General features: G+C 46.0%; 1 protein-coding gene across 3 annotated transcripts; it reads right to left on the reverse strand.

The window, feature by feature from the left end:
- Positions 1-19,145: 19,145 nt before the first annotated feature.
- LOC142922064 (heterogeneous nuclear ribonucleoprotein L-like) lies at positions 19,146-48,394 on the reverse strand. 3 transcript variants are annotated; one of them, XM_076063204.1, is made up of 14 exons: positions 48,297-48,394; positions 46,141-46,543; positions 44,176-44,294; positions 41,708-41,945; positions 41,228-41,313; positions 41,000-41,096; positions 39,107-39,176; positions 26,457-26,543; positions 25,713-25,966; positions 25,235-25,356; positions 21,960-22,161; positions 21,291-21,348; positions 20,364-20,459; positions 19,146-19,905 (listed from the first exon to the last, which is right to left on the reverse strand). In XM_076063204.1, the coding sequence occupies exons 2-14, from the start codon at positions 46,261-46,263 to the stop codon at positions 19,850-19,852; spliced, it is 1,608 nt and encodes a 535-aa protein (XP_075919319.1). In that variant the 5' UTR covers positions 46,264-46,543; positions 48,297-48,394; the 3' UTR covers positions 19,146-19,849. The 3 variants fall into 3 exon arrangements, with proteins under 3 accessions (XP_075919319.1, XP_075919318.1, XP_075919317.1); XM_076063203.1 differs by lacking the exons at positions 19,146-19,905; positions 25,235-25,356 and having other exon boundaries at positions 20,370-20,459; positions 46,171-46,543; XM_076063202.1 differs by lacking the exons at positions 19,146-19,905; positions 25,235-25,356 and having other exon boundaries at positions 20,370-20,459.
- Positions 48,395-72,089: the final 23,695 nt, after the last annotated feature.

Below are 72,089 nucleotides of genomic sequence, written 5' to 3' on the forward strand. Positions count from 1 at the left end.
ACCAGCATGGTGAAGTATGGTCAGGTCGCATTGACCAGCGTGGTGAAGTACGGTCAGGTCACATTGACCAGGGTGGTGAAGTATGGTCAGTACACATTGACCAGCCTGGTGAAGTATGGTCAGTACACATTGACCAGCGTGGTGAAGTATGGTCAATACACATTGACCAGCGTGGTGAAGTATGGTCAGTACACATTGACCAGCGTGGTGAAGTGTGGTCAGTAAACATTGACCAGCGTGGTGAAGTATGGTCAGTACACATTGACCAGGGTGGTGAAGTATGTTCAGGTCGCATTGACCAGCGTGGTGAAGTATGGTCAGTACACATTGACCAGGGTGGTGAAGTATGGTCAGTACACATTGACCAGGGTGGTGAAGTATGGTCAGTACACATTGACCAGGGTGGTGAAGTATGGTCAGTACACATTGACCAGGGTGGTGAAGTATGGTCAGTCCACATTGACCAGCGTGGTGAAGTATGGTCAGTCCACATTGACCAGCGTGGTGAAGTATGGTCAGGTCGCATTGACCAGCGTGGTGAAGTACGGTCAGGTCACATTGACCAGGGTGGTAAAGTATGGTCAGTACACATTGACCAGCCTGGTGAAGTATGGTCAGTACACATTGACCAGCGTGGTGAAGTATGGTCAGTACACATTGACCAGAGTGGTGAAGTATGGTCAGTACACATTGACCAGCGTGGTGAAGTATGGTCAGTACACATTGACCAGCGTGGTGAAGTATGGTCAGTACACATTGACCAGCGTGGTGAAGTATGGTCAGTACACATTGACCAGCGTGGTGAAGTGTGGTCAGTAAACATTGACCAGCGTGGTGAAGTATGGTCAGTCCACATTGACCAGCGTGGTGAAGTATGGTCAGGTCGCATTGACCAGCGTGGTGAAGTATGGTCAGTATACATTGACCAGCGTGGTGAAGTATGGTCAGGTCACATTGACCAGCGTGGTGAAGTATGGTCAGTACACATTGGCCAGCGTTGTGAAGTATGGTCAAGCAAATCGCTCCTCAACCTCTCACCGGGAGACTAGCATGATGTTTTGTGTTTCTCACTCGTGATGGGACTTTGTAGTATGAACGTTGAGATGTATAAGGGGCACCGAGGAGTGATCAATAAGTTCTGAATTACTCATTGGTTTTGTCGGTAAAGTCACGTATGTAGAAATACAATAAAATTATATTAAAACAAAAAAACCACAATCACGACGTTTCGATCACAACGCAAGCGATCTTCATCAGGTGTCAAGAACAAATCGCGGAGGTAAATACAGCAAAAAGATGAGAGACGAGAATTCAACAAACCTGAAAAATCATTGTGAAGCACATCCAGTCAGGCCAACGACACAGTTAGACACTTCCAGGCGGACCACGAATTTCAGAAGAGTGTTACATTTCGTGTTCAACCTTTGGATTGCACATACCACCTGATGAAGATCGCTTGCGTTGTGATCGAAACGTCGTGATTGTTTTGATTTAAAGCTTTTGTGACTGCAGTAATTCATATTCTTAGCTCTTTTGGTAAAGTCACGTTGAAGGGAAACAATATTGTTTATATATTTTATATATATTTTATTATTTTATTGTTTCCCTTCAACGTGACTTTACCGAAAGAGTTAAGAATGTGATTGTTTTTTGTTTTTATATAATTTTATTGTATTTCTACATACGTGACTTTACCGAAAAAACCAATGAGTAATTTTATGCAGTCACGAAAGCTTTAATGCTTTATTAAGTTCTGAATTGTCCCGTAGTAAGGTAGGGGCAACTGATGAGGGGTTGACAGCTGCGCCATCGAGAGGGAATCTTGATGGTGACGGTGTTTGTCTTTGTGGGTGAAGGACGCCAGTGGGAGAGCCTCGCCATGGACACGTCAGGTGACGAACTTGGCCGTGGTGGCAGCAGCAGCAAGGCCGCTTCTGACAGCCGGTGATGGCTCTGTGGTGATCGTGATGGGGTTGGTGCTGGTGGTGATTGTGAGGGTGGTAGTGATGGGTGGTGATCGTGATGGGTGGTGATCGTAATGATTGTGGTAATGGTGGTGATCGTGAGGGTGGTTATTGTGAGGGTGGTTATCGTGATGGGGTTGGTGGTGATCATGATGATGGTAGTGATGGTTGGGGATCGTTATGGTGATTGTGAGGGTGGTAGTGAGGGTGGTGATCGTGAGGGTAGTTATTGTGAGGGTGGTAGTGATGGTGGTTATCGTGATGGGGTTGGTGGTGATCATGATGATGGTAGTGATGGTTGGGGATCGTTATGGTGATTGTGAGGGTGGTGACCGTGAGGGTCGTGGTGATGGTGTTGATTGTGACGCTGGTGGTGGTGATTGTGAGTGTGGTGGTGATCGTGAGGGTGATGGTCGTGATCGTGATGATGGTGGTGATCGTGATGATGGTGGTGATCGTGATGGTGATGATGTTCATGACGATGGTGCACGTGATGGGGATGGTTATGATGGCGATCGTGGTCATTAGGGCCATAGAAAGTAATAGACGACGGTTAGGCAATACAAAAAAAGATGTATTCCTGACCAGGGAGTATACATTTTGTGAAGTATATTTAACTTTTCAGGGAGTATAATCTCCAAAAGTTTTGCACTATTGGACATTGTGCTCCCTAGTTGGATCGTATTCTCCCCGTACAGAAATTCACGATCACATTGTGCCTCGTTCATTTTCTCTCCCACCTGTCACAATCCCAACACCAGGTACGATTCCAACACCAACTATGACCCTTCCACCCAATTATCTCCAGCCGCCGAGAAAGCCGTGACCCTGCTCTCAACCCCCTCAGGCAGGCCCACCTCTGACGATCTGACAAACGAGCTGGAAGCACTGGTGCAGGAGATTAACGATAAACGCGCCAGGGACTTGGAGATGTTGAACGAGTTCCAGAATTCACTATTATTCGAGGTGAGAGGATGTTACTACGACCCAGGGTAGCCTTAATCTGGCTCTCTTGAGCCTCTGGGGCTTAACGCCTGGGTCCTTAGGCGCCCTCATTCTGGCTTTGAAACTGTGCGAAGGATTATGAAACAAGCCTCAGAGTTGTAACACTGAACCTGACGGGGAGCCTTCAGACCAAAATGTACGAGGTTCCATTTTCAGGAAACGGTTGGCAAAAATCATCAATGATGATTACATGTGAAAGAAATGCTGTATCTTTAAAAAAAAACAGACTCAAATCTGATGACTGATCTCCCTTTTGTACATTTGGGTAAGCAACTTCCGTTGAGATCTTAGAAGTCACCTTTCTTGAGGTGCGCTCTTCAGATACCCAGTGGTCGCTCATGGAACCCACGTAGCAACAAACTCGTTTTTTTTACCAGCTAGGCCAGGGGTGGGCAAATGTTTTGACTCACGGGCCACAGTGGGTTCTAAAATTTGACAGAGGGGCCGGGCCAGGAACAGATGGATGGAGTGTTTGTGTGAACTAAATATAAATGGCGTGTTAAAAATCATGTGAAAGGATTTGGCCTTTAACAGGTAGCAAAGCATTTATTTAGCAAAGCAATTTAACAAATTGCACGAACATAAGCAATGCAAAAACATAAATTTTGATTTAAAGCTTTCGTGACTTCAGTAATTCATATTCTTAGCTCTTTCGGTAAGGTCACGTTGAAGGGAAACAACAAAATAATAAAATGTATATAACAATAAAAATTCTCACGACGTTTCGACCATAACACAAACGGTTGTCATCAGGTGTGTCGGTTTGCATGAATTAATTTATTTTTAAATATATATTTTATTATTTTATTGTTTCCCTTCAACGTGACTTTACCGAAAGAGCTAAGAATATGAAATACAAAAACGTGTCGTAACTCGCGGTCAAAGTGCGCCATCGAATGGGGAAACGGGGGCATTACAGGCGAAAGGTAAAATTTAATTTAATAATAATAATATTTGGACAAGTTCGGCGGGCCGGATTAAAAAGCCCAACGCGCCGTACTTTGCCCCCTCACGTTGGCTATTAGGCCACGTGACATCACGCACGTCATCTCTGTCTTGGGGGAGCTTGGCTGTCATCTCTTATCTCCAGCTATTTAACAACAAAAAAACACTCAGTGGGACACTCCAAGAGCATTTGACTTACAGCCCACCGGTTGCGCATTTACTTACCGTGACAATGTGCGTTTCCCTCAAGTTTAGTTCAAATAAATGTTTAACGAGGTGAGAACTCAAGGGACCAGGATAGTCTCATTATTCAAAATCGATCCCCCGAGTCCAAGGTTGACAAAAGAGTAAGCAACAAAGAAAGTACAGAAATTATCAAATAAAAAATCTGAAGAAAAACAACAGCCGCCATTCACCGCTCCGCCACTAACTGGTGGTAATGTCACCAAATAGCTTGCGCCTTTGAATCCATGGTGCTCGTTTCGAAGGCAAGAGGTCATTGGACAGGCCCAGATCATTGTGGGTTATCTGACCGAGGTAAATGGCAGATGCACGGCCTGTGATCCCCACTGTGCCAACTTGTGTGCTTTAGCCGCCCACTGCTCCACTCTTGAGCGTCGCTCCTCCACCCTACATTGATGCTTGCAGAGCGACTACCTCCAACTGCCCAGTAGCATCCTTCATGAGCCTCCTCCACAGAGGCCGATCTTGACAACGCTGTTACCAATCCTTGGCAAGTCCAATCAGCTTTATATTCTCCTGTACCACAGCAGCCCCTGTGTTCTGTAGCTTGTACCATGACCATTCAGTCCCTTCTATCTGGCTAGACAGAAACTGATTGGGCATGCGGTGGCTGGGCATGTGGGCTATGTGACCCAGCTAACACACAGTCTAGCCTCATTGAGGAAGTCACTGGTGTGACTTTCTCCAGATCTTTCAAGAACATGTGAGTTCCTCACAACACAGCAGGGTGGATTGGAGGCAGGCCAGCCTGAATGTTTCAAGCCGATGCAAAATGTTCCTTTAAATGTGTTCAGTTCCACGAAAACAAAACACGATCATATGAGGAATTGAAAACATTTCTCTCCATTATTGCTTGTAAAATTGCCCTTTCGCCCCCCCCTCCCCCCACTGTAGGTGTCACAGGTGTGCGATACTATCCGCTCCTCCATCATGTCACGTCACGAAGGCTACAATATCCGCTTGACCATGCAGTTTGGGGAAATGGCGACGGTGCTGCAACAAGCTCGACAACAAGAGGTAGCCCTCGCCACCTCGTGGCAAGCCCTGGACTCAATCATGCAGTTACAACAGAGGCCCTAGAGGGCGTCAGTAATGGTCGTGTCAGACATGAGCCCTGGGGTGTTTATTTACAGAGAGAAAAAGCAACGTTGGAAGTTCACAACGCCCATGGCGGATTAACAACGGATTTGTTGGTAATGTCACGTAAAATAGAAATAATAATAAAAGGAAATGAATAAAAATAAAACCTACGACGTTTCAATCGCAGCACAAGCGGCGATTGTCATCAGGGTTCATATTGGCCATGCCATGTTCTGAGTTCGTACCGGATTGAGGCTTCACTTGAGCCTAATGAGGTGCAGAGTAATGGGAGAAAACTGGCAGAGGAAAAAAAACCCTATAGAGGAATCGAGCCGGAGGACTCCACCATTTGTGGAGGTGCAGATGTGCGTGTTTGGCAGGGGTCTTACACGAGGCCAGCACTTGAAACATTCATATGCCAGGTTCCAAAACTGAAATACAAATTGTTGGCTAATCCTTCACGCACAACGCTCCTCCACACGTGGAATTATATCACATTTGTATAACATCTAAACATGATCCTGGCCCACTCAGTTTTTATAATTGTCAAGTGAAAGTTGCTTTCCTGCTCAAATGTGCAATGATGTTGTGTTTACAGCCCTTATCCAGTGTTAGAAATGTCACATTTCAATGATGGGTGTGAGTCGACCCATAGGACAACCACTGTTTACTTCCCTACTTAGTGGTACTAATTGAATTGGCCCTTGAGGTCTCATAGGCTGAGTCAACCCCCAACCTTAGGATTTTATTGGTTTTTAATAAGCTATTAATTCCATAATTGGATGTTATAAATTTGAGCGCTTTTCAGATTTGTTGCATAGATAGTATGAGTTTTCAGATTTTAGTTAGACCTTTTCGGCAATGTTAATTGTAAAATGTTGTGAAATGTATTCTAATATATTCTTAGCTGTTACTGCAACTGCTTTTAAAATTGCTTTGTACTTGCTGTGCTTTCGTGATGTTTCATGAGTGCTGACCCAGTGCTCACTGAAATAAAATACATCGAGACTCTGGGCTTACACTTGGTTATAAAGTTAATACTGGTAGGAACCTCCTGGTTATTACACCACCAGCCCACAGGGGATTATTGTTGTGTCCGTCCGTCGTGCATCCAAAAATGGGAGGGGTGGGGCTGGGTGGAGAGGGTGGGGAGGGGAGGGGCTGGGTGGGGAGGGTGGGGAGGGAGGGGCTGGGTGGGGAGGGTGGGGAGGGAGGGGCTGAGTGGGGAAGGGCTGGTCACCCCGTGGTGCCCTTATAAAACTCAACGTTTAACCTACTCACGCCGGCTTGTGCCCGCCCTCACAGTCGGGCATATTGTGCTGAACACACCACGTGGTGGTGCCGCCGTTGTTGACCCTGGCCATTGACCGAGCAACTCAACGTTCCTACTACCAGCTCCCTCCGCAGGAGAACGTGTTATGTTATCTTATGGTTGTGCCTCTACGTGCCTTTGGCCTTGCTTTACATACCCTTGAACTCTCTAAACATTGGGCCTCGCTCTTTGGCTCTTTAGGTAAAGTCACGTAGTAGGTATAAAATAAATTAAATCCGCGACGTTTCGGGCGCAACACAACAAGCGTCCGCCGTCAGGTGGGACAACCACAGCAAGAAAACAATTGCTGAAGTGGGCAAAAGGGCTGCTGTGACAAGAGGCTATGTAGGTAAGAGAGGGGGTGAGGAGCCAGGGAGGAGAGATAAAGAGTGGAGGGGGTGGAGTAGGGGCAGTGGAGTGCTGCAAGTGAGTCACATCTAGATTGGGTCTTGCGTTTCATTATCAAGTTACATTTTCCAAAAGCGCACCAACCTGCTCTCATCCGCTTATTTTGTAAGTTTGATCCCAGGCGGCCTTCAGTTATATGCGAGCCACTTATGGCGCTCAGGATGCGTTCTTAATAAACGGAACACTTCATGAAACAGCGCTGTAGGAGGTCAAGATGGCGCCGATGATGGCAGCCTCGGCCGGTTGGTGCGCCCTGTTTTGTCTTGTTTTGTCTTGAGAGGGGCTTGCTGTTCAACACACTCGTGCTGGTGAGAGAGGCCTGCTGTTCATCACACCCGTGCTGGTGAGAGAGGCCTGCTGTTTTGGGGCCTGCTGTTCATCACACCCGTGCTGGTGAGAGAGGCCTGCTGTTCAGTACACCCGTGTTGAGGGGCCTGCTGTTCAGCACACCCTTGCTGGTGAGAGAGGCCTGCTGTTCAACACACCCGTGCTGGTGAGAGGGGCCTGCTTTTCAGCACACCCGTGCTGGTGAGAGGGGCCTGCTGTTCAGCACACCCGTGCTGGTGAGAGAGGCCTGCTGTTCAGCTCACACGTGTTGAGGGGCCTGCTGTTCAGCACACCCGTGCTGGTGAGAGGGGCCTGCTGTTCATCACATCCGTGTTGGTGAGAGGGGCCTGTTGTTCATCACATCCGTGTTGGTGAGAGGGGCCTGTTGTTCAGCACACCGGTGCTGGTGAGAGAGGCCTACTGTTCAGCACACCCGTGTTGAGGGGCCTGCTGTTCAGCACACCCGTGCTGGTGAGAGGGGCCTGCTGTTCAACACACCCGTGCTGGTGAGAGGGGCCTGCTGTTCAACACACCCGTGCTGGTGAGAGGGGCCTGCTGTTCAACACACCCGTGCTGGTGAGAGGGGCCTGCTGTTCAACACACCCGTGCTGGTGAGAGGGGCCTGCTGTTCATCACACCCGTGCTGGTGAGAGAGGCCTACTATTCATCACACCCGTGCTGGTGTGAGGGGCGTGCTGTTCATCACCCCCGTGTGGGTGAGAGGGGCCTGCTGTTCACTCCCATGCTGGTGAGAGAGGCCTACTGTTCATCACACCCGTGTTGGTGAGAGGGGCCTGCTGTTCACCACTCCCATGCTGGTGAGAGGGGCCTACTGTTCAACACACCAGTGCTGGTGAGAGAGTCCTGCTGTTCAGCACACCCGTGCTGGTGCGAAGATGGCGCTGATGATGGTAGCCTCAGCCGGTCGGTGCGCCCTGTTTTGTCTTGTTTTGTCTGTCAATTCAGTGTTTTGCCAAGATTTTCGGAGTTCTCTAACAAGAGACGAACTTTTAAATATCAGGGAAACAACTCCTGTGGATTTAATTCCTACTTTTCTGCTTCCAGCGGCAGAATTAGTAGGCATTCTAGTCAATGCCGCGCTAGGCTTTGCTCAAGCAACGAAACGCCGCCCAAGGGGTAAACGGTCGGGGGCTCTAGTACGGCTACGCAGACGCGGGATCCGAACAGTGCTTCCGAGCTTTTTCCTCTCCAACGTACGTTCACTGTACAACAAAATGGATGAACTTCAGCTACTGATGGTAAAAAACAAAGACTTTCTTTCAGCTTCTGCATTGTGCTTCACGGAAACATGGCTGTGTGATTTGATTCCGGACACTTCGCTACAACTAGCAGGATTCCATCTTGTAAGATCGGATCGTGACATAGCACTCTCCGGCAAGACGAAAGGCGGTGGTATTTGTTTTTACATTAACAGTGGCTGGTGTGTAGATGTCACAGTGATTCTGCAACATTGTTCTCCAATCCTTGAATCAATTTTTATAACCTGTAAACCGTTTTACTCGCCTCGCGAGTTCGCGTCGCTCATTTTGGTCGGAGTTTATTTGCCGCCTTGTCCTCAGGTTAAAGAGGCCCAACGCATGCTCGCCGATCAGATTCTGAGTGTGGAGCGAGCAAATCCAGATTCGTTGGTTATCGTACTTGGCGACTTTAACAAAGGTAATCTCAGCCACGAACTCCCCAAATACATACAATTCATTAAATGCCCAACCAGAGAAGGGAACACTCTGGATCACTGCTACACTACAGTCAGTAGAGCCTACCACGCCGTCCCCCGAGCAGCACTAGGACACTCTGACCATGCCATGGTCCACCTGATTCCTGCATACAGGCAGAAACTAAAACTCTGTAAACCTGCTGTGAGGACATCTAAACAGTGGACCAGTGAGGCTGTGGAAGATTTGCGGGCGTGCTTAGACTGTACTGACTGGGATATGTTCACGACTGCTACCAATAGTCTGGATGAACTCACAGAGGCTGTGACGTCCTACATCAGCTTCTGTGAGGACTGCTGTATCCCAACACGTACCAGGGTGAACTTTAACAACAATAAGCCCTGGTTCTCAGCAAAGCTCAGAAGGTTGAGGTTGGAGAAGGAGGAAGCGTTTAGGAGTGGAGATAGAGACAGATTCAAGGAGTCGAAGAACAGGTTTAGCAAAGCGGTGAGAGAGGCTAAACGACTGTACTCAGAGAGACTAAAACACCAGTTCTCTACAAACGACGCTGCTTCTGTCTGGAGAGGGCTCAGGCAGATCACCAACTACAAACCCAGAGCCCCCCATACCACTAACGACTCCCACCTAGCCAACGACCTGAACGAGTTCTACTGTAGATTTGAAAGACAATTGGACTGTCCTGAACCACCCCTTCCAACCCAAGAGGCCCCATCCCCCACCAATACTACAGAGACGACTATCTCCTTTCAGGAGGGAGAAGTTAATAGACTTTTCAAGAGGCAGAATCCACGCAAAGCAGCCGGGCCGGACTCTGTCTCTCCAGCCACCCTCAGGCACTGCGCTGACCAGCTGTCTCCGGTGTTCACCAACATCTTTAACACCTCCCTGGAGACATGCCATGTACCAGCCTGTCTCAAGTCCTCCACCATCATCCCTGTGCCCAAAAAGCTAAGGCCAACAGGACTAAATGATTACAGACCGGTCGCCCTTACATCTGTGGTAATGAAGTCTTTTGAGCGCCTGGTCCTGGCACACCTCAAAGCCATCACAGACCCTCTCCTGGACCCCCTTCAGTTTGCCTACAGAGCCAACAGGTCTGTGGATGATGCAGTTAACATGGCCCTCCACTTCACCCTACAGCATCTGGACGCCCCAGCATCCTACGCCAGGATCCTGTTTGTGGACTTCAGCTCTGCCTTCAACACCATCATCCCTGCCCTGCTTCAGGACAAGCTCTTCCAGCTGAACGTGCCATACACCACCTGTAAATGGATCACAGACTTCCTGTCTGACAGGAAGCAGTGCGTTAAGCTGGGAACACAAGTCTCTGGCTCCAGGTCCATCAGCACCGGAACTCCTCAGGGCTGCGTCCTTTCCCCTCTGCTCTTCTCCCTGTATACTAACAGCTGCACCTCCAATCATCTGTTCGTCAAACTATTGAAGTTTGCGGATGACACCACCCTCATTGGGCTGATCTCTGGTGGGGATGAGTCTGACTATAGGTGGGAAGCTGACAATCTGGTGACCTGGTGTAGCCAGAACAACTTAGAGCTAAATGCTCTAAAGACAGTTGAGATGGTTGTGGACTTCAGGAAGAATACAGCACCACTCACCCCCATCACCCTGTTAGACTCCCCAGTCAAAATTGTAGAGTCCTTCCGCTTCCTGGGCACTATTCTCTCCCGGGACCTCAAGTGGGAATTGAACATCAGCTCCCTCACCAAGAAAGCTCAACAGAGGATGTACTTTCTACGGCAGCTGAAGAAATTCAACCTGCCAAAGACAATGATGGTGCAATTCTATACAGCGATCATTGAATCCATCCTCACCTCCTCCATAACCGTCTGGTACGCTGCTGCCACTGCCAAGGACAAGAGCAGACTGCAGCGTATCATCCACACTGCTGAGAAGGTAATTGCCTGCAATCTACCGACCCTCGAGGACCTGCACACGACAAGGTCTATGAGGCGAGCGAGGAAGATTATGGCCGATTTCTCCCACCCTGGACACTCTCTCTTTCAGCTACTCCCCTCCGGCAGAAGGCTTCGGTCCATCAGGACCAAAACCTCACGCCATAAAAACAGTTTCTTCCCATCTGCTGCTGGCCTGTTAAACAAGGCCAAGGGCTAACACTGTTTTTAACATTTGATCTACATAACGACACGTTGCTGATATTAACTATGTTTCCCTATTTGTATTTTTAAATTATATCTTAAAGCTATTTTATATTCGATATTTATTTAATTTTATATACTTCAGCCCCTTAGTGTTAGACTTTTAACCCTTATTATAGTAAGACTTGTTTAAAACTTATTTAAGATTTTAGATTCCTATATGTTGAATGTATGCACCATCCTGCCAAAGTAAATTCCGTGTCGGTGTGAACTTACATGGCGAATAAAACCCTTTCTGATTCTGATAACGTGCTTCCAATGGAGATGCATTACCGAATGAGCATTAGTTTTCCTCTGACCAAATATGAGCACTTCATTGGGGTATCAGTACCCGCCTTAATTACGATACTGTGCACATGATAAATGTTTAGAGCATTTTATATATTTAAAACAAGTTCAATGGTTAAAGACGTAAGAGCTATGCCTGTACATGTGTAGTGGGTTCTTTAAGACGGCGTAGAGACAAATCGGTAGAGGCAACGCTTATTTATTACAAAGGTGCTTAACAATACAATGCAGCCTTCTACTTGAAGGGGTAACGGCCCCTTCACCCGCTGCTAGCTGAGGAGGTACGGCTTCGGTCTAACTCGCCCTATTCCTGGGCTAGGGTCTCGGGGTCCTCCGGCTAAGGGGGTCCTAGGGGAGGCTAGTCTGACCTGACCCAGCCAAGGTACAGGTCTCGACCACTGGCCACACGGGACCCGTCCCTGATAAGCCACCCACACAGACACACACTCACCTAGCCACCCACACACTCAGTCACTCACTCACCTAGCCACCCACACACTCAGTCACTCACTCACCTAGCCACCCACACACAGTCACTCACCTAGCCACCCACACACTCAGTCACTCACTCACCTAGCCACACACACACAGTCACTCATTCACTCACTCACCTAGCCACCCACAGTCACTCACTCACCTAGCCACCCACACAGACACACAGTCACTCGCCTAGCCACCCACACACTCAGTCACTCACCTAGCCACCCACACAGTCACTCACCTAGCCACCCACACACTCAGTCACTCACTCACCTAGCCACACACACACAGTCACTCATTCACTCACTCACCTAGCCACCCACAGTCACTCACTCACTCACCTAGCCACCCACACACTCAGTCACTCATTCACTCACTCACCTAGCCACCCACACACTCAGTCACTCACTCACCTAGCCACCCACACACACAGTCACTCACCTAGACACACACTCACTCACCTAGCCACCCACACACTCACTCATTCACTCACTCACCTAGCTACCCACACAGTCACTCACTCACCTAGCCACCCACACAGTCACCTAGCCACGCACACAGTCACTCACTCACCTAGCCACCCACACACTCACTCACTCACCTAGCCACCCACACAGTCACTCACCTAGCCACCCACACACTCAGTCACCCACTCACCTAGCCACCCACACACTCAGTCACTCACTCACCTAGCCACCCACACAGACACAGTCACTCACCTAGCCACCCACACACTCAGTCACTCACTCACCTAGCCACCCACACACTCAGTCACTCACTCACCTAGCCACCCACACAGACACAGTCACTCAACTAGCCACCCACACAGACACTCAAGTCACTCATTCACTCACTCACCTAGCCACCCACACATTCAGTCACTCACTCACCTAGCCACCCACACAGACACACACTCACCTACGCACCCACACAGACACTGTCACTCATTCACTCACCTAGCCACCCACACAGTCACTCACTCACCTAGCCACCCACAGTCACTCATTCACTCACCTAGCCACCCACACACTCAGTCACTCACCTAGCCACCCACACACTCAGTCACTCATTCATCTAGCCACCCACACACTCATTCACACACTCACCTACCCACCCACACACTCAGTCACTCATTCACTCAGTCACTCACTTAGCCACCCACAAAGACACTCATTCACTCAGTCACTCACCTAGCCACCTACAGACACAGTCACTTATTCACTCAGTGACTCACCTAGCCACCCACACAGTCACTCACCTAGCCACCCACACACTCACTCACCTAGCCACCCACACACTCACTCATTCACTCAGTCACTCACTTAGCCACCCACACAGACACTTAGTCACTCATTCAGTCACTCACCTAACCACCCACAGTCACTCACCTAGCCACCCACACAGTCACTCATTCACGCACTCACCTAGCCACCCACACAGTCACTCATTCACTCAGTCACTCACCTAGCCACCCACACACTCAGTCACTCATTCACTCAGTCACTCATCTAGACACTCACACAGTCACTCATTCACTCAGTCACTCACCTAGCCACCCACACACTCAGTCACTCATTCACTCAGTCACTCACCTAGCCACCCACACAGTCACTCATTCACTCAGTCACTCACCTAGCCACCCACACACTCAGTCACCTAGCCACCCACACACTCAGTCACTCTTTCACTCAGTCACTCACCTAGCCAACCATACAGACACTTAGTCATTCAGTCACTCATCTAGCCACCCAGACACTCACCTAGCCACCCACAAACTCATTCACGCAGTCACTCACCTAGCCACCCACATAGACAGTCACTCATTCACTCACCTAGCCACCTACAGACACAGTCACTTATTCACTCAGTGACTCACCTAGCCACCCACACAGTCACTCACCTAGCCACCCACACACTCACTCACCTAGCCACCCACACACTCACTCATTCACTCAGTCACTCACTTAGCCACCCACACAGACACTTAGTCACTCATTCAGTCACTCACCTAGCCACCCACAGTCACTCACCTAGCCACCCACACAGTCACTCATTCACTCAGTCACTCACCTAGCCACCCACACAGTCACTCATTCACTCACTCACCTAGCCACCCACACACTCAGTCACTCAGTCACTCACCTAGCCACCCACACAGTCACTCATTCACTCACCTAGCCACCCACACACTCAGTCACCTAGCCACCCACAAACTCAGTCACTCATTCACTCAGTCACTCACCTAGCCAACCATACAGACACTTAGTCATTCAGTCACTCATCTAGCCACCCAGACACTCACCTAGCCACCCACACAGTCACTCATTCACGCAGTCACTCACCTAGCCACCCACATAGACAGTCACTCATTCACTCACCTAGCCACACAGTCACTCACCTAGCCACCCACACACTCAGTCACTCACCTAGCCACACACACAGTCACTCACCTAGCCACCCACACACTCAGTCACTCACTCACCTAGCCACACACACAGTCACTCACTCACCTAGCCACCCACAGTCACTCACTCACCTAGCCACCCACACACTCAGTCACTCATTCACTCACTCACCTAGCCACCCACACACTCAGTCACTCACTCACCTAGCCACGAACACACACAGTCACTCACCTAGCCACACACTCACTCACCTAGCCACCCACACACTCACTCATTCACTCACTCACCTAGCTACCCACACAGTCACTCACTCACCTAGCCACCCACACAGTCACCTAGCCACGCACACAGTCACTCACTCACCTAGCCACCCACACACTCACTCACTCACCTAGCCACCCACACAGTCACTCACCTAGCCACCCACACACTCAGTCACCCACTCACCTAGCCACCCACACACTCAGTCACTCACTCACCTAGCCACCCACACAGACACAGTCACTCACCTAGCCACCCACACACTCAGTCACTCACTCACCTAGCCACCCACACACTCAGTCACTCACTCACCTAGCCACCCACACAGACACAGTCACTCACCTAGCCACCCACACAGACACTCAAGTCACTCATTCACTCACTCACCTAGCCACCCACACATTCAGTCACTCACTCACCTAGCCACCCACACAGACACACACTCACCTACGCACCCACACAGACACTGTCACTCATTCACTCACCTAGCCACCCACACACTCAGTCACTCACCTAGCCACCCACACACTCAGTCACTCATTCATCTAGCCACCCACACACTCATTCACACACTCACCTACCCACCCACACACTCAGTCACTCCTTCACTCAGTCACTCACTTAGCCACCCACAAAGACACTCATTCACTCAGTCACTCACCTAGCCACCTACAGACACAGTCACTTATTCACTCAGTGACTCACCTAGCCACCCACACAGTCACTCACCTAGCCACCCACACACTCACTCACCTAGCCACCCACACACTCATTCATTCACTCAGTCACTCACTTAGCCACCCACACAGACACTTAGTCACTCATTCAGTCACTCACCTAGCCACCCACAGTCACTCACCTAGCCACCCACACAGTCACTCATTCACGCACTCACCTAGCCACCCACACAGTCACTCATTCACTCAGTCACTCACCTAGCCACCCACACACTCAGTCACTCATTCACTCAGTCACTCATCTAGACACTCACACAGTCCTCATTCACTCAGTCACTCACCTAGCCACCCACACACTCAGTCACTCATTCACTCAGTCACTCACCTAGCCACCCACACACTCAGTCACTCATTCACTCAGTCACTCACCTAGCCACCCACACAGTCACTCATTCACTCAGTCACTCACCTAGCCACCCACACACTCAGTCACCTAGCCACCCACACACTCAGTCACTCTTTCACTCAGTCACTCACCTAGCCAACCATACAGACACTTAGTCATTCAGTCACTCATCTAGCCACCCAGACACTCACCTAGCCACCCACACACTCATTCACGCAGTCACTCACCTAGCCACCCACATAGACAGTCACTCATTCACTCACCTAGCCACCTACAGACACAGTCACTTATTCACTCAGTGACTCACCTAGCCACCCACACAGTCACTCACCTAGCCACCCACACACTCACTCACCTAGCCACCCACACTCATTCACTAAGTCACTCACTTAGCCACCCACACAGACACTTAGTCACTCATTCAGTCACTCACCTAGCCACCCACAGTCACTCACCTAGCCACCCACACAGTCACTCATTCACTCAGTCACTCACCTAGCCACCCACACAGTCACTCATTCACTCACTCACCTAGCCACCCACACACTCAGTCACTCAGTCACTCACCTAGCCACCCACACAGTCACTCATTCACTCACCTAGCCACCCACACACTCAGTCACCTAGCCACCCACACACTCAGTCACTCATTCACTCAGTCACTCACCTAGCCAACCATACAGACACTTAGTCATTCAGTCACTCATCTAGCCACCCAGACACTCACCTAGCCACCCACACAGTCACTCATTCACGCAGTCACTCACCTAGCCACCCACATAGACAGTCACTCATTCACTCACCTAGCCACACAGTCACTCACCTAGCCACCCACACACTCAGTCACTCACCTAGCCACACACACAGTCACTCACCTAGCCACCCACACACTCAGTCACTCACTCACCTAGCCACACACACAGTCACTCACTCACCTAGCCACCCACAGTCACTCACTCACCTAGCCACCCACCCACTCAGTCACTCATTCACTCACTCACCTAGCCACCCACACACTCAGTCACTCACTCACCTAGCCACCCACACACACAGTCACTCACCTAGCCACACACTCACTCACCTAGCCACCCACACACTCACTCATTCACTCACTCACCTAGCTACCCACACAGTCACTCACTCACCTAGCCACCCACACAGTCACCTAGCCACGCACACAGTCACTCACTCACCTAGCCACCCACACAGTCACTCACCTAGCCACCCACACACTCAGTCACCCACTCACCTAGCCACCCACACACTCAGTCACTCACTCACCTAGCCACCCACACAGACACAGTCACTCACCTAGCCACCCACACACTCAGTCACTCACTCACCTAGCCACCCACACACTCAGTCACTCACTCACCTAGCCACCCACACAGACACAGTCACTCACCTAGCCACCCACACAGACACTCAAGTCACTCATTCACTCACTCACCTAGCCACCCACACATTCAGTCACTCACTCACCTAGCCACCCACACAGACACACACTCACCTACGCACCCACACAGACACTGTCACTCATTCACTCACCTAGCCACCCACACAGTCACTCACTCACCTAGCCACCCACAGTCACTCATTCACTCACCTACCCACCCACACACTCAGTCACTCATTCACTCAGTCACTCACTTAGCCACCCACAAAGACACTCATTCACTCAGTCACTCACCTAGCCACCTACAGACACAGTCACTTATTCACTCAGTGACTCACCTAGCCACCCACACAGTCACTCACCTAGCCACCCACACACTCACTCACCTAGCCACCCACACACTCACTCATTCACTCAGTCACTCACTTAGCCACCCACACAGACACTTAGTCACTCATTCAGTCACTCACCTAGCCACCCACAGTCACTCACCTAGCCACCCACACAGTCACTCATTCACGCACTCACCTAGCCACCCACACAGTCACTCATTCACTCAGTCACTCACCTAGCCACCCACACACTCAGTCACTCATTCACTCAGTCACTCATCTAGACACTCACACAGTCACTCATTCACTCAGTCACTCACATAGCCACCCACACACTCAGTCACTCACTCAGTCACTCACCTAGCCACCCACACAGTCACTCTTTCACTCAGTCACTCACCTAGCCAACCATACAGACACTTAGTCATTCAGTCACTCATCTAGCCACCCAGACACTCACCTAGCCACCCACACACTCATTCACGCAGTCACTCACCTAGCCACCCACATAGACAGTCACTCATTCACTCACCTAGCCACCTACAGACACAGTCACTTATTCACTCAGTGACTCACCTAGCCACCCACACAGTCACTCACCTAGCCACCCACACACTCACTCACCTAGCCACCCACACACTCACTCAGTCACTCACTTAGCCACCCACACAGACACTTAGTCACTCATTCAGTCACTCACCTAGCCACCCACAGTCACTCACCTAGCCACCCACACAGTCACTCATTCACTCACCTAGCCACCCACACAGTCACTCATTCACTCACTCACCTAGCCACCCACACACTCAGTCACTCAGTCACTCACCTAGCCACCCACACAGTCACTCATTCACTCACCTAGCCACCCACACACTCAGTCACCTAGCCACCCACACACTCAGTCACTCATTCACTCAGTAACTCACCTAGCCAACCATACAGACACTTAAGTCATTCAGTCACTCATCTAGCCACTCATTCACTCACCTAGCCACCCACACAGTCCCTCATTCACTCACTCACCTAGCCACCCACACACTCAGTCACTCAGTCACTCACCTAGCCACCCACACAGTCACTCATTCACTCACCTAGCCACCCACACACTCAGTCACCTAGCCACCCACACACTCAGTCACTCATTCACGCAGTCACTCACCTAGCCACCCACATAGACAGTCACTCATTCACTCACCTAGCCACACAGTCACTCACCTAGCCACCCACACACTCAGTCACTCACCTAGCCACCCACACACTCAGTCACTCACTCACCTAGCCACACACACAGTCACTCATTCACTCAGTCACTCACCTAGCCACCCACACACTCAGTCACTCACCTAGCCACCCACACACTCAGTCACTCATTCACTCACCTAGCCATCCATACAGACACTTAGTCATTCAGTCACTCACCTAGCCACCCAGACACTCACCTAGCCACCCACACAGTCACTCATTCACGCAGTCACTCACCTAGCCACCCACATAGACAGTCACTCATTCACTCAGTCACTCACCTAGCCACACACAGTCACTCACCTAGCCACCCACACACTCAGTCACTCACCTAGCCACACACACAGTCACTCACCTAGCCACCCACACACTCAGTCACTCACCTAGCCACACACACAGTCACTCACCTAGCCACCCACACACTCAGTCACTCATTCACTCAGTCACTCACCTACCCTATGCCCAACTTCCTTCATGTCTCCACGCTCATGTTCAATCGATTCCAGTTCGATGTCAAACATGCATCTCTCCATGCTTTTATTTTCAAACACGGTTCTATTTTCTCTTGGGGTTTATATTTGCAAGCGTATTAACCTGCTAAAAACACGCACTGTACAGAATGCCAACCCATGTTTTTCAATGGGATTTTCAATGAGTCGGGGTATATTTTTACCAGCCCCCCCCCAAAAGGGTCTCTTTGGCATTTATTTCAGAGCTCTCCGTTATGAAATTAAATGGGCAATATTAGTGCCATGGGCTACAGCAAGAAAGGAGCATCACTCGTGGTGGGAGCAAAAACTTTGGCTATGAGCAAGTTGAGAACCCCCCCAAATTGTAAATTAATTGGAGCCGCTAAAGTTACGGCACCCGAGGACTGCCAAGTGAAATCTGGTTTGGGGCTCATGGACAAAATAGCAATGCACACGGCAGACAAACTCGGCAGGTTAAGGAGACTAATCATAATTATTTTAATTTCAACATTCTTCATTTCCACTGCGACCTTTAAAATCTTTCGGTGCAGTCAATATAGAAATCTAAATTAATCCTCCAAAAAATGACAACTAAAATGTAAACGCGTCAAATTGCACTTTCGACCTATACCCACGGTTAACTTTCAACAAGAGTGATGGGACATTCACAAATATTACACAAAGTGACAATGATGTTGACACCGACGTTCAATATGGCATGAAACATGTTGAGTTGTCTTCTATGAAGGCTGGGCAGTGGAGAAGCACAGTTTGAGGGTGTAGAGGTATGGAACATCTGAGAAAATAAAAACAGGGGAGCCACATGACGTCTTCACTGGAGCACACAAAAACTTAAAACAATGAAGCGATTCTTAGGAGGGTCTTTGTTGATGTTAACAAAATCGTTCAGGGAGCTAAGATAACGTTGAGTTGTGATAAGTGAAAGTGCTTGGCTATGTCAACTTTCAATTCCATTCTGTATATGCAAACAACAACAACGAAATCCAAATCGCCCATAAATAACAACCTGTTAATATATAATACAACAATCTACAACTGCTTTCGCTTCCTGCAATTTCACCCAAGGCTGCTAGGCAGCCAGTGTACACAGATGGTGCTATGGTAATAACAAGCGCCCCCCCCAAATCTGAACATTAGGTGCTCAACAGAGCGTACGACCAAAGATTTGCCGATAATGCAGCACCGCTTCAATGTCATCGCACCAACACAAATGGCCAACACCCCACAACTTACTTGCGTTCTTCAGGGGGTGATGGTTAATGCACGCCAGAGCCTCCATGGCATCGTTCTTGGTCTCCCACTCCATCAGGCCGGACACGCTCCTATCGGCTGGACACGTGGACGGACCGTCGCTCATAGAGTAATTTGGGTCGTGTAAAACGCAACACCCTTCGCCATTTTGATTTAAAGCTTTCGTGACTGCAGGGATTCATATCCTTGGTTCTTTCGGTAAAGTCACCACCACGTTAGAAGGGAAACAATAAAATAATAAAAATATAAAACAATAAAATTCTCACGACGTTTCGACTGCAACACAAGCAATCATCATCAGGTGTGAAAACCACAGCAAGAACATTTTAAAAAAGTGGCGGTTATTTTTAACGTTAGCACCACGGAGAGCGATTTGGCAGTTGTTCAGATGGACGAGTCCATCTATGTTCTGAAAAGAGGAGGGGGGAGACGAAAATAATGGATGCGGTCTGAAAGCCACCGTAAGCGTGAACAATCAATTAAGACCCGAAATGGTTTATCAAATCCTTCCAATGATTGCTAAGCCAGAATCCATCTTCTCGGTTGAAATTGTCTGTGTTTGTATATATTTATTATTTTGTTGTTTCCCTTCTACGTGACTTTACCTAAAGAAGCCGTGTTTAAAGGGTGGTGTCAGTCGTCGGTGAATTTCTGCAGCAGGAAGGCTTCAGTCCGATGCCTTGGCTACGCTAACACGCTTCAGTCAGCTTGGGCACGAGTGAATAGCAAGGACTGCTCTCGGGAGAGAATTTTTCACAGGGTTTCTTGAGCATGGCCTCATAGCACACGTTGCAGATCATCTGGTGTCGTGCTGTAAATCAAGCGACGATTGCATGGAGAATACAGTACACGATTTATTCTGTGCCATGACACGTAAGATAAATAATAAACATACTTTGCGGGACTTACTTTTTCCAGAAAACACTTTGAAAGAGCGGGGCCTCGCAATCGACATTTCGTCGCACAGCTGCGGGGACAGAACGGGCGGCGTTCACGTTATAGTTGGTAACAGTTAACGTGCACCGGTAAAGCATTCGGGAGATGTCATTTTAATTGCAGGCACAAATCCCGTTGTCCATTTTTAAATTTACATTCGCCAGCTTTGGAGCAGTCTTTCAAAGTGCTCAGATTATTGTGAACACCAAGCATAGACTCAGGGGGAATGCAACCATTTGCAGAAACAATGTCCAAAGACTGAAATGTAAACCTTTCGAATACAAATGAATATGAATCGTAATGTATTAAACAGGACAAATTAACGCGAGGTGTTGTCTAGTCTGTAACAAAAAAGTCCCTTTGGAACATCGATTGCATTATTTATACATCTTATGTTTTAACCGCTGAAAGGAAACTACATTACACCATTTTACATTTGTCCCGTCACAGGAAACGTGTCATGGGCCACCACAAACTCCACAACATCAATAGGCTCATCTTAAAAACCCACGATTGTTTCACGTGCAAACTTTGGACTTGAATATTTATAAAAGCTTCACCTGGGAAAACTTTTAAAGAAACCGAACGCGCTCCCCTTCTGCGCTGCTGGCAGCAGGCTGAAGGGGCGGCGGGGGCACGGACCTGCGCGAACATCTCGGCCGTGATGTCCGTGGGCGCGTTGAAGAAGTGCAGCACCGCGGTGGGATGCTGGTTGCGGTTCTTCGCCGCCTTCTCGCTGTCGGCGTAGCGGTGGTTGCGAGAACCTGCGTAGTCCCTGTAGCTGTCGGTGCCGTCCGGCAGCTCGAACGCCTGGCCCGGCGCAATCGACCGCTGCCTCGACGCGCTGCCGAGACGAGGGCGGAAGGGAGGGAATAGCGCGAAGAAACTGTTTTTATTTATTTTATCATGTTCCAAATTTCAAGTGCTCTTTGGTTCTATTCGGTAAAGTCACGTAGGTAAAAATAAAATAACAAAAAATCACGACGTTTCGGCCACAACACAAGTGGCCTTCATCAGGTGAAGGGACCGGGCTGTCCAGAGGACAGCGTTGGAGTGAAGACAGCAAAGCCCAGGTCGAGTCCTTTAAGCTTGTTGTCGCGGCATCTTTTGAGGAAGGTCAGCGTCTCGATGAGCTTTGACTTCTTGTCCCGTTGTCTGTTGAAAGCTCTAACACAGGGGTCGGGAACCTATGGCTCGCGAGCCAGATGTGGCTCTTTTGATGATTGCATATGGCTCGCAGATAAAACAAAATATTCTCACTTGTTTTAATCCATCCATCGATTTTTCACTGCGCATGTCCTGTTCAGGGCTGCAGGAGCAATTGTCCATTATTTTAATTGGATGATACTGGCCTACGTTTGCCGTTGCTGGGTAAAACAGGTAAACGCCCCCTTTTGAATCAGTCTGAGACTGCGTCTGCTCGGTCATTAGCTCAAAGCTAACCCTTCGACGAAGAAGATGGCGAAAAGAAAAAAAGACGACGAGTATCGTACATTTCAGGACGAATGGACCGAAGAATTCGCCTTTGTGGAGAGAGCGGGTTCTGCGGTGTGTCTAATTTGCAATGACAAAATTACATCGTTGAAACGGTCGAATGTAAAGCGGCACTTCGACACGCGCCACGCTACCTTTGCATCAAAATACCCTGCGGGAGACAGCAGAAAGAAAGCGTGCCAAGAGCTTCTGAGCAGGGTGCAAGCTAGCCAGCAGCAACTCCGCGTATGGACCCGGCAAGGTGACTATAATTCGGCTAGCTTTGCTGGTTCTTTAGCAATAGTGAGGAACGGAAAACCATTCACAGATGGCGAGTATGCTAAAACGTTCATGCTGGATGTAGCCAATGAACTTTTTGATGATCTTCCGAACAAAGACAAGATAATCAAACGGATACAAGACATGCCTCTGTCGGCAAGAACTGTTCATGATCGTACCATCGTGATGGCAAACAAAGTGGAGGAAACGCAAGTGAAGGACATAAATGCAGCGCCGTTCTTTTCTCTGGCTTTGGATGAGTCAACAGACGTGAGCCATTTGTCGCAGTTCAGCGTGATTGCAAGATATGCTGTTGGTGACACACTGCGTGAAGAAAGTCTTGCTGTTCTGCCATTAAAAGGGTCCACAAGAGGTGAGGATTTATTCAAGTCTTTCATGGAGTTTGCTCAAGAAAAAAATCTACCTATGGATAAACTTCTCTCAGTGTGTACTGATGGTGCTCCGTGTATGGTGGGGAAAAACAAAGGATTTGTGGCGCTTCTCCGTGAACATGAAAATAGACCCATCCTAAGTTTCCATTGCATTATACACCAGGAGGCACTTTGTGCTCAGATGTGTGACAGGCAGTTTGGCGAAGTGATGTCGCTGGTCATTCGTGTGATCAACTTTATTGTTGCCCGAGCCTTAAATGATCGCCAGTTTAAAACACTGCTGGATGAAGTTGTAAATAACTATCCTGGTCTGCTTTTGCACAGCAATGTGCGTTGGTTGTCAAGAGGGAAGGTGCTTAGCCGTTTTGCGGCTTGCCTGAACGAAATCCGGACTTTCCTTGAAATGAAAGGCGTCGGGCATCCTGAGCTAGCCGACACCGAGTGGCTCCTCAAGTTTTACTATCTCGTAGATCTGACTGAACATCTGAACCAGCTCAACGTGAAAATGCAAGGCATTGGAAATACAGTGTTATCCCTTCAACAAGCTGTATTTGCTTTTGAAAACAAGCTGGAGCTTTTCATCACGGATCTTGAAACAGGTCGTTTACTACATTTTGAAAAACTGAGCCAATTTAAAGATGCATGCACAGCAAGTGAGCCCATTCAAAACCTTGATCTCCACCAGCTAGCTGGCTGCACATCCAGTCTCCTACAGTCCTTCAAAGCACGCTTTGGAGAATTTCGTGAGCACACTCGTCTTTTTAAGTTCATCACCCATCCAAACGAGTGTTCACTGAACACAGCCGACCTGAATTACATCCCTGGTGTCTCCGTCAGAGATTTTGAAGCAGAAGTGGCTGACCTGAAGGCCTCAGACATGTGGGTGAATAAGTTCAAGTCACTGAATGAAGATTTGGAAAGAATCACACGACAGAAAGCGGAGTTGGCGAGCAAGCACATGTGGACAGAAATGAAAAAACTCCAACCCGAAGACCAGCTGATTCTCAAAACTTGGAACGCGCTTCCTGTCACATACCACACACTGCAGCGTGTGAGTATTGCTGTATTGACCATGTTTGGATCTACGTATGCATGTGAGCAGTCATTCTCACATCTTAAAAACATCAAGTCCAACCTACGATCACGTTTAACGGATGAAAGCCTCAACGCTTGCATGAAGCTTAACCTCACCAAGTACCAACCCGACTACAAAGACATCAGCAAATCCATGCAGCACCAGAAGTCGCATTAATGGTGAGTGTTATAACAACATTATTTAAAAGAATAAATTCAGAGGCTTATTATACTGACATTTAGTTGAATTCACTTTTAAAATATATTATATGGCTCTCACTGAAATAAATTTCCAAATTTTTTGCTTTCATGGCTCTCTTAGTCAAAAAGGTTCCCGACCCCTGCTCTAACAGATAGGTGAAAACCCTCCCCGTAGAGCTTCAAATCTAGAATCCAAATTTCACGTTCGCTATTTCAATAAAGGCCCTCTCCGTAAAGCTTCAAATCTAGAATCCAAATTTCACGTTTCGCCACTTCAAAAAAGGCTCTGGACAGCAAGTCATCGGGGTCCTCGTGAGCTGTGACAAGTGTTTCGTTCACGGTATTTATCAGCTCTCTTTTTCACCGTCCTAAAATTTAGCCACTTGCACTAAATATTTACTAAAGTTGTCTTCTCTAAAGGGAAAGCAGTATCCAATTACATTAACAGGATATGACGAGTTACATTTACCATTTTAACACGGGAACAAAACGGCTCACCAGAGGTTGATTTTATTTCCAAAGATCTGAGACATATTGAGGTGAAAAACCGCCCTGTGCACGGCGTACTGATCTCCCATCTCGACCATGGCGGCTCCCGGCTTGCTCTTCAGGAACTTAACCTACAAGAATAACAACCCGTAACACGGTTCAGCATCGCGCAATCTTGTACGAAAATATCTACAAGTTTCGTTGTAACGCATCGTTGAAATGTGAAGTGTTGGCTGAGGGGCCATTAGAAAACATGCACAAAGAACACTTCGCATTGGGTACATTTTTGTAAAGAAAAAAGAGCAAATGTGTATGTTGTCAACCGGTGAACAAATTTGGTCGTGTGAATCTCCCACTTTATATAACACGATGAGCGCACGACGTGCACCACACGCGTGCGTACGCGTTGCACCGCGGTTGAACCTTTGGAAGGAAAAAAACGGGGACTCATTTCAAAGCAGGCGCGCGCAACACCCAGCGAAGGCACCTTCTCCACGTCGCCGAAGAGGCAGAGGATGTTAAACACGCGGTCGCAGTTGAAGCGTTCGGCATCCAAGCCGTACACCATGAGGACCTTGTTGCCGGCCTGCTGGTTCATCATGGCCTGCACGTGCTGGCCCTGGGGCCCACCCAGGTTGCCCATGCCCATTCCTCCCATGCCCATTCCTCCCCCACCGCCCATGCCCATGCCGTCGCCGCCAGGTCCGTAGTCGAGGCCCGGTGGCGGTGGCTGCTGGTGGCCTGTGACGCAAACACACAAGAGGGGGAAACGCATCGTGAACTAGCTGAAACTCTCTAAACTTCTCTGAAAAACAGATTTACCACAGCCATCATCTTACACACACGTGTGCCCTTTCCTATAAGATCAGGTAACCCAGGATTCACCACTCTACCCCTTGGAGACACTGGAAAACATTGGTCCAGAAGACTCAGTTGCCTAGGGAATAGACTAAACTAGTTTTTATTTTAGGTTGAGGCCCACCAAGCTAGAGCTCTTATTCAGCATAGCTTGTTTTAAATACCCAATACATCTGATAACTGTTGGAAATATCGTCTCTTTAAAACACAAAGCAACTCGTACGTTGCAATTGTTAACCGCAAAAAAAGGTTTTTAGGATGCACCTTAACACTAATTCCAAATAAGAAATGTTCTCAACAGGCAGCAGGTTCTTTCAATCTGACAGCAAGCTGAAGGAAACCGAAATTATAGCATTCGCAACAAGGGGATTACCTCCACAGTCGCCACCACCGCAAGCGTGTGCTTTGGGATGGTCGCCAAGGAGAGACGTTTGCTTCGCTGGCATCACTGCATTGTCCTCTGAAAACAAACAAAAAAACGATCACCAAATTCACCCACGGGAAACATAAGCGCTCACTGCTGCACAAAATATGACAATCCAAAAAAATCATTCTGCACCCAGAACATTCACACTACCAACACATTAAGAAATTCCGGGCACATTCCACAAGGCGGCGCGCTGCGTCTGTCGATAAAAACAATCGGCGGTATTTTTAAAATGCAGATTTCACACGGCGCAACATAAATAACGAGCACCATACAAAATACAGCGCGTAAAGAAACGCTCATCGCAAGAAGAAGAAATTTTTTTTATTGGAGGTGTACAGATGCACGCGACAAATTGTTCCGAGGTGCGGCGTCAGCGAGTATCCGTGGTTGCCGCCTGCGATGCCCGCTCGTTTCTTACCCAGTCTACGCTTCGACGGGAACACAAAGTTGCCCAGAGTCGGGCGGCGGCTGACGACCCATCGCGAGGAGGATGCAACAGAAAGGCCGGCGCCTTCTTTCCTGCGCCAACAGCAGTCACGCTCGGCACAAATGGACCCCCCCGCGTTGTCCATGCCACCGCACCTCTCGCTCTCCGGCGACCCTTTTTGGTTTGGGGCTTAAAATTGGGACAATTGAAGTGGGCGACGGGGCCTTACAAACCTTTAAAATGAAAAAGATCGCCGCTTATAAACCGATGCGAAATGCGTTGTGTCTGGCATCTGCAATGTAAAAAGCCTCGTTTGCAAACAAAACTTTAGCAAGGCAGTCTAAACGTACGAGCGTCGAGGTAAATTCTCACCAACGGAGCGATTTTAAGCCCCAAACGCATCGGCACGCGTTCCGTTCGGTTTATTTCCAAGTCCCGTTCGCGGTGAATGCGGGCTTTTGTCGTTCCCGGCTTCTTCGCGGCGATGCCGGTACTTTGCCGGTCTGTCAGCGCCGTGTCCCCCCGGTGCCTGCGGCTGGACGCGGGTTATCCGATGGCCTCTGCCAAGCGGCACTTGGCGGTTGCGGTGCAGCGGATGCGGCGTGCTGCGCCGAGTGTTCTGTGACGTGGCGCTGCAGGCGTGGGGGGCGCGGGTCGGCCGTGCGTGTCACAGCGGCGGCGGCGTGTTGGTTGCTTGGTCCCCGGTGCCTCCCAAGTGCCGACGAGGATGTCGCCAATGTCGCCGTTCGTGTCGTCGCCGTTCACGTCGGTGGCTGTTGGCTGCCGGGCGCTTGATTGCTCGTGTGTTGCTTGCAAATTGCCTCCGTGTGCTTCTGTGTGCGGCAATGCTCGCAGATGCTCCTTGTAGCGTTGATGTTTGGAGTGAGGAAAATACTCTTCGAAGCGTTTACGGAAATTTGGCGATAAAATCAAACCGCACCGTGTCCCTGAAGCTCCCTTGATAAAGTGGCGAGACTTACCTCTTCGGAAACTAATATCTGTGCGTACGCACAATGTACTCGGGACAAAGATACATTTTCCTGTTCAGGCTCAATCGTACCAAATTAAAAGGGTTACTTTATAATAAGTGATATTTTCAATCGTAAATATCGGCTTTTCTGACATCCTCTAAGCTTCTCCGCTTAGTATCCAGACACCACATAATGCAGTCAAGGTTTCTCAACCCTACAAAATATAAAAACGCAACGTGCAATGTCCACCTCAAATATGCCAGTGAAAGTTGGCACCTACTTCTGATCCAACAGACACACACCCTGGTAAATCTAAATATAAAAGTAAAACCTTGGATTGCGAGTAACTTGGTCTGCAAGTGTTTTGCAAGACGAGCTAAAATTGTAAATAAATATTAACTTGATAAACGAGCGAGGTCTTGCAATACGAGCAGTGTACGTGTAGACACACTTTGTACTGCCGTGAGTCACGTGATCACACAACTGATAGACGAGTGCTTTGATGTACGAGCGCTTTGGATTACAAACACGTTCCCGGAACGAATTATGCTCGCAATGCAAGGTTTTACACTGAAGTGTTATAATGCCCAGCCTTGATACACCCCGAACAACCGAGTACCCGCCTATGGGCCACATGCACTTGACGTTGGGAAAATCTTCAAAGCTGATCAAAATCTAAAACGCCACCAACTTAATGGCAATGTCTATCGCATGTCCAGTACCAGGGCAACAGCTTTAATGGTAACATAAAAATGAATCCAATGGATTATTGAACACTCCAGCAGCCACATGCCTCCTTGTGAATCCTGTTCTTCACAACATTCACTTATACTGCCACATTGTTCTGAAGGGTAAACTAGAAAAACAAAGTACACGGGCACGAGTTTAAAACCAATCTGCCCAGAGTAAACTACGCAAGCTTAGCATGGGCTAAAAAAACACAAAGATTATTTAGTTATATGTTGCGCTAGCTGTTACTACCCGGCTTCGCCCGGGACTTGGATCCACCACGCCCGGCCGTCTTTGTCTCCCCAGTAGCGATGTTCACACACCACAGCAGTTAGTCGTTTGAGGCTGAGTCGACCTAGGGGAGGCCCAGGACCGGTTAAAATAATCGTCACCGGCGGTGGCGGTGAGCAGGAATCGAACTTGGGTCGCCGGGTTCATAGCGCAGCGTAACGCTAACCGCTACACTACGGGTCACGTGACAGATTTGACGTCACAGCTCACTTGCCGTACAAAAAATAAGTGCATTATTGAGCTCCCCCCCACCCCCCAGAAAAAAAGTGTATTTTTATAATGTTTGCACGGTGTACAGTCTGGAAAGTACCCACATGGCAAATTTCCAGTTTGTTGCATGTCGGGAAGTACGCTAAACATTTTGAACAGACACACACAATCACAACTTTGCCTTTTATATATATGGAGAAGATAGGTATAAACGAAAATAACCTTGACCAGCTCTACACAATTGCAGTGATTGCATGTTTGATACAGAAGAGGGGAGTGGCGTTTCAAATAACTTCCTGTGACATCGACCAAGTTCTGTAGATTTTTCGATTTAAAGCTTTCGTGACTGCAATGATTCATCTTCTTTGGTTCTTTCGGTAAAGTCACGTAGAATGAGAATAAAATAATAAATTGATAAAATAACACAATAATATTCTCATGACGTTTCGGCCACAACACAAGCGGCCTTCATCAGGTGAAGGGGGCGAGACTGTCTGGTAGGACAGTGCTGGAGTGAGAGAGCCACGTTCAGATCACGGCTTTTAAGCTGTGTGAGAGGAACAAAGAGCCTTGACGAAGGAATTAGCATAAAATTTAGCATTGAAATGGCTGAATGATTAGCTTGTGACTGGTCACAGAAATAGCTATGTTAAAAGTTAAAGCATACACATCCGCAGAGGCACCCATTGTTAAAAGGAATTAGCATAGAATTTAGCATTGAAATAGCTAAGTTAAGGCATACACATCCGCAGAGGCACCCCTTGACAATGGGATTAGCATAGAATTTAGCATTGAAATGGCTGAGTGATTCGCTTGTAACTGCTACAGAAATAGTTACGTTGAAGTCAGAGCATACACATTCACCGAGGCACTTAGTACAAATCAAACAGGAGAATTTAGCATTGAAATAACTAGGCGAATTTAGCATTGAAATAACTGGGTGATTTGCTAGTGACTGGTCACAGAAATGACTACACATCTGAGCTATTCACAGTACTATATAGTGAACCAATAAAAACTAAAATATAAATTATCTTCATGTTATCAATAAACTCTATATTCTCCAATCAGCTAAGCTACCAACCATAAGTCGTTATATATCACAATGCTATATGGCGAAAAAATGGGTGGATTCTTACCCTCAAATTTCCGTACCACGGATAGCTACGGGCCCCGTTCAGACGGACGAGTTCGTCCATGGTCGGAACAGAGGAGGGGGAGAGAGACAGCTGCGAAGCCCTAGTATACTCCATGTTGTAAACCATACCATTAACCGTGGTGTGAGAGGTATTAAGAGGCAATGCTGGCGAAAGAGCTGCGGTCTGAAGGTCATCGTAAAATTACAATTAATTAAGAACAGAAATGATTTAACACATCTTTCCAGTGGTTACTAAGCCTGAATCCATCTTCTCGGTTGAAATTGTCTCTGTGCTTGTATATGTGAATGGCCTCATGAACGAATCTCTCATGGTAGCCAGTTGGTTTGCAAAGAACCTCCGTCTTGGAGAAGTCAATGTCATGTGAGCCCACTGAATTGTAACAGTGATCTGCCACGGCAGAGGAGTTCGTCTTACCGTGTTTCAAGTCTGCTTTATGTTCGCGGATGCGGTCCGAGATATGTCTTTTGGTTTCTCCAATGTAGCTACTACCACAGAGGCACTTTAGTTTGTAAACGCCCGGGTACTGTATGTCTGGAAGAGCATCTTTTACAGATGGAACTAAATCACGGATTTTGTGTACTGTGTTGAATCGGACCTGGATCTTGTGTTTATTCAGGATTTTGGAGATCTTTTTAGTGACCCCTGAAATGTAGGGTAAGGTGATGGTTTTGAGTGGCTCCACAAGAGGATCCTTCTTCATGACTGGAGTGATGGCTTTGCGGATTGTGTAGTCGGAGTAGCCATTAGCCCTGAGAGCCTGGTGTACGTGCTTGAGTTCACTGGTAATGTGTTCCTGGTCGGAAATGCATTGGGCTCTATGGTATAGAGTCTTGATGAGGCAGTTCTTCTGGGATGGATGGTGGTGGGAATCCGGTTTCAAGTAAGCATCTGTATGGGTAGCTTTCCTGTAGACAGAGTGGCTCATTGAACCATCATGTCTCCTTTTAATTAAGACATCCAGAAAGGGTAGTTTGCCATCTTTTTCGACCTCCATGGTAAATCTGATGGCTGGGTGTATGGAATTGATGTGGTCGCGGAATTGGTCTAGAGCAGGCTGGCCATGTGGCCAGATGACAAAGGTGTCATCAACGTACCTCTTCCATAAGGTCGGGCGTAGAGTGGCAGTCTGGATGGCGTCAATTTCAAATTTTTCCATGAATACGTTGGCTACAACCGGAGATAGGGGGGAGCCCATTGGGGTGCCCTCAGTTTGTTTGTAGAAAGTTCCATTCCAGGTGAAGTATGTGTTGGTTAAGCAATGTCTCACCAGGGGGGGTACATCAGTATGCAGTCCTTGATGAACCAGGTCTTCAATGATAGCGATGGTGTCAGGTACTGGGACTTTGGTGAACAAGGACACCACATCAAAACTGACAAGCAGGTCGTTTGGGGACAGGGAAATGTCTTTGATTGTCGATACCAGGTGAGTAGAATTTAGTACCGCAGAGGTGGTTTTTCCAGTGAAAGGTCGCAGTATATCAGCCAGAAAACGTGCCAGTTTGTAGGTGGGGGAGCTGATAGTAGAGACGATGGGACGAAGGGGTGTATCTTCTTTGTGTATCTTTGGAAGGCCATATAATCTTGGTGGTCTGGCAGCAGAGGGTTTCAACAAGAACTGTTTGTTCTCATCAATTAATGCTGTTGAATCAGAGATAATTTTGTTCGTTTTTGTGACCAGGCTGTTGGTGGGATCTCTTTTTATTTTTGTATAGCTGCCATCGTTGAGTAGTTCTTGAATTTTGTTGTTATATTCTGTTTTGTCCATGATGACAGTGGCATTGCCTTTGTCGGCTGAGAGAACGACAATATCATCCCTCTTTTTTAATTGAGATAATTCAAAACGTTCGTCTTTGCTGATGTTGCTAGGTGGCAACTTAGCGTTTTTGAGGGTTGCAGCGATTTCAGATCTTGCTACGTCTGCAGAGATGTGACTCAAGCCCTTGAGTGCAACGTCGACATGGGCAATGATATCATTAACCGGTAAGTGTCTCGGTGTGACAGCAAAGTTTAGACCTTTAGCTAAAACGGATTTCAGACCATCAGAAATGGAACTGTTACTGCGATTAATTACGACTTTGTTGACGTCTATCTTTTCGGTGTGTGGATCCGATTTTTTGCTGGAGAGGTGATTGAATTTGGAAATCAAATTGTCCCTACATTTGTTCGACATAGTGGCAGCCGAAGAGGTAGTCATTGTCTACATGTTCCCAATCCGATGTAGACATTGTTGCTGTCAATTTTAAGTGTGATTTGTAGAGTGTCTTGTCTAACTGATCGAGTTCGGTTCGTGTAAGTCTGATTTTTTCCGAGATAAGAGCGAAGCTAGTTCTAGCTAGAATTCGTTTTGCATTGAGAGAAGTTGCAACAGCAGAGGTTAGTGTAAATGCGGTTGGTATTACCTTAGAGTCGCGGCATCTCTTCAGAAAGGTGAGAGACTCGATTAGTTGAGCCTTCTTATCCCGAAGTCTGTTGAATGATCTTAAGGATGTGTGGAATCCCTCCCCGTAGAGGCGGTTAAATTTCGATTTAAAGCTTTCGTGACTGCAATGATTCATCTTCTTTGGTTCTTTCCAGTGGTTACTAAGCCTGAATCCATCTTCTCGATTGAAATTGTCTCTGTGCTTGTATATGTGAATGGCCTCATGAACGAATCTCTCATGGTAGCCAGTTGGTTTGCAAAGAACCTCCGTCTTGGAGAAGTCAATGTCATGTGAGCCCACTGAATTGTAACAGTGATCTGCCACGGCAGAGCAGTTCGTCTTACCGTATTTCAAGTCTGCTTTATGTTCGCGGATGCGGTCAACTAATCGAGTCACTCACCTTTCTGAAGAGATGCCGCGACTCTAAGGTAATACCAACCGCATTTACACTAACCTCTGCTGTTGCAACTTCTCTCAATGCAAAACGAATTCTAGCTAGAACTAGCTTCGCTCTTATCTCGGAAAAAATCAGACTTACACGCACCGAACTCGATCAGTTAGACAAGACACTCTACAAATCACACTTAAAATTGACAGCAACAATGTCTACATCGGATTGGGAACATGTAGACAATGACTACCTCTTCGGCTGCCACTATGTCGAACAAATGTAGGGACAATTTGATTTCCAAATTCAATCACCTCTCCAGCAAAAAATCGGATCCACACACCGAAAAGATAGACGTCAACAAAGTCGTAATTAATCGCAGTAACAGTTCCATTTCTGATGGTCTGAAATCCGTTTTAGCTAAAGGTCTAAACTTTGCTGTCACACCGAGACACTTACCGGTTAATGATATCATTGCCCATGTCGACGTTGCACTCAAGGGCTTGAGTCACATCTCTGCAGACGTAGCAAGATCTGAAATCGCTGCAACCCTCAAAAACGCTAAGTTGCCACCTAGCAACATCAGCAAAGACGAACGTTTTGAATTATCTCAATTAAAAAAGAGGGATGATATTGTCGTTCTCTCAGCCGACAAAGGCAATGCCACTGTCATCATGGACAAAACAGAATATAACAACAAAATTCAAGAACTACTCAACGATGGCAGCTATACAAAAATAAAAAGAGATCCCACCAACAGCCTGGTCACAAAAACGAACAAAATTATCTCTGATTCAACAGCATTAATTGATGAGAACAAACAGTTCTTGTTGAAACCCTCTGCTGCCAGACCACCAAGATTATATGGCCTTCCAAAGATACACAAAGAAGATACACCCCTTCGTCCCATCGTCTCTACTATCAGCTCCCCCACCTACAAACTGGCACGTTTTCTGGCTGATATACTGCGACCTTTCACTGGAAAAACCACCTCTGCGGTACTAAATTCTACTCACCTGGTATCGACAATCAAAGACATTTCCCTGTCCCCAAACGACCTGCTTGTCAGTTTTGATGTGGTGTCCTTGTTCACCAAAGTCCCAGTACCTGACACCATCGCTATCATTGAAGACCTGGTTCATCAAGGACTGCATACTGATGTACCCCCCCTGGTGAGACATTGCTTAACCAACACATACTTCACCTGGAATGGAACTTTCTACAAACAAACTGAGGGCACCCCAATGGGCTCCCCCCTATCTCCGGTTGTAGCCAACGTATTCATGGAAAAATTTGAAACTGACGCCATCCAGACTGCCACTCTACGCCCGACCTTATGGAAGAGGTACGTTGATGACACCTTTGTCATCTGGCCACATGGCCAGCCTGCTCTAGACCAATTCCGCGACCACATCAATTCCATACACCCAGCCATCAGATTTACCATGGAGGTCGAAAAAGATGGCAAACTACCCTTTCTGGATGTCTTAATTAAAAGGAGACATGATGGTTCAATGAGCCACTCTGTCTACAGGAAAGCTACCCATACAGATGCTTACTTGAAACCGGATTCCCACCACCATCCATCCCAGAAGAACTGCCTCATCAAGACTCTATACCAGGGGTCGGGAACCTATGGCTTGCGAGCCAGATGTGGCTCTTTTGATGATTGCATATGGCTCGCAGATAAAACAAAATATTCTCACTTGTTTTAATCCATCCATCGATTTTTCACTGCGCATGTCCTGTTCAGGGCTGCAGGAGCAATTGTCCATTATTTTAATTGGATGATACTGGCCTACGTTTGCCGTTGCTGGGTAAAACAGGTAAACGCCCCCTTTTGAATCAGTCTGAGACTGCGTCTGCTCGGTCATTAGCTCAAAGCTAACCCTTCGACGAAGAAGATGGCGAAAAGAAAAAAAGACGACGAGTATCGTACATTTCAGGACGAATGGACCGAAGAATTCGCCTTTGTGGAGAGAGCGGGTTCTGCGGTGTGTCTAATTTGCAATGACAAAATTACATCGTTGAAACGGTCGAATGTAAAGCGGAACTTCGGCACGCGCCACGCTACCTTTGCATCAAAATACCCTGCGGGAGACAGCAGAAAGAAAGCGTGCCAAGAGCTTCTGAGCAGGGTGCAAGCTAGCCAGCAGCAACTCCACGTATGGACCCGGCAAGGTGACTATAATTCGGCTAGCTTTGCTGGTTCTTTAGCAATAGTGAGGAATGGAAAACCATTCACAGATGGCGAGTATGCTAAAACGTTCATGCTGGATGTAGCCAATGAACTTTTTGATGATCTTCCGAACAAAGACAAGATAATCAAACGGATACAAGACATGCCTCTGTCGGCAAGAACTGTTCATGATCGTACCATCGTGATGGCAAACAAAGTGGAGGAAACGCAAGTGAAGGACATAAATGCAGCGCCGTTCTTTTCTCTGGCTTTGGATGAGTCAACAGACGTGAGCCATTTGTCGCAGTTCAGCGTGATTGCAAGATATGCTGTTGGTGACACACTGCGCGAAGAAAGTCTTGCTGTTCTGCCATTAAAAGGGTCTACAAGAGGTGAGGATTTATTCAAGTCTTTCATGGAGTTTGCTCAAGAAAAAAGTCTACCTATGGATAAACTTCTCTCAGTGTGTACTGATGGTGCTCCGTGTATGGTGGGGAAAAACAAAGGATTTGTGGCGCTTCTCCGTGAACATGAAAATAGACCCATCCTAAGTTTCCATTGCATTATACACCAGGAGGCACTTTGTGCTCAGATGTGTGACAGGCAGTTTGGCGAAGTGATGTCGCTGGTCATTCGTGTGATCAACTTTATTGTTGCCCGAGCCTTAAATGATCGCCAGTTTAAAACACTGCTGGATGAAGTTGTAAATAACTATCCTGGTCTGCTTTTGCACAGCAATGTGCGTTGGTTGTCAAGAGGGAAGGTGCTTAGCCGTTTTGCGGCTTGCCTGAACGAAATCCGGACTTTCCTTGAAATGAAAGGCGTCGGGCATCCTGAGCTAGCCGACACCGAGTGGCTCCTCAAGTTTTACTATCTCGTAGATCTGACTGAACATCTGAACCAGCTCAACGTGAAAATGCAAGGCATTGGAAATACAGTGTTATCCCTTCAACAAGCTGTATTTGCTTTTGAAAACAAGCTGGAGCTTTTCATCACGGATCTTGAAACAGGTCGTTTACTACATTTTGAAAAACTGAGCCAATTTAAAGATGCATGCACAGCAAGTGAGCCCATTCAAAACCTTGATCTCCACCAGCTAGCTGGCTGCACATCCAGTCTCCTACAGTCCTTCAAAGCACGCTTTGGAGAATTTCGTGAGCACACTCGTCTTTTTAAGTTCATCACCCATCCAAACGAGTGTTCACTGAACACAGCCGACCTGAATTACATCCCTGGTGTCTCCGTCAGAGATTTTGAAGCAGAAGTGGCTGACCTGAAGGCCTCAGACATGTGGGTGAATAAGTTCAAGTCACTGAATGAAGATTTGGAAAGAATCACACGACAGAAAGCGGAGTTGGCGAGCAAGCACATGTGGACAGAAATGAAAAAACTCCAACCCGAAGACCAGCTGATTCTCAAAACTTGGAACGCGCTTCCTGTCACATACCACACACTGCAGCGTGTGAGTATTGCTGTATTGACCATGTTTGGATCTACGTATGCATGTGAGAAGTCATTCTCACATCTTAAAAACATCAAGTCCAACCTACGATCACGTTTAACGGATGAAAGCCTCAACGCTTGCATGAAGCTTAACCTCACCAAGTACCAACCCGACTACAAGGTACCAACCCGACTACAAAGACATCAGCAAATCCATGCAGCACCAAAAGTCGCATTAATGGTGAGTGTTATAACAACATTATTTAAAAGAATAAATTCAGAGGCTTATTATACTGACATTTAGTTGAATTCACTTTTAAAATATATTATATGGCTCTCACTGAAATAAATTTCCAAATTTTTTGCTTTCATGGCTCTCTTAGTCAAAAAGGTTCCCGACCCCTGCTCTATACCATAGAGCCCAATGCATTTCCGACCAGGAACACATTACCAGTGAACTCAAGCACGTACACCAGGCTCTCAGGGCTAATGGCTACTCCGACTACACAATCCGCAAAGCCATCACTCCAGTCATGAAGAAGGATCCTCTTGTGGAGCCACTCAAAACCATCACCTTACCCTACATTGCAGGGGTCACTAAAAAGATCTCCAAAATCCTGAATAAACACAAGATCCAGGTCCGATTCAACACAGTACACAAAATCCATGATTTAGTTCCATCTGTAAAAGATGCTCTTCCAGACATACAGTACCCGGGCGTTTACAAACTAAAGTGCCTCTGTGGTAGTAGCTACATTGGAGAAACCAAAAGACATATCTCGGACCGCATCCGCGAACATAAAGCAGACTTGAAACACGGTAAGACGAACTCCTCTGCCGTGGCAGATCACTGTTACAATTCAGTGGGCTCACATGACATTGACTTCTCCAAGACGGAGGTTCTTTGCAAACCAACTGGCTACCATGAGAGATTCGTTCATGAGGCCATTCACATATACAAGCACAGAGACAATTTCAACCGAGAAGATGGATTCAGGCTTAGTAACCACTGGAAAGATGTGTTAAATCATTTCTGTTCTTAATTAATTGTAATTTTACGATGACCTTCAGACCGCAGCTCTTTCGCCAGCATTGCCTCTTAATACCTCTCACACCACGGTTAATGGTATGGTTTACAACATGGAGTATACTAGGGCTTCGCAGCTGTCTCTCTCCCCCTCCTCTGTTCCGACCATGGACGAACTCGTCCGTCTGAACGGGGCCCGTAGCTATCCGTGGTACGGAAATTTGAGGGTAAGAATCCACCCATTTTTTCGCCATATAGCATTGTGATATATAACGACTTATGGTTGGTAGCTTAGCTGATTGGAGAATATAGAGTTTATTGATAACATGAAGGTAATTTATATTTTAGTTTTTATTGGTTCACTATATAGTACTGTGAATAGCTCAGATGTGTAGTCATTTCTGTGACCAGTCACTAGCAAATCACCCAGTTATTTCAATGCTAAATTCGCCTAGTTATTTCAATGCTAAATTCTCCTGTTTGATTTGTACTAAGTGCCTCGGTGAATGTGTATGCTCTGACTTCAACGTAACTATTTCTGTAGCAGTTACAAGCGAATCACTCAGCCATTTCAATGCTAAATTCTATGCTAATCCCATTGTCAAGGGGTGCCTCTGCGGATGTGTATGCCTTAACTTAGCTATTTCAATGCTAAATTCTATGCTAATTCCTTTTAACAATGGGTGCCTCTGCGGATGTGTATGCTTTAACTTTTAACATAGCTATTTCTGTGACCAGTCACAAGCTAATCATTCAGCCATTTCAATGCTAAATTTTATGCTAATTCCTTTGTCAAGTCTCTTTGTTCCTCTCACACAGCTTAAAAGCCGTGATCTGAACGTGGCTCTCTCACTCCAGCGCTGTCCTACCAGACAGTCTCGCCCCCTTCACCTGATGAAGGCCGCTTGTGTTGTGGCCGAAACGTCGTGAGAATATTATTGTGTTATTTTATTTTATCAATTTATTATTTTATTCTCATTCTACGTGACTTTACCGAAAGAACCAAAGAAGACAAGTTCTGTAGATTGTAAACAGTACACCAATGTGCTTCAAGACAACCAAGTGTCTGCAGGTGTGACATTTTTCTGCAACCAAAATCTCAAGTGCAGAAGCTGCATTATCCTCTTGAGAACGCTCCAAACTTCCCCCTCTACTTGGCCACGGATCTTCAAGTATAACACGGCAAAGCCGGCTGCGTACAGAAATAGTCAATGCCTGTTTCATCACGCCGTGCACACCCCCCACCCCTTGCGTTAAAAACGTCACCCCCCCCCCCCCACACACCGAGGGCTCACCACCACCAGCTGTCGAGAGAGCGCGGCTCTGATATGCTCAATATTGGTCTTACCTTGCTTGAGGCCAGGGTTGGTGAAGTCCCAGGTCTCAGAGTCATTTTTAAACACATTCAGACGCGTCGCCTGTAAAGAGGACACAGCAGGGGGAAAAGATAAACATTATTCGTGGCCAGCATATAGGGCATAGATGCTCGGAAAAAAATTATATAACTTTAGAACCTTCTTTGGTTCTTTCGGTAAAGTCATCACGTAGAATGAGGATAAAATAATAAACTAAAACAATAAAAGTCTCACGACGTTTCGCCACAACACAAGTGGCCTTCTTCAGGTGAAAGGAAGAAACCTATATTCTTAGTTTTTTCGGTAAAGTCACGTTGAAGAGAAACAACAAAATAACAAAATATATATAAAACAATAAAAAATTCTCACGACGTTTCGACCATAACTCAAACGGTCATCATCAGGTGTGTCGGTTTGCATGCAAACCGACACACCTGATCATGCAAACCGACACACCTGATGATGACCGTTTGAGTTATGGTCGAAACGTCGTGAGAATTTTTTATTGTTTTATATATATTTTGTTATTTTGTTGTTTCTCTTCAACGTGACTTTACCGAAAAAACTAAGAATATGAATTACTGCAGTCACGAAAGTTTTAAATCAGGAAGAAACCTGTCGTCCCGACCTTGTGTTGTGGCCGAAACGTCGTGAGAATTTTATTGTGTTATTTTATTATTTTATTCTCATTCTACGTGGTGGTGACTTTACCTGAAAGAACCAAAGAAGATGAATCCTTGCAGTCACGAAAGCTTTAAATCGAAACTTTAGAACCATTTAAAATGTACAAGCATAATAATTATTAAGCAAGTCATTACCCCCGAGACAATTACGGCATGCAACTTGCGGTGAAACCGAGGTACTTAACGCAACCCTTCACCTCCTGGGAGATGAATGAATAAAAGCTGCCACATGTAGGAAGTCAACGGTAAGCTAAACTTTCGCGCCGTACGTAGCAAAAGCGTGCTTCTTCTTTGGTTTTGCAGTCACGAAAGCTTTAAATCGAAATAAAAGCGTGCTTATCGGAGTTGTGGGAAACAGTGGCCATTCTGCCACCGTTTTTTTTTTAAGATCACGTGTTGATTATCCCTCTTCGTTGGAACAAGCTCCCTTCGTGTTTGCAGATAAAAATTGCTAACCCTCGGTGGCCTATTTAAATTCCAAACTTGTTTAATTGCACATAAGTTTGGCATGCTTTGCCTAACTTGGTATTATTTATTCGCGGTGTTCCTCGTGTACTGTGAAGCGTTAGCCTTGATCGTATACCTCAAAAATGTTGAAGTGCCATAACCCCGTTATGAAAATGATGCATTCGTTATTACTGTTCTGTAATTTTATTTCCTGCTAACAATGTAACATCTCCCCTCAAGTACTCTGCAGGTCTCGCAAAGCAGCCTATGGCTGAATGTTAATCACCCGTCACCAAATAAAATTGAATTAAAAACCAACTCTACCCTTCCCACTGGATGCGAATTTTCCACTAACTGGCTCAGGGCACTGGCTCAGATGAGAACCACCCTCACGGTAATATCAATTAGGAAAAGTTTGACTTTAGACAACGGCAAGGATGACCGTCATGCACAATGGGTTGTTGTAGGTTGTGCGGCTGTGTGGTGGGCAGCTGTAAAACCCACTGGGTGCATTGTATTTCTATGCTGCCACAAAATATGCTACACTCCTTTACCCCGCACACAAGTCAAATAACCCCACAACAGGCGTCGAGTGCGGAAGCCCTCATCTGGCAATGAATTGCCGTGTGTATTCAGCATTATTTGCTCACCAAAGTGGTCAATTCAGAATATTAAATTAATCTTTGGTCTGCGGGTGAAAAAACCCAGGTTGTGGTGCACACACTTGTGAATGTACAAAGTATCGGTTGTACTTGCCCTCGCATAGTCCACTATAAGAGTACAGCAGCCCGAATAGATGTCTGCTCCATTCAGAGATGAGTTCGCTCTCTCGGCGCTCTCAACCGAAACAAACGTGGCCAAAAATTAAGGAAAACACGACCATTTCATTTTAAAAACAATACATTTAGCATCTCCAAAATAACACGTAAAATTACGTGAATGGCGGACATGTCGTTACGGTTATGCATCTCGTTGAAAGGATATTCCACAAAGGCCTGCAGGCCATTCTTCCTGAAGATCACAATGCGTTGCAGAGGCCCAAATGGTTTGCAAATGTTGTAAAGCACATCCTGCAGGACCACATGGAGCACACAAACGCAGCGAGGTGATTTTGCACGCATTACCAAGTAAATTTGAAAAGCTTTTTTTCCAGTGAATTTTTAAGATCGAGCCATACAGGACATCAACGCTTTCCAAAATCAACATTAGGTCTATATATATTTTTTTTATTCAATGCCATTGGTAGACTTCAAAGCACAAACAAAAAACACGACTTCAATTGCCTCAAATGAACCAAAGGATCGATGTAATTTCCTTAGCAAAGCCATTCACTGTAATCCAAAACGGACATAATTTCACTCGTAAAAATGAAACACACGTGTGTGTGCGCGCGTGTGCGCATGGCACACCCGACAAATTATTCACGAGTGAATGTCCAGCTGCTGTGAGCGTAACAATGCCCACCGTGGTGATGGGGTAGATGGGGTTGAGGATGGTGAAGAGCAGGACGTGGTTGCTGTTGCCGTTATCCCCCGGGACGCCAGGGCGCCAAAGCTTCTGGCTGGTAGAGAAGTTAAAATAGGCCGGCTGCCCGCACACGTAGACGGAGCCCGTGGACGAGTAGTCGACGCAGCTGCGGGAGCTCTCCGGGTCTTCAAACTCCACCAGCGCCTGCCGCGTCTTGGGCATCATCACCACGTAGCTGCACGGAGGGAGCGATTCAAACGAGTGCCGTTATTCAAAGATGTGGCCGACTTTAAAATGCGTGCCTGTTGTTGATGTTAAACACGAGGTTGGTCTGCTCCAAGTCACCTCATTTGATCTCAAGAAATGTTTCAATGCATGCAACGGAGTGGAGACTGGTTGGATGCAGGTTAGATGCCACGTCCCATTTCAGTTTGGCAGTGTAGTGCGTTGGAATTGAATGTACTGTAACAATATAATTAGATTTAGAATACATCTTGAGGGTAATGTAGTCTTCTTCTGTCGATGTATCACCTGATAAAGGAAGCCTCTTCAAACGTACATAAACAAGGTATGTGTGCACCATTTCAATACAAGATATTAATTTTTAACACGGTTACTAATCACATTTGAACGTGTGCCGCTTTTGTCAGACGGCACAACAAAAGCAGCAGCGGCACTTTAATTCGGAGGGAATTCGTGACTTGGAAAAATTGAAAAACAAACGGTTTTTTGTTTCGATTTAAAGCTTTCGTGACTGCAAGGATTAATCTTCTTTGGTTCTTTCGGTAAAGTCACCAACACGTAGAATGAGAATAAAATAATACAATAAAATAACACAATTCTCACGACGTTTCGGCCACAACACAAGTGGCCTTCATCAGGTGAAGGGACGAGACTGTCCCATTTCAGTTTGGCAGTCTCGTCCCTTCACCTGATGAAGGCCGCTTGTGTTGTAGCCCGAAACGTCGTGAGAATTTTATCGTGTTATTTTAAGTTTTATTAATTTATTATTTTATTCTCATTCTACGCGGTGGTGACTTTACCGAAAGAACCCCAAAGAAGATGAAGCAGTTTTTGTTTGGTCACTTCAGGCTGTAAAGGCCCCGAGTAAGCCACGCACGGCGTCGCCGATCACGCCGTGACGTGGGCAACACCGCGCCCTCTCGTCCACCGCCACACGCGGCCACGGCTTTTTATTTACGGAAGTGGTTCTTGAGCTTTAACCTGCAGCCTTGCCACCCCCCCTTTGGTTCTCAATATTTTTTTTTAAACGTACAATGTTTATTAATTTAGAGGTTTGATGGAACAAAGTAGCGGTGCTTACGTGCCCGTGCTCAATGTGTTTCGATGATTTACCTTGTTAAAAATAATCTGGCATGTCTTGCGCCCCCAGAAAGGGCATCTCCCACCCCGTGCTTAAGAACCATCGAGTATTTTCGTGTTATGCAATTTCTTGAGTTGTCGAAGCGAAAATCGGTAATATTCGAATTTCCAAGGTCCAAGTTCACTCCACGTCCGCAAACACCACCACCACAACAATAATAACAATAACAACAATAATAACAACAATAATAATAACAATAATAACACCAATAATAATAACAACTATAATAACAATAATCTTTGTTTTTTTCGGTAAAGTCACGTATAAATAAGAAATAATAAAATAACATAATAGCGTACGACGTTTCGGTTGCAACACAAGCAGCCATCATCAGGTACAGAAGAGCTAAATTTACGAGAGAGGGGAGACACATAACCTCAGATGTATATACAGACACCCAAGTAGGGGGGAACTAACACCGACACAATAGGGGACACAGAGAGAGAAGCATACCAAACAAACAAGAGTTTAGCAGAATTTGGAAACCAAATAAAGCAACACAGACGGTCGGTCAAAACACAATTAACGCAAAGCCTGGTTGATTACGTTATTTCAAAGATTGCTAAATTGCAAGTTAAGTATGAAATTTAAGATACAGATGGCACACACACACATAGACATTCAAGTAGAGCGGACCAGCACAGGTACAAGCACACAGTGAAGTCGCCTTAAATAGGCAGAGAAGGCAAGGCTGAGAGACAATGGGACATATTAGCATGAGAAGGCAAGGCTGAGAGACAATGGGACATTTTAGCATGAGGTATGCATAGAGCAAAGTGGAGCACGGCAGCAAACATTCGGAAGCACCAAGACCGACACACAGGCAGAGACAGCACAGAGAAACAAATCCAAGCACAGACACAAAGGCAGATACACAAGCAGAGACAACACACAGACAACACAAGACAACACAAAGACAGACACAAAGATACAGACCTTATACCTCCCCGTAGAGGCGGTTTAAACTTGGTTCAAAGCTTTCGTGACTGCAGGAATTAATCTTTGGTGTTTTCGGTAAACAACAATAATAATAATACAGCTTCCTTCCCCATGCGGGCAACGGTCACCACCGACTGGTCACCTGACTAGGCCAAAGTGCCGCACGGCCTCCACGAGGTCCGACTCGAGGGCTGTGTCCAAGAGTCCCCGCACGTGAACCACAGCCGACGGTGGGGGCTTGTGTGGGTCCTCAAACGTGTCCTGTGCACGTCGGCAAGGAAGCAAACTCAACACGACTATTGTGCAAAGCTGTTGTTTCCTCCTATACCGAGAAGACAGTTTTCAGTTTCATTTATTTGGTATAGCCCTGTGAGCCATTCGGCTCTTGAATCGGGTGCAACCGCAACAAACAAAAACATGAACAAGAAAAACATCTTACAGTGATTATTTGACTGTGCAAACAGAAAATCCAGGAAAAAACAGCAAAATAATCCTTGAAATAGCACCGTACACCAACGCTGTGTGCAAAAATCCCAGTGGGATCCAAGTCTAACAACAACAACCACAAGACAACTTAGATTAAGGCCATCAGTCTAACTCCATACTACAACAAAACAAACATGGCCAAACCATAAAACTTTTTCAAAATCACCAAAATAAAGCCACGGCTAACATCGCCGGCAAGTGATATCGGAGCAGATGCAGACACTTGCATTAAAGGGGTTTTTAAATCTGCATCCGTTTGGCAAAAAATGTCCATAGCTCAGTGCCATCATTTCAGTAATTGCTAAGAACGTTCGCGAGTTTAACTTTAAATCTAAACGGCCCTCGAGTTTCAAACTCTGGAACTCGCATCCCCCACCGCCAGGTGCGCTTTTGTAGACGCTGTAAAGTTTTATTATTCCGCAAAGTTTTTAATCACATTGGGGAGGGTCGAAGAGCTACCCCACGACGCCATCGCGTGGGACATTTAACACATCGGTATTTTAACTTAATTAGTATTTTAACTTTTGATTTAAAGCTTTCGTGACTGCAGGGATTAATATTCTTGGTTCTTCCGGTAAAGTCACCACGTAGAAGGGAAACAATAAAATAATAAAAATATAAAACAATACAATTCTCACGACGTTTTGACTGCAACACAAGAAGCAATCATCGTCAGGTGTGAAAACCACAGCAAGAAAATTTGAATAAAAGTGGCGTTTTTTTAACGTCAGCACCACGGAGAGCGATTTGAGAGTTTGTTCAGATGGACGAGTCCATCTATGTTCTGAAAAGAGGAGGGGGGAGACGAAAATAATGGATGCGGTCTGAAAGCCACCGTAAGCGTGAACAATTAAGACCCGAAATGGTTTATCAAATCCTTCCAATGATTGCTAAGCCAGAATCCATCTTCTCGGTTGAAATTGTCTCTGTGCTTGTATATGTGGATAGCCTCATGAACGAATCTCTCCTGGTAGGCAATGTTTTTATTCGTGGTCCGCCAGGAAGTGTCTGTGTCGTTGGCCTGACTGGATGTGCTTCACGTAATGTTGTTTCAGGTTTGTTGAATTCTCGTCTCTCATCTTTTGCTGTATTTACCTCCGTGATTTGTTCTTGACACCTGATGAAGATCGCTTGCGTTGTGATCGAAACGTCGTGATTGTTTTCTGTTTTAATATAATTTTATTGTATTTCTACATACGTGACTTTACCGAAAAAAACAATGAGTAATGTTTTTATTGTTTCATATTTTTTTATTATTTTAGTTCAGTGCAAAGAGAATACACACCCTTAGAAGAGAAAACGCCGTATAAAAAAATTACACTGGAAATAGCCCAAAGTGTTAACGAACACGAAATCCACGTTTACCAAAACGCGTTTTACTGAACGTAAGCAGAGCCTAGCGATGCTGTGGTCCGCGTGGTCCATCCCCAACACCAACAACGAGAAGCTCTTCGCAACGGCACTGGAATCTGCGAGTTACAAAGCTAAACAATCACGTTAAATAATATAAACACGGCTGGTGGTGGTGGTGGCACGTCGCCTGAGTGAAGCCTCTGGCCCAGGCCTCACAACGAGGCTCTGGGCGAGGAGTAAAATAAACATCTTCTCGTTATAAAAACACCTCGTCAAGTCGCTCGTCACTGACGCTCACCATCGCGCCCGCCTGGACGCGGTCGTTGCCTTCGCCATTGACTCCCAGGCGCTTGGCCGCGTGCCGGGCGGCGGAGGCGGCGGTGGTCAACATCGTCGTGATGGCGTGGAGCGCTGGAGGGAATCGATTCGCGATCCTGTCGCTAAAATCGACGACTGCGCGGATCGCCGAGCGTCAGCGGCAGCAGCGGGCGGCGGCGGCGGGGCGATTCCAACGCGTGACATCGATTCTCGGATCGATGTGTCCTCTGGCGATGTTCGCGCGGCTTGGTGTGACCCCACAGCCACTCGTCACGTGACGCCTCTCTCGGCCGACTGGGGCCGGCGACGGAGATTTGAAGCAGTCGTGGGCCTCCCCCTAGGTCGGACTCGGACTACAATTAAATTTGATTATATTTTTATAATATTAAATAAATAATAATAAAAATGATACATAAAAGTACTCAAATTTGATTATTGTAAAATCATTATAAATAAATAAAAATAACTTAAAAATAATCTAATTTGATTACTTTTAAATAAGAATAAATTAAAAAAAACAAATTTGATTATTTTTAAAATAAGCATAAATAAATAAAAATGTATAAACTAAAATAATGAAATGTAATTATTATTAAATAATAAACAAATATACATTATATGTTAAAATAATCAAATTGGATTATTAAATAATAATGAATAAATATGAAAATAATTGCCCAATTTCGATCACTTTTACATAATAAATAAAGGCAGAAATATTTAATTAATAATTTCGCCTTTCTTTATAACCTAATTTTAATATTTTAAAGTAATAATAAATAAAACTTACAAATAATCACATTTGATTATTTCAAATAATAAATATATAACATTTCGTTTAAAATTTAACTAAGCAAATTTGATTATATTTAAATAAGAATAAATAAATAAAAATAATCAAATTTGATTATTATATGAATTAAAAAAAGAGGGATTACATTGTCATCCTCTCAGCCGACAAGGTCAATGCCACTGTCATCGTGGATAAAATAGAATATAACAACAAAATTCAAGAATTACTCAATGATGGTAGCTATACAAAAATAAAAAGAGATCCCACCAACAGCCTCGTCATACAAACCAAAATCATTTCTGATTCAACCACATTAATTGATCAAACCAAACAGTTATCTTTGAAACCTTCTGCTGCCAGGCCACCAAGATTATACGGCTTACCAAAAATACATCAAGTAGATACACCCCTTTGTCCCTTCGTCTCTACTACAGTGAGGGAAAAAAGTATTTGATCCCCTGCTGATTTTGTATGTTTGCCCACTGACTCAACACCGCACCATAGACTCAACACTGCCCATAGACTCAACACTGCACCATAGACTCAACACTGCACCATAGACTCAACACTGCACCATAGACTCAACACTGCACCATAGACTCAACACTGCTACCCATAGACTCAACACTGCACCATAGACTCAACACTGCACCATAGACTCAACACTGTACCATAGACTCAGCACTGCACCATAGACTCAACACCGCACCATAGACTCAACACTGCACCATAGACTCAGCACTGCACCATAGACTCAACACCGCACCATAGACTCAACACTGCCCACTGACTCAACACTGCACCATAGACTCAACACCGCACCATAGACTCAACACTGCCCACTGACTCAACACTGCACCATAGACTCAACACCGCACCATAGACTCAACACTGCCCACTGACTCAACACTGCACCATAGACTCAACACCGCACCATAGACTCAACACTGCCCACTGACTCAAAACTGCACCATAGACTCAACACTGCACCATAGACTCAACACTGCACCATAGACTCAGCACTGTCCCATAGACTCAACACTACCCATAGGGGGATCCCTGCCTAGGGGGTGTGAGGGGTCAAGGAGATCCCTGCCTAGGGGGTGTGAGGGGTCAGGGGGATCCCTGCCTAGGGGTGTGAGGGGTCAAGGGGATCCCTGCCTAGGAGTGTGAGGGGTCAAGGGGATCCCTGCCTAGGGGTGTGAGGGGTCAAGGGGATCCCTGCCTAGGGGTGTGAGGGGTCAAGGGGATCCCTACCTAGGGGGTGTGAGGGGTCAAGGGGATCCCTGCCTAGGGGGTGTGAGGGGTTTTACCGGCACGAAGTTTTCGCCGAGGCTTCGCGGTCCGCCCCTCTAGGCCGCTGTAACTTTATTGACACCACGTGGTGGCTGTAACTTTATTGACACCACGTGGTGGCTGTAAACTTTACTGACACCACGTGGTGGCTGTAACTTTAGTGACACCACGCGGTTCCTGTAACTTTATTGACACCACGTGGTGTCTGTAACTTTATTGACACCACGTGTGTCACTATGTGTGTCGCTGTGTCACTGTTTGTGTACACTGTGTGTGTGTACACTGTGTGTCACTGTGTGTGTGTACACTGTGTGTGTGTACACTGTGTGTGTGTACTGTGTGTCACTGTGTGTCACTCTGTGTACACTGTGTGTGTGTACTCTGTGTCACTGTGTGTGTGTCGCTGTGTCACTGTGTGTGGGGAGCGATAGTGTAGCGGTTAGCGCGCTGCGCTATGAACCTGGCGACCTGGGTTCGATTCCCGCTCACGGCCAACACCAGTGACGATTTTCTGAACCGGTCCCGGGCTTCCCCTAGGTCGACTCAGCCTAAAATGAGTACCTGGTGCGGTGTGTAAACATTGCCACTAGGGAGACAAAGGCGGTCGGGCGTGGTGCTGGGGACCCACCCCCTCGTGTACCGTTCAGGCCTTCATAGGTGCTCGCTAACAGCACTTGCTCCTATAGTCTAAGGCTATATGGGGGATCTTTGTATCTTTGTTTTTGTCACTGTGTGTCGCTGTGTCACTGTTTGTGTACACTGTGTGTGTGTACACTGTGTTTGTGTACACTGTGTGTATACACTGTGTGTGTGTACACTGTGTGTGTACACTGTGTATACACTGTGTGTGTACACTGTGTGTGTGTACACTGTGTGTGTACACTGTGTATACACTGTGTGTGTACACTGTGTGTGTGTGTACTGTGTGTACACTGTGTGTGTGTACACTGTGTGTGTGTGCACTGTGTGTGTACAGTGTATATACTGTGTGTGTGTACACTGTGTGTGTGTACACTGTGTGTATACACTGTGTGTACACTGTGTATAAACTGTGTGTGTACACTGTTTGTGTCCACATTGAACCGAACCCCCTGCAAGGCCATCCACTTAACGACGAGAGAAAATTCACACGAAATGTCCTTTTCAATGAAGTCTTCCACATGTAAATTGATACAAGCTTTTAATGAAGAAATAAAATCATCTAATTCAAAACACAACACAATTCAAAGATGTTTCATTTTAAAACTTCAAAACGGAGCATGGGGTATTTGCGTGAATGCGTCCTTCGTGTGCAAATGTTGTGACTTTCCTGGCCTGAAGGCCGTCAATGTGTTGGACCCTTATTGGTGCACAATGTCTCAACAACCGCAGTGGGGTTTGCTTCAAGTGATAGGTACGAACATCCAGACGTCAATCAGCAAGGAGCACTTCTAGTCCCAGTTAGACAAAATCCACGTCAACACGTAAGACAAAACTACAATTCGTGTTGTAGAGAATGTACCTCCTCCTATACGTGTAACTTTCAAGTGGTATGCCTTGTAACTGATGAATGATCCGAGCGTGCTACCTATTTCAAAGACAATGAGTTGCTCCAGAGGCAGACGCTTCGTGAAACACAAAAGTACCCTTTGACCTGTATCACAAGAACAACGGGTCTCACCCGAGTTCTCTGTACAGGTTACTTCCAAAACACACACACACTTTGTCCTAACATCACTTATTCAATGTGTGACCCTCAGACAAAATGTTACATGTACGCGCACAATCAGACAAGTATTAATTCTAAATTATTGACGGGCATATTAACATTGAATTACTGCAGCGAAATTGACTGCATCACGTTACATCGTATTAACAAGAAGTTATTTTACAAATACGCACCGTCTGCTTAACAGTGTATGTACAACGTACTATTGTTGCGTCATTCAAAACGAGTAGGCCGTTGCATGCTGGCGTCTGGGTCAAAATGTAGCAAATTCTAAACATTACGCTACAAATAATAAATCACGGCGTTTTGATGGCAACACAAGCAATCGTCATCAGGTGGGACAAGCACAGCAGCAATAAGAAGAAACTGCTGGAGTAGGCGCCTACTACTTCAGCAGTTTCTCTTGCTGTGGTTGTCCCACCTGATGACGATTGCTTGTGTTGTGATCTAAATGCCGTGATCTGTTTTGTTTCTACCCACGTGGTGACTTTACCGAAATAACTCAAGAGTGTGGATTCCTGCAGTTACGAAAGCTTCGAATCCAGATTGCCTACAAACTACACAACTGAGATGACGCATCAATCATTGCCCCCTACTGACAGGCTCTTGTCTACATGCAGGCTGGTGCAGGGCCACGACCTTGTGCCACACAGGGGCAGCTGCTACTTGGGGATGCTCTTCGAGTGTTTCAGACAAGGTACGACACGAAACTTTGAGTTGCTGAGGCGATAAAGCAAGCACCGTGTAAATGCAATTGTTATAACATAGTGAATGCTTGGGAGCTTATTGTCTCTCGCTCCTGGTTACAGATCTACCCAACCCATGGGCCCACAAAGTGTTCAACTTCACGTTCTTGTCATTAAAGGCCTGTGACAAAGGTGCATGTATTGGAGCGACATCATGTCAAGCTTACACATCTACCGGGTCTCCACTTGACTTTGTATTGTCTCGGAGGAAGTCCACCCACACCTCCACTTCCACAAACTGCTGGGAGTTGCCTCGCTCTGCCTCACAGTCAGAATTCTCCTCCTGCTTCACGATGTGAAGGTCCCATTTTGGAGTTGAATCTTCACCTTCACATTTTACCTTCACGTCTTCGCTCTTCACCATCACTTCTTCTCTCTTCACCATCACCTCTTCATATTTCACTTCGATACCTTTAATCGTGTCCAAGCTGGGATTTTCTTCCGGTTCTTGTTTCATGAGGGATGGGCTCATGATGGCACTTTGACTTTCACAAGCTGATTTCAGACTCCACTCCTTGTGAATCTTCTGATGCTTCTGTGTTTTCTGGTGTACTTGAAGATGTTGTTGCTGTGAAAAAGTTATCCCGCACGGAGTGCACTTGAAGGGTTTCTCTCCCGTGTGTGTTCTTTGGTGTACTTGAAGATTTGATGAATCTGCAAACGCCTTCCCACACACAGTGCACTTGAAGGGTTTCTCTCCCGTGTGTGTTCTCTGGTGTTTTTTAACAATAGATGACTGTGCAAACGCCCTCTCACACACACTGCACTTGAAGGGTTTCTCTCCCGTGTGTGTTCTCTGGTGTGTTTTAACAACAGATGAACATGCAAACGCCTTCCCACACACAGTACATTTGAAGGGTTTCTCTCCTGTGTGAGTTCTCTCGTGCCGTGTCAAATTTCCAGTCCGATCCGTGCTGTATGCACACCGGTCGCATTGGAGCCTTGTAGTACCGAGCTGCTGTGCTGACTGCCTTTGCTCCATCAGACCAGCGTCAGCTGCAGACAGAAAAAAATAATATCCACACCATCTACACGACAGTATCGAGGCACAGAGGAATGCATATATAGTCACATGTGACTTACATGTCTATACTTATTCATATATTCAGGATGTAGTAAAAACGTTTCCCAAATTCATCACAGGGCTGTTATGGCACACAATGAGAGGGCAAATGGTCATAAACATGCCTGGAAGTCCTCGTATCTTCAAAATTAATGTTCACCCAAAACTCCGAGCACACAATTTCGGCTGTCTGTCTACAAAAGGAATATTTATGAGAGCCAAATTCAGCTGACATAGCAAAGGGTGTTGAAAACAATACTATTTGCAGAGGTGTGAATCCAGGCTCAGATGTCCTTGAATGCTGGGGATGAACAGTTCTGACTTCAGCTGAATGTGTGTGCTGTGTTCACCTCCTGTTTCCATTCTTATAAAGAGTTCCAGAGGAAAACAAAAATAAACTACTGTTACGCTATAACCTCCGTGTTCAACAGAGTTAATAGACGTTACTGCAAACACAAACTGTACACTGTCACTGGGTAAACAGGCGGTGGCGTGTCTAGAATCACGCCTGGCCACCTTCATTTGCTCGGTATTAATGCTTCCTCACTACACCAAGTAATTAATTGAGGATCAACGAACACAACCGAGGCTAACTGGAGTTTGCGTGTCTCTCTCCGTGGTGAGATGTTAACTACCTCACCTGGTATACAGGAAGTCGTGGGTTCGATTCCGACCCTGACGCCTGCTGTATATTTGGATTTTGCGCGTCACTCCGTTTAGTGTCTTTGACCGATAGACATTGACACACGTATTCTTGTTGATTTCGGTAAAGTTACGTAGATAGAAAATAACAATAACTGATAATACAATTACATTAAATAAACACCACTTGTGTTGCGATCAAAACGACGTGAGTTGTTTTGCTTTATTTGGAATTATTCATTTATTTTATTGTTATTTTTATCTTATTTTCTATCTACGTGACTTTACCAAAAGAACCATGAATATTAATTCCTACAGTCATCAAAGTTTTAAGTCAAAACATTCACACACGTTGACAAAGCCTCACCTTGTGTTGTTGTGGGCAGGTCGCTTCTGATAACAAGAGCGGTATAGCAGCTCAAGCGGGCTTGGCCTGCTAACAAAAGAAAATAAAAACTGCGTGAATATTTACAATAAAACAAAGTTACAAAGTGGCGAGCCGGGTGAAGACAAATTGAACTTAAGCGAGATAATTAAAGTGAATGCAATCAGGCAAGGGCAGGAGGCAAGGCCCCGCGTGGCTAGGCCCCGCGTTGTAAAGTTCCAACCTGGACATCGATTCCCATGCTCGCTGCTACTCAACTGACATCCCTACGAGAGAGAGGCTCTACCTTGGTAAACAACAACAACAACCACCACGACCACCACCACCACCACAACGATGAGAATTTCTCACCTCGGATTTCAGTGCAAGCGCACACACGGCAGCTTCCTGTTACCTAGCGACAGCAGGAAGTAGTATGACGTCACTTCTCTCCCACGAGCGGCTCTGTAACTGAATAAATTATGTTAATGAGGCCGGCCCATATGTCGAGGGATGGGGGCGTGGGCGCTGAACCCGTCGCAATAAACTCGCGACGGCTTTAACGGATGTCTTAATTAAAAGAAGACATGATGGTTCAATGAGCCACTCTGTCTACAGGAAAGCTACCCATACAGATGCTTACTTGAAACCGGATTCCCACCACCATCCATCCCAGAAGAACTCCCTCATCAAGACTCTATACCATAGAGCCCAATGCATTTCCGACCAGGAACACATTACCAGTGAACTCAAGCACGTACACCAGGCTCTCAGGGCTAATGGCTACTCCGACTACACAATCCGCAAAGCCATCACTCCAGTCATGAAGAAGGATCCTCTTGTGGAGCCACTCAAAACCATCACCTTACCCTACATTGCAGGGGTCACTAAAAAGATCTCCAAAATCCTGAACAAACACAAGATCCAGGTCCGATTCAACACAGTACATAAAATCCGTGATTTAGTTCCATCTGTAAAAGATGCTGTTCCAGACATACAGTACCCGGGCGTTTACAAACTAAAGTGCCTCTGTGGTAGTAGCTACATTGGAGAAACCAAAAGACATATCTCGGACCGCATCCGCGAACACAAAGCAGACTTGAAACACGGTAGGACGAACTTCTCTGCCGTGGCAGATCACTGTTATAATTCAGTGGGCTCACATGACATTGACTTCTCCAAGACGGAGGTTCCTTGCAAACCAACCGGCTACCATGAGAGATTCGTTCATGAGGCCATTCACATATACAAGCACAGAGACAATTTCAACCGAGAAGATGGATTCAGGCTTAGTAACCACTGGAAAGATGTTTTAAATCATTTCTGTTCTTAATTAATTGTATTTTTACGATGACCTTCAGACCGCAGCTCTTTCGCCAGCATTGCCTCTTAATACCTCTCACACCACGGTTAATGGTATAGTTTTACAACATGGAGCATACTAGGGCCTCGCAGCTGTCTCTCTCCCCCTCCTCTGTTCCGACCATGGACGAACTCGTCCGTCTGAACGGGGCCCGTAGCTATCCGTGGTGCTGAAATTTGAGGGTAAGAATCCACCCATTTTTTCGCCATATAGCATTGTGATATATAACGACTTATTGTTGGTAGCTTAGCTGATTGGAGAATATAGAGTTTATTGATAACATGAAGGTATAAATTTTGATTTAAAGCTTTCGTGACTGCAGTAATTCATATTCTTAGTTTTTTCGGTAAAGTCATGTTGAAGAGAAACAACAAAATAACAAAATATATATAAAACAATAAAAAATTCTCACGACGTTTCGACCATAACTCAAACGGTCATCATCAGGTGTGTCGGTTTGCATACATTTATTTTGAAAACGGCATATTTATTTATTTATTTATATAAAAAAATAACGTTTGCGTCACGCGCAACGATTGGCAGTTTGCCAGGACTAGTCCATCTATTTTTTGAAAAGAGGAGGGGTGAGACGAAATTTGTTTTTATGTATGCTGTCTGAAAGCCACTGTAAGCGTGAACAATCAATCAAGAACTGAAATGATTTATCAAATCTTTCCAATGATTGCTAAGATAGAATCCATCTTCTCGGTTGAAATTGTCTCTGTGCTTGTATATGTGGATAGCCTCATGAACGAATCTCTCATGGAAGCCAGATGGCTTACAAAGAACCTCCGTCTTGGAAAAGTCAATGGCATGTGAGCCTACTGAATTAGAACAATGATCTGCTACGGCCGAGGTGTTGGTCCTACCGTGTTTAAGGTCTGCTTTATGTTCACGAATGCGGTCCGAGATATGGCGTTTGGTTTCTCCAATGTAACTACTACCACAGAGGCAACTTAGTTTGTAGACACCAGGGTATTGTATGTCCGGAATCACATCTTTTACAGACGGAACCAGATCACGGATTTTATGTAATGTGTTGAAACGGACCTGGATCTTGTGTTTATTCAAGATTTTGGAGATCTTTTTTGTGATCCCAGCAATGTAGGGTAAAGTGATGGTTTTGAAAGGCTCCTCAAGAGGGTTTTTCTTCATGGTTTGAGTGATAGCTTTGCGGATTGTATAGTCGGAGTAACCATTAGCCCTAAGAGCTTGGTGTACGTGCTTGAGTTCACTGCTTATGTGTTCCTGGTCGGATATGCATTGGGCTCTATGATACAGAGTCTTGATGAGAGAATTCTTCTGTGATGGATGGTGGTGGGAATCCGGTTTCAGATAAGCATCCGTATGGGTAGCTTTCCTGTAGACAGAGTGGCTCATTGAACCATCAGGTCTCTTTTTAATTAGGACATCCAAAAAAGGTATCTTGCCATCTATTTCGACTTCCATGGTAAATCTGATGGCTGGGTGTATGGAATTGATGTGGTCGAAGAATTGGTCTAGAGCAGGCCGGCCATGTGGCCAGATGACAAAAGTGTCATCCACGTACCTCTTCCATAAGGTTGGGCGCAGAGTGGCAGTCTGGATGGCGTCAGTCTCAAATTTCTCCATGAAAATGTTAGCTATAACTGGAGAAAGGGGGGAGCCCATTGGGGTGCCCTCAGTTTGTTTGTAGAAAGTTCCATTCCAAGTGAAGTATGTATTGGTTAAACAGTGTCTCACCAGGGGGGGTACCTCAGTGTTTAGTCCTTGATGAACCAAGTCTTCAATGATTGCAATGGTGTCAGGTACAGGAACCTTGGTGAATAAGGAAACTACATCAAAACTGACAAGCAGGTCGTCTGGGGACAGGGAAATACCCTTGATTGTTGATACCAGGTGAGTAGAATTTTGTACCGCAGAGGTAGTTTTTCCAGTGAAAGGACGCAGGATTTCAGACAAAAAACGAGCTAGTTTGTAGGTGGGGGAGCTGATAGTAGAGACTATGGGACGAAGAGGTGTATCAACTTTATGTATTTTTGGTAAGCCGTATAATCTTGGTGGCCTGGCAGCAGAAGGTTTCAACGAAAACTGTTTAGATTGATCAATTAATGCGGTTGAATCAGAAATTATTTTGTTGGTTTGTGTGACGAGGCTGTTGGTGGGATCTCTTTTTATTTTTGTATAACTACCATCGTCGAGTAATTCTTTAATTTTGTTGTTGTATTCTATTTTATCCATGATAACAGTAGCGTTGCCTTTGTCAGCTGAGAGAACTACAATATCATTCCTCTTTTTTAATTTATATGATTCAAAACGCTCATCTTTGCTGAGGTTGCTAGCTGGCATCTTAGCGTTTTTGAGGGTTGCAGCGATTTCAGATCTTGCTACGTCTGCAGCGATGTGACCCAGGCCCCTGAGAGCAACGTCTACTTGGGCAATTATATCATTAACTGGTATGTGTTTAGGTGTGACTGCAAAGTTTAGACCTTTAGCTAAAACGGATTTCAGACCATCGGAAATAGAACTGTTACTGCGATTAATTACGACTTTATTAACGTCTAACTTTTTGGTGTATGGGTCCGGTCTTTTGTTGAAGAGGAGGTTAAATTTGGAAATCAGGTTTTCCTTACATTTGGTCGACATAGTAGCAGCTGAAGAGGCAGTCATATTGTCTACATGTTCCCAATCCGATGTGGACATTATTGCCGTCAATGATAAGTGTGATTTGTAGAGTGTCTTGTCTAACTGATCTAGTTCTGTGCGTATAAGTCTCTTTTCAAAAATAGATGGACTAGTCCTGGCAAACTGCCAATCGTTGCGCGTGACGCAAACGTTATTTTTTTATATAAATAAATAAATAAATATGCCGTTTTCAAAATAAATTTATGCAAACCGACACACCTGATGATGACCGTTTGAGTTATGGTCGAAACGTCGTGAGAATTTTTTATTGTTTTATATATATTTTGTTATTTTGTTGTTTCTCTTCAACGTGACTTTACCGAAAAAACTAAGAATATGAATTACTGCAGTCACGAAAGCTTTAAATCAAAATTTAATCGCCTCTACGGGGAGGGTTTTCACATAACTTTAAGATCGTTCAACAAACTCCGGGATAAGAAAGCTCAGCTGATCGAGTCTCTCACCTTCCTGAAGAGATGCCGCGACTCTGGGGTAATACCAATCGCATTTACACTCACCTCTGCTACTGTAACTTCTTCTAATGCGAAACGAATTCTTTTCAAAACTAGCTTAGCTCTTATCTCAGAAAAAATCAGACTTATACGCACAGAACTAGATCAGTTAGACAAGACACTCTACAAATCACACTTATCATTGACGGCAATAATGTCCACATCGGATTGGGAACATGTAGACAATATGACTGCCTCTTCAGCTGCTACTATGTCGACCAAATGTAAGGAAAACCTGATTTCCAAATTTAACCTCCTCTTCAACAAAAGACCGGACCCATACACCAAAAAGTTAGACGTTAATAAAGTCGTAATTAATCGCAGTAACAGTTCTATTTCCGATGGTCTGAAATCCGTTTTAGCTAAAGGTCTAAACTTTGCAGTCACACCTAAACACATACCAGTTAATGATATAATTGCCCAAGTAGACGTTGCTCTCAGGGGCCTGGGTCACATCGCTGCAGACGTAGCAAGATCTGAAATCGCTGCAACCCTCAAAAACGCTAAGATGCCAGCTAGCAACCTCAGCAAAGATGAGCGTTTTGAATCATATAAATTAAAAAAGAGGAATGATATTGTAGTTCTCTCAGCTGACAAAGGCAACGCTACTGTTATCATGGATAAAATAGAATACAACAACAAAATTAAAGAATTACTCGACGATGGTAGTTATACAAAAATAAAAAGAGATCCCACCAACAGCCTCGTCACACAAACCAACAAAATAATTTCTGATTCAACCGCATTAATTGATCAATCTAAACAGTTTTCGTTGAAACCTTCTGCTGCCAGGCCACCAAGATTATACGGCTTACCAAAAATACATAAAGTTGATACACCTCTTCGTCCCATAGTCTCTACTATCAGCTCCCCCACCTACAAACTAGCTCGTTTTTTGTCTGAAATCCTGCGTCCTTTCACTGGAAAAACTACCTCTGCGGTACAAAATTCTACTCACCTGGTATCAACAATCAAGGGTATTTCCCTGTCCCCAGACGACCTGCTTGTCAGTTTTGATGTAGTTTCCTTATTCACCAAGGTTCCTGTACCTGACACCATTGCAATCATTGAAGACTTGGTTCATCAAGGACTAAACACTGAGGTACCCCCCCTGGTGAGACACTGTTTAACCAATACATACTTCACTTGGAATGGAACTTTCTACAAACAAACTGAGGGCACCCCAATGGGCTCCCCCCTTTCTCCAGTTATAGCTAACATTTTCATGGAGAAATTTGAGACTGACGCCATCCAGACTGCCACTCTGCGCCCAACCTTATGGAAGAGGTACGTGGATGACACTTTTGTCATCTGGCCACATGGCCGGCCTGCTCTAGACCAATTCTTCGACCACATCAATTCCATACACCCAGCCATCAGATTTACCATGGAAGTCGAAATAGATGGCAAGATACCTTTTTTGGATGTCCTAATTAAAAAGAGACCTGATGGTTCAATGAGCCACTCTGTCTACAGGAAAGCTACCCATACGGATGCTTATCTGAAACCGGATTCCCACCACCATCCATCACAGAAGAATTCTCTCATCAAGACTCTGTATCATAGAGCCCAATGCATATCCGACCAGGAACACATAAGCAGTGAACTCAAGCACGTACACCAAGCTCTTAGGGCTAATGGTTACTCCGACTATACAATCCGCAAAGCTATCACTCAAACCATGAAGAAAAACCCTCTTGAGGAGCCTTTCAAAACCATCACTTTACCCTACATTGCTGGGATCACAAAAAAGATCTCCAAAATCTTGAATAAACACAAGATCCAGGTCCGTTTCAACACATTACATAAAATCCGTGATCTGGTTCCGTCTGTAAAAGATGTGATTCCGGACATACAATACCCTGGTGTCTACAAACTAAGTTGCCTCTGTGGTAGTAGTTACATTGGAGAAACCAAACGCCATATCTCGGACCGCATTCGTGAACATAAAGCAGACCTTAAACACGGTAGGACCAACACCTCGGCCGTAGCAGATCATTGTTCTAATTCAGTAGGCTCACATGCCATTGACTTTTCCAAGACGGAGGTTCTTTGTAAGCCATCTGGCTTCCATGAGAGATTCGTTCATGAGGCTATCCACATATACAAGCACAGAGACAATTTCAACCGAGAAGATGGATTCTATCTTAGCAATCATTGGAAAGATTTGATAAATCATTTCAGTTCTTGATTGATTGTTCACGCTTACAGTGGCTTTCAGACAGCATACATAAAAACAAATTTCGTCTCCCCCCTCCTCTTTTAAAAAAATAGATGGACTAGTCCTGGCAAACTGCCAATCGTTGCGCGTGACGCAAACGTTATTTTTTTATATAAATAAATAAATAGATATGCCGTTTTCAAAATAAATTTATGCAAACCGACACACCTGATGATGACCGTTTGAGTTATGGTCGAAACGTCGTGAGAATTTTTTATTGTTTTATATATATTTTGTTATTTTGTTGTTTCTCTTCAACGTGACTTTACCGAAAAAACTAAGAATATGAACATGAAGGTAATTTATATTTTAGTTTTTATTGGTTCACTATATAGTACTGTGAATAGCTCAGATGTGTAGTCATTTCTGTGACCAGTCACTAGCTAATCAATCAGTTGTTTCAATGCTGGATTCGCCTAGTTATTTCAATGCTAAATTCTCCTGTTTGATTTGTACTAAGGGCCTCGGTGAATGTGTATGCTCTGACTTTAACGTAGCTATTTCTACAGCAGGTACAAGCTCTATTTCTGCAGCAGGTACAAGCTAATCACTCAGCTATCTCAATGCTAAATTGTATGCTAATTCCATTGTCAAGGGGTGCCTCTGCGGATGTGTATGCCTTAACTTAGCTATTTCAATGCTAAATTCTATGCTAATTCCTTTAACAATGGGTGCCTCTGCGGGTGTGTATGCTTTAACTTTTAACATAGCTATTTCTGTGACCAGTCACAAGTTAATCATTCAGCCATTTCAATGCTAAATGATATGCTAATTCCTTTGTCAAGGCGCTTTGTTCCTCTCACACAGCTTAAAGGCCATATCTGAACGTGGCTCTTTCACTCCAGCGCTGTCCTACCAGACAGTCTCGCCCCCTTCACCTGATGAAGGCCGCTTGTGTTGTGGCCGAAACGTCGTGAGAATATTATTGTGTTATTTTATTTTATCAATTTATTATTTTATTATCATTCTACGTGACTTTACCGAAAGAACCAAAGAAGATGAATCATTGCAGTCACGAAAGCTTTAAATCGAAATTCTCTATGTTATAATAATTGCATTTACACGGTGCTTGCTTAACCGCCTCGGCAACTCACAGTTTTGTGTCGTACCTCGTCTGAAACACTCGAAGAGCATCCCCAAGTAGCAGCTGCCCCTGTGTGGCACAAGGTGGTGGCCCTGCACCGTCCTGCATGTGACCAAGAGCCTGTCAGTAGGGGGCGATGATTGATGCGTCATCTCAGTTATGTAGTTTGTAGGCAATCTTGATTCGAAGCTTTCGTGACTGCAGGAATCCAAACTCTTGAGTTATTTCGGTAAAGTCACCACGTGGGTAGAAACATAACAGGTCACGGCGTTTAGATCACAACACAAGCAATCGTCATCAGGTGGGACAACCACAGCAAGAGAAACTGCTGAAGTAGTAGGCGCCTACTCCAGCAGTTTCTTCTTCTTGCTGCTGTGCTTGTCCCACCTGATGACGAGTGCTTGTGTTGCCATCGAAACGCCGTCATCTATTATTTGTAGCGTATTTAGAATTTGCTACATTTTGACCCAGACGCCAGCATGCAATGGCCTATTCGTTTTGAATGACGCAACAATAGTACGTTGTACATACACTGTTAAGCAGACGGTGCGTATTTGTAAAATAACTTATTGTTAATACGATGTAACGTGATGCAGTCAATTTCGCTGCAGTAATTCAATTTTGTTAATATGCCGGTCAATAATTTAGAATGAATACTTGTCTGATTGTGCGCGTGCATGTAACATTTTGTCTGAGGGTCACACATTGAATAAGTGATGTTAGGACAAAGTGTGTGTGTGTTTGGAAGTAACCTGTACAGAGAACTCAGGTGAGACCCGTTGTTCTTGTGATACAGGTCAAAGGGTACTTTTGTGTTTCACGAAGCGTCTGCCTCTGGAGCAACTCATCGTCTTTGAAATAGGGAGCACGCTCGGATCATTCATCAGTTACAAGGCATACCACTTAAAAGTTACACGTATAGGAGGAGGTACATTCTCTACAACACGAATTGTAGTTTTGTCTTACGTGTTGACGTAGATTTTGTCTAAGACTATAAATGCTCCTTGCTGATTGACGTCTGGATGTTCGTTACCTATCGGTTGAAGCAAACCCCACTGCTGTTGTTGAGACGCTGTGCACCATTTAATGGTCTAACACATTGACGGCCTTCAGGCCAGGAAAGTCACAACATTTGCACACGAAGGACGCATTCACGCAAGCACCCCATGCTCCGTTTTGAAGCTTTAAAATGAAACATCTTTGAATTGTGTTGTGTTTTCAATTAGATTATTTTATTTCCTCATTAAAAGCTTGTATCAATTTACATCTGGAAGACTTCATTGAAAAGGACATTTCGTGTGAATTTTCTCTCGTCATTAAGTGGATGGCCTTGCCGGGGGTTCGGTTCAATGCGGACACACAGTGTACACACACACACAGTGTACACACAGTGTAGACACACACAGTGTACACACAGTGTAGACACACAGTGTACACACAGTGTACACACACACACAGTGTACACATAGTGTACACACACAGTGTACACACAGTGTACACACACACAGTGTACACACACACAGTGTACACACAGTGTACACACACTGTACACACACAATGTACACATACAATGTACACACACACAGTGTAGACACACAGTGTACACACACACAGTGTGCACACACAGTGTATACACTGTACACACACAGTTTACACACAGTGTATACACACTGTACACACACAGTGTACACACAGGGTACACACAGTGACACAGTGACACACACAATGACATAGTGACACAACAACAACTGCCATTCGCCACTAAGTGGTGGTGACGTCACGATGCTTGTGCCAGGCACAGTGACACACACAGTGACACAGTGACACACACAGCGACACAGTGACACACACAGTGTACACACACACACTGCATACACAATAATGTCCACGTTGTTGCTGAGCTCACACACCCAAGGGAGGGAGCAATGGAAAATGAATCTAAATCAACTTAAACTCCAACTCTGTGACGTCACCACTCTGCATTACCTCATCGGGGTGAAACACCAGGGTGAGGTGTACCTCCCTAGTGACGTCAGGTCACCAAGGTATTCACCCCTCCCCCGTCCACCGCGCTCTTGAGCGTGACGGCACCTCCGCTCGGGTCACTGCCGATATCGTTCCAGTGGCAATCCTTATTTGGGCAAAGCTACGCCCAGTGACTGGTGGCTCATTAACATAATGTGTTCGTTAAAGCCGTCGCGAGTTTATTGCGACGGGTTCAGCGCCCACGCCCCCATCGCTCGACATATGGGCCGGCCTCATTAACATAATTTATTTAGTTACAGAGCCGCTCGTGGGAGGGAAGTGACGTCATACTACTTCCTGCTGTCGCTAGGTAACAGGAAGCTGCCGTGGCGCGCTCGCACTGAAATCCGAGGTGAGAAATTCTCATCGTTGTGGTGGTGGTGGTCGTGGTGGTGGTTGTTGTTGTTGTTGTGGTGGTTGTTGTTGTTTACCAAGGTAGAGCCTCGCTCTCTCTCGTGGGGATGTCAGTTGAGTAGCAGCGAGCATGGGAATCGATGTCCAGGTTGGAACTTTACAACGCGGGGCCTAGCCACGCGGGGCCTTGCCTCCTGCCCTCACCTGATTGCATTCACTTTAATAATCTCGCTTAAGTTTAATTTGTCTTCACCCGGCTCGCCACTTTGTAACTTTGTTTTATTGTAAATATTCACACAGTTTTTATTTTATTTTGTTACCAGGCCAAGCCCGCTTGAGCTGCTATACCGCTCTTGTTATCAGAAGCGACCTGCCCACAACAACGCAAGGTGAGGCTTTGTCAACGTGTGTGAATGTTTTGACTTAAAACTTTGGTGACTGCAGGAATTAATATTCTTGGTTCTTTCGGTAAAGTCACGTAGATAGAAAATAAAATAAAAATAACAATAAAATTAAATGAAAAATTGAAAATAAAGCAAAAAACCCACGAGGTTTCGATCGGAACACAAGTGGTCTTTATCTTATTAAATGTAATCTGTTATTTTTATTTTCTATCTACGTGACTTTACTGAAAGAACCAACAATACGTGTGTCAATGTATCTATCGGTCAAAGACGCTAAGCGCGTGCCGCTGTTGACTCTGAATGTGTGGAGGGGAACACCTTCACCACGGGGAGAGAGAGACAGACACACGGATAGCCTCGGCTATGTTGATTGATCCTCGATTCATTACTTGGTGGAGTGAGGAAGAATTAATGTTGAGCAGATGAAGGTGGCCAGGCATGGTGCTGGTCACACCGCCACCTGTTTACTCATGGCAGTGTGTGACAGTGTCAAGTTTGTGTTTGCAGTAAAGTCTATTAACTCTATTGAACACGGAGGTTATATCAAAACAATAGTTTATTTTTGTTTTCCGCTGGAACTCTTTATAAGAATGGAAACAGGAGGTGAATACAGCACACACATGCAGCTGAAGTCGGAACTGTTCATCCCCAGCATTCAAGGACATATGAGCCTGAATTCACACCTGAGTTGCAATTGAACGTTAATTAATGCATTTCTGCACAACAGAAATAGTATTTTTTTCAACACCCTTTGCTATGTCAGCCGAATTTAGCTTTCATAAATATTCCTTTGTAGTCAGACAGCCGAAATTGTGTGCTCGGAGTTTTGGGTTAACATTCATTTTGCAGATATGAGGACTTCCAGGCATATTAATGACATTTGCCCTCTCATTGTGTGCCATAGCAGCCCGTGGAGAGAAACCCTTCAGGTGCACTCTGTGCGTGAAGGCGTTTGCAGATTCATCAAATCTGATGAATTTGGGAAACTTTTTCACTACATCATGAATATATTAATAAGTATAGACGTGTAAGTCACGTGTGCATTCCTCTGTGCCTGACGTGTAGATGGTGTGGATATTCTTTTTTTCTGTCTGCAGCTGATGCTTCTTCTGCAGAATTGGTCTGATGGAGCAAAGGCACTCAGCGCAGCTCGGTACGACAAGTCAACAATGCGACCAGCGTGCATACAGCACGGACCGGACTGGAAATTTGACACGGCACCAGAGAACTCGCACAGGAGAGAAACCCTTCAAATGTACTGTGTGTAACAAGGCATTTGCATGGCCATCAGTTTTTAAGAACCACCAGAGAACACACACGGGAGAGAAACCCTTCAAGTGCAGTGTTTGTGGGAAGGCATTTTCAGATTTATCTACTCTTAGAAAACACCAGAGAATACACACGGGAGAGAAACCCTTCAAGTGCAGTGTGTGCGGGATGGCGGTTACACGGTCATTTGCTCTTAAAAAACACCAGAGAACACACACAGGAGAGAAACCCTTCAAGTGCAGTGTGTGCGTGAAGGCATTTGCACAGTCATCTGATCTTGTAAAACACCAGAGAACACACACGGGAGAGAAACCCTTCAGGTGCACGATGTGCGGGATGGCGTTTACACAGTCATATAATCTCGTATTACACCAGAGAACACACACGGGAGAGAAACCCTTCAAGTGCAGTGTTTGTGGGAAGGCATTTTCACGGTCATCTGCTCTTAAAAAACACCAGAGAACACACACAGAAGAGAAACCCTTCAAGTGCAGTGTGTGTGGGAAGACAGTTTCAGATTCATCTGCTTTTAAAACACCAGAGAACACATACAGAAGAGAAACCCTTCAAGTGCAGTGTGTGTGGGAAGGCATTTGCACGTTCATCAAATCTTCAAGTACACCAGAGAACACAGAAGCATCAGAAGATCCACAAGGAGTGGAGTCTGAAATCAGCTTGTGAAAGTCAAAGTGCCGCAATGAACCCATCCCTCGTGAATCACGAACCGGACGAATATCCCAGCTTGGACACTTTTAAAGGTATCGAGGTGAAATATGAAGAGGTGAAGGTGAAATGTGAAGAAGTGATGGTGAAGAGGGAAGAAGTGATGAGCGAAGAAGTGAAGGTAAAATGTGAAGATGAAGATTCAACTCCAAAATGGGACCTTCACATCGTAAAGCAGGAGGAGAATTCTGACTGAGGCAGAGCGAGGCAACTCCCAGCAGTTTGTGGAAGTGGAGGTGTGGGTGGACTTCCTAGACAATACAAAGTCAAGTGGAGACCCGGTAGATGTGTAAGCCAGAGACGATGTCGCTACAATAGATGCACCTTTGTCACAGGCCTTTAATGACAAGAACGTGAAGTTGGACACTCAGTTCCTAGGTTCAACCTGCAGAGTAAGAGCGGCCAGTCTTTGTGGGCCCGTGGGTTGGGTAGATCTCTAACCAGGAGCGAGAGACAATAAGCCCCCAAGCATTCACTATGTTATAATAATTGCAGTTACACGGTGCTTGCTTAACCGCCTCAGCAACTCGGAGTTTTGTATCTCGTCTGAAGCACTCGAAGAGCATCCCCAAGTAGCAGCTGCACCTGTGTGGCACAAGGTGGTGGTCCTACACCAGCCTGCATGTGGACAAGAGCCTGTCAGGGGGCGATGATTGATGCGTAATTTCAGTTGTGTAGTTTGTAGGTAATCTTGATTCATAGCTTTCGTGACTGCAGGAATCCACACTCTTGAGTTATTTCGGTAAAGTCACCACGTGGGTAGAAACATAACAGATGACGGCGTTTAGATCACAACACAAGCAATCGTCATCAGGTGGGACAACCACAGCAAGAGAAACTGCTGAAGTAGTAGGCGCCTACTCCAGCAGTTTCTTATTGCTGCTGTGCTTGTCCCACCTGATGATGATTGCTTGTGTTGCCATTCGAAACGCCGTGATCTATTATTTGTAGCGTAATGTTTAGAATTTGCTACATTTTGACCCAGACGCCAGCATGCAACGGCCTACTCGTTTTGAATGACGCAACAATAGTTTGTTGTACATACACTGTTAAGCAGACGGTGCATATTTGTAAAATAGCTTCTTGTTAATACGATGTAACGTGATGCAGTCAATTTCGCTGCAGTAATTCAATGTTGTTAATATGCCCGTCAATGATTTATAATGAATACTTGTCTGTGCGCGTACATGTATCATTTTGTCTGAGGTCACACATTGAATAAGTGATGTTAGGACAAAGTGTGTGTGTGTGTTTTGGAAGTAACCTGTACAGGGAAGTCAGGTGAGACCCGTTGTTCTTGTGATACAGGTCAAAGGGTACTTTTGTGTTTCACGAAGCGTTTGCCTCTGGAGCAACTCATTTTCCTTGAAATAGGGAGCACGCTTGGATCATTCATCAGTTACAAGGCATACCACTTGAAGGTTACACGTATAGGAGGAGGTACATTCTCTACAACACAAATTGTAGTTTTGTCTTACGTGTTGACGTTGATTTTGTCTAACTGGGACTAGATATGGTCCTTGCTGATTCACGTCTGGATGTTCGTAACCATCGGTTGAAGCAAACCCCACTGCTGTTGTTGAGACGCTGTGCACCAATAAAAGTCCAACACGTTGACGGCCTTCAGGCCAGGAAAGTCACAACATTTGCACACGAAGGACGCATTCACGCAAGTACCCCATGCTCCGTTTTGAAGTTTTAGAATGAAACATCTTTGAATTGTGTTGTGTTTTGAGTTAGATGATTTTATTTCTTCAATAAAAGCTTGTATCAATTTACATCTGGAAGACTTCATTGCAAAGGACATTTCGTGTGAATTTTCTCTCGTCATTAAGTAGATGGCCTTGCCGGGGGTTCGGTTCAATGCGGACACACACTGTGTACACACACACAGTATACACAGTGTACACACACACAGTGTACACACAGTGTACACACAAACAGTGACACACAGTGTACACACACACAGTGTGCACACACAGTGTATACACAATAATGTCCACGTTGTTGTTGCTGAGCTCACACACCCAAGGGAGGGAGCAGTAGAAAATGAATCTAAATCAACTTAAACTCCAACTCTGTGACGTCACCACTCTGCCATACCTCATCGGCGTGAAACGCAAGGGGGAGGTGTAACTTGCTAGTGACGTCATGTCACCAAGGTATTCACCCCTCCCCCGTCCACCGAGCTCTTGAGCGTGACGTCACCTCCGCCTGGGTCACTGCCGATATCGGTCCAGTGGCAATCCTTATTTGGGCAAAGCTACGCCCAGTGACTGGCGGCTCATTAACATAATGTATCCGTTAAAGCCGTCGCGAATTTATTGCGACGGGTTCAGCGCCAACGCCCCCATCCCTCGACGTATGGTCTGGTCTCATTAACATAATTTATTCACTTAGAGAGCCGCTCGTGGGAGGGAAGTGACGTCATACTACTTCCTGCTGTCGCGAGGCAACAGGAAGCTGCCGTGTGCGCGCTTGCACTGAAATCCGAGGTGAGAAATTCTCATCGTTGTGGTGGTGGTCGTTGTGGTTGTTGTTGTTGTTTACCAAGGTAGAGCCTCGCTCTCGTAGGGATGTCAGTTGAGTAGCAGCGAGCATGGGAATCGATGTCCAGGTTGGAACCTTACAACGCGGGGCCTAGCCACGCGGGGCCTTGCCTCCTGCCCTCGCCTGATTGCGTTCACTTTAATTATCTCGCTTAAGTTTAATTTGTCTTCACCCGGCTCGCCACTTTGTAACTTTGTTTTATTGTAAATATTCACGCAGTTTTTATTTTCTTTTGTTAGCAGGCCAAGCCCGCTTGAGCTGCTATACCGCTCTTGTTGTCAGAAGCGACCTGCCCACAACAACACAAGGTGAGGCTTTGTCAACGTGTGTGAATGTTTTGACTTAAAACTTTGGTGACTGCAGGAATTAATATTCTTGGTTTATTCGATAAAGTCACGTAGATAGAAAATAAAATAATAATAAAATGAAAAATAAAATAAAACAATAAACCCACGACGTTTCGATCGCAACACAAGTGGTCTTTATCTTATTGAATTTAATCTTCTTAGTTTTTTCGGTAAAGTCACGTTGAAGAGAAACAACAAAATAATAAAATATATATAACAATAAAAAATCTCACGACGTTTCGACCATAACTCAAACGGTCATCTTCAGGTGTGTTGGTTTGCATAAATTTATTTTTAAACAGCGCATTTATTTATAAAAAACGTTGGCGTCACGCGCAGCGATTTGGCAGTTTGCCCAGGACTAGTCCATCTATTTTTTTTTTAAAAGAGGAGGGGGGAGACGAAATTTTTTATAATGTATGCTGTCTGAAAGCCACTGTAAGCGTGAACAATCAATTAAGAACTGAAATGGTTTATCAAATCTTTCCAATGATTGCTAAGATAGAATCCATCTTCTCGGTTGAAATTGTCTCTGTGCTTGTATATGTGGATAGCCTCATGAACGAATCTCTCATGGAAGCCAGATGGCTTACAAAGAACCTCCGTCTTGGAAAAGTCAATGGCATGTGAGCCTACTGAATTAGAACAATGATCTGCTACGGCCGAGGTGTTGGTCCTACCGTGTTTAAGGTCTGCTTTATGTTCACGAATGCGGTCCGAGACATGGCGTTTGGTTTCTCCAATGTAACTACTACCACAGAGGCAACTTAGTTTGTAGACACCAGGGTATTGTATGTCTGGAATCACATCTTTTACAGACGGAACCAGATCACGGATTTTATGTAATGTGTTGAAACGGACCTGGATCTTGTGTTTATTCAAGATTTTGGAGATCTTTTTTGTGATCCCAGCAATGTAGGGTAAAGTGATGGTTTTGAAAGGCTCCTCAAGAGGGTTCTTCTTCATGGTTTGAGTGATAGCTTTGCGGATTGTATAGTCGGAGTAACCATTAGCCCTAAGAGCTTGGTGTACGTGCTTGAGTTCACTGCTTATGTGTTCCTGGTCGGATATGCATTGGGCTCTATGATACAGAGTCTTGATGAGAGAATTCTTCTGTGATGGATGGTGGTGGGAATCCGGTTTCAGATAAGCATCCGTATGGGTAGCTTTCCTGTAGACAGAGTGGCTCATTGAACCATCAGGTCTCTTTTTAATTAGGACATCCAAAAAAGGTATCTTGCCATCTATTTCGACTTCCATGGTAAATCTGATGGCTGGGTGTATGGAATTGATGTGGTCGAAGAATTGGTCTAGAGCAGGCCGGCCATGTGGCCAGATGACAAAAGTGTCATCCACGTACCTCTTCCATAAGGTTGGGCGCAGAGTGGCAGTCTGGATGGCGTCAGTCTCAAATTTCTCCATGAAAATGTTAGCTATAACTGGAGAAAGGGGGGAGCCCATTGGGGTGCCCTCAGTTTGTTTGTAGAAAGTTCCATTCCAAGTGAAGTATGTATTGGTTAAACAGTGCCTCACCAGGGGGGGTACCTCAGTGTTTAGTCCTTGATGAACCAAGTCTTCAATGATTGCAATGGTGTCAGGTACAGGAACCTTGGTGAATAAGGAAACTATATCAAAACTGACAAGCAGGTCGTCTGGGGACAGGGAAATACCCTTGATTGTCGATACCAGGTGAGTAGAATTTTGTACCGCAGAGGTGGTCTTTCCAGTGAAAGGACGCAGGATTTCAGACAAAAAACGAGCTAGTTTGTAGGTGGGGGAGCTGATAGTAGAGACTATGGGACGAAGAGGTGTATCAACTTTATGTATTTTTGGTAAGCCATATAATCTTGGTGGCCTGGCAGGAGAAGGTTTAGACTAGTTTGTAGGTGGGGGAGCTGATAGTAGAGACTATGGGACGAAGAGGTGTATCAACTTTATGTATTTTTGGTAAGCCGTATAATCTTGGTGGCCTGGCAGGAGAAGGTTTCGACTAGGAGGGTGAGAGAACAGGCTAGCAGTGGAGAGGCTAGGAGCGTGAGAGAACAGGCTAGCAGTGGAGAGGCCAGGAGGGTGAGAGAACAGGCTAGCAGTGGAGAGGCTAGGAGCGTGAGAGAGAACAGGCTAGCAGTGGAGAGGCTAGGAGAGAGAGAGAACAGGCGAGCAGTGGAGAGGCTAGGAGAGGGAGAGAGAACAGGCTAGCAGTGGGGAGGCTTGGAGCGTGAGAGAGAACAGGCTAGCAGTGGAGAGGCTAGGAGCGTGAGAGAGAACAGGCTAGCAGTGGAGAGGCTAGGAGAGTGAGAGAGAAAAGGCAGGCAGTGGAGAGGCTAGGAGAGTGAGAGAGAACAGGCTAGCAGTGGAGAGGCTAGGAGGGTGAGAGAACAGGCTAGCAGTGGAGAGGCTAGGAGAGTGAGAGAGAACAGGCTAGCAGTGGAGAGGCTAGGAGGGTGAGAGAACAGGCTAGCAGTGGAGAGGCTAGGAGCGTGAGAGAACAGGCTAGCAGTGGAGAGGCTAGGAGCGTGAGAGAGAACAGGCTAGCAGTGGAGAGGCTAGGAGAGTGAGAGAGAACAGGCTAGCAGTGGAGAGGCTAGGAGGGTGAGAGAACAGGCTAGCAGTGGAGAGGCTAGGAGAGTGAGAGAGAACAGGCTAGCAGTGGAGAGGCTAGGAGGGTGAGAGAACAGGCTAGCAGTGGAGAGGCTAGGAGCGTGAGAGAACAGGCTAGCAGTGGAGAGGCTAGGAGAGAGAGAACAGGCTAGCAGTGGAGAGGCTAGGAGCGTGAGAGAACAGGCTAGCAGTGGAGAGGCTAGGAGCGTGAGAGAACAGGCTAGCAGTAGAGAGGCTAGGAGGGTGAGAGAGAACAGGCTAGCCGTGGAGAGGCTAGGAGAGTGAGAGAGAACAGGTGAGCAGTGGAGAGGCTAGGAGAGTGAGAGATAACAGGCTAGCAGTGGAGAGGCTAGGAGAGTGAGAGAACAGGCTAGCAGTGGAGAGGCTAGGAGAGTGAGAGAATAGGCTAGCAGTGGAGAGGCTAGGAGAGTGAGAGAACAGGCTAGCAGTGGAGAGGCTAGGAGCGTGAGAGAACAGGCTAGCAGTAGAGAGGCTAGGAGCGTGAGAGAGAACAGGCTAGCAGTGGAGAGGCTAGGAGGGTGAGAGAACAGGCTAGCAGTGGAGAGGCTAGGAGCATGAGAGAGAACAGGCTAGCAGTGGAGAGGCTAGGAGAGTGAGAGAACAGGCAGGCAGTGGAGAGGCTAGGAGAGTGAGAGAGAACAGGCTAGCAGTGGAGAGGCTAGGAGGGTGAGAGAACAGGCTAGCAGTGGAGAGGCTAGGAGAGTGAGAGAACAGGCTAGCAGTGGAGAGGCTAGGAGGGTGAGAGAACAGGCTAGCAGTGGAGAGGCGAGGAGCGTGAGAGAACAGGCTAGCAGTGGAGAGGCTAGGAGAGAGAGAACAGGCTAGCAGTGGAGAGGCTAGGAGCGTGAGAGAACAGGCTAGTAGTGGAGAGGCCAGGAGGGTGAGAGAACAGGCTAGCAGTGGAGAGGCTTGGAGAGAGAGAACAGGGCAGCAGTGGAGAGGCTAGGAGCGTGAGAGAACAGGCTAGCAGTGGAGAGGCTAAGGAGAGTGAGAGAACAGGCTAGCAGTGGAGAGGCTAGGAGCGTGAGAGAGAACAGGCTAGCAGTGGAGAGGCTAGGAGAGTGAGAACAGGCTAGCAGTGGAGAGGCTAGGAGCGTGAGAGAACAGGATAGCAGTAGAGAGGCTAGGAGGGTGAGAGAGAACAGGCTA

This window comes from Petromyzon marinus, unplaced genomic scaffold, assembly GCF_048934315.1.
Source record: "Petromyzon marinus isolate PM22_M1 ecotype Great Lakes invasive population unplaced genomic scaffold, UKy_Petmar_22M1.pri1.0 PM_G_Scaffold_91, whole genome shotgun sequence".
In the NCBI taxonomy this organism is placed as follows: Eukaryota; Metazoa; Chordata; class Hyperoartia; order Petromyzontiformes; family Petromyzontidae; genus Petromyzon; species Petromyzon marinus.

Excerpts from the sequence above, each read along its gene's own strand:
- LOC142922064 (XM_076063204.1), bottom strand. The coding sequence starts at position 46,263 with ATGTTGACCACCGCCGCCTCCGCCGCCCGGCACGCGGCCAAGCGCCTG. Across the intron at positions 41,097-41,227 it reads GGCCTGCAGGCCTTTGTGGA|GTTTGTTTCGGTTGAGAGCG; the intron begins ATATCCTTTCAA and ends ATTTTTGGCCAC. Across the intron at positions 39,177-40,999 it reads TTATAGTGGACTATGCGAGG|GCGACGCGTCTGAATGTGTT; the intron begins GCAAGTACAACC and ends TCCTCTTTACAG.